This window comes from Phoenix dactylifera, chromosome 4, assembly GCF_009389715.1.
Source record: "Phoenix dactylifera cultivar Barhee BC4 chromosome 4, palm_55x_up_171113_PBpolish2nd_filt_p, whole genome shotgun sequence".
NCBI classification, from domain to species: domain Eukaryota; kingdom Viridiplantae; phylum Streptophyta; class Magnoliopsida; order Arecales; family Arecaceae; genus Phoenix; species Phoenix dactylifera.
The window spans coordinates 3,206,816-3,278,045 of NC_052395.1; the positions used below are offsets into that span (position 1 = coordinate 3,206,816).

General features: G+C 41.8%; 4 protein-coding genes across 4 annotated transcripts; 2 read left to right on the forward strand and 2 right to left on the reverse strand.

Moving 5' to 3' along the window:
- The first annotated feature begins 7,145 nt into the window (after nucleotides 1–7,145).
- Nucleotides 7,146–19,911, forward strand: LOC103724076 (probable magnesium transporter NIPA9). Its single transcript, XM_008815231.3, has 9 exons — nucleotides 7,146–7,487; nucleotides 8,468–8,566; nucleotides 13,015–13,144; nucleotides 15,917–16,005; nucleotides 16,801–16,857; nucleotides 17,000–17,058; nucleotides 17,362–17,482; nucleotides 18,666–18,814; nucleotides 19,355–19,911. The coding sequence occupies exons 1-9, from the start codon at nucleotides 7,377–7,379 to the stop codon at nucleotides 19,575–19,577; spliced, it is 1,038 nt and encodes a 345-aa protein (XP_008813453.1). The 5' UTR covers nucleotides 7,146–7,376; the 3' UTR covers nucleotides 19,578–19,911.
- A 3,321-nt stretch (nucleotides 19,912–23,232) lies between these two features.
- Nucleotides 23,233–34,389, forward strand: LOC103724077 (casein kinase 1-like protein 2). The gene is made up of 14 exons (XM_008815232.4): nucleotides 23,233–23,814; nucleotides 23,913–23,953; nucleotides 24,868–24,937; nucleotides 25,041–25,189; nucleotides 25,680–25,775; nucleotides 25,869–25,939; nucleotides 29,632–29,693; nucleotides 29,868–29,931; nucleotides 30,021–30,105; nucleotides 30,187–30,313; nucleotides 30,450–30,532; nucleotides 30,634–30,694; nucleotides 30,903–31,057; nucleotides 33,503–34,389. Exons 1-14 carry the CDS (start codon nucleotides 23,739–23,741, stop codon nucleotides 33,794–33,796), a joined length of 1,434 nt encoding a protein of 477 aa, XP_008813454.2. The 5' UTR covers nucleotides 23,233–23,738; the 3' UTR covers nucleotides 33,797–34,389.
- Nucleotides 34,390–56,441: 22,052 nt separating this feature from the next.
- On the reverse strand, nucleotides 56,442–57,578 carry LOC120110357. The gene has a single exon (XM_039125174.1). The coding sequence runs from the start codon at nucleotides 57,287–57,289 to the stop codon at nucleotides 56,627–56,629; it is 663 nt and encodes a 220-aa protein (XP_038981102.1). The 5' UTR covers nucleotides 57,290–57,578; the 3' UTR covers nucleotides 56,442–56,626.
- Nucleotides 57,579–61,772: 4,194 nt separating this feature from the next.
- LOC103696154 (cytokinin riboside 5'-monophosphate phosphoribohydrolase LOG8) lies at nucleotides 61,773–65,182 on the reverse strand. The gene is made up of 7 exons (XM_008777692.4): nucleotides 64,124–65,182; nucleotides 63,743–63,840; nucleotides 63,561–63,591; nucleotides 62,597–62,696; nucleotides 62,433–62,503; nucleotides 62,210–62,353; nucleotides 61,773–62,025 (listed from the first exon to the last, which is right to left on the reverse strand). The coding sequence occupies exons 1-7, from the start codon at nucleotides 64,232–64,234 to the stop codon at nucleotides 61,939–61,941; spliced, it is 642 nt and encodes a 213-aa protein (XP_008775914.1). The 5' UTR covers nucleotides 64,235–65,182; the 3' UTR covers nucleotides 61,773–61,938.
- Nucleotides 65,183–71,230: the final 6,048 nt, after the last annotated feature.

Consider the following 71,230-nt stretch of genomic DNA (forward strand, 5'->3'; position numbering starts at 1 on the left):
ATTGATTTGATCTTGATGAATCTTCCTATTGCCTCACATGCTTGTCCTTGAACCATCTTGGTTAATGAAACTATCTCTTTAATTCAAGTGATATATGCTTGCTTATATTTAGGCAATCTCTTAAGTAAAGTGACTTAACATTCAATTATTGTCATATCTTATGTTGAGTCATTTAGTTAAAAAATATGTTGAATGAATGTTTTGTATCTTGAAGAAACTAATGACTTTCTTTCAAGAAAGAAAAGGATTTTGTTAATAATGCAGGATCCTTGAGCAAGAAAATGAGAGATTTCAACTTGAAGGACACCTCCACGTAAGATACAATAAACATTCACGTGCAAACAAAAGAGAGGACCTTCTTCAACCAAAAATTCACACATAAGAAACCTAGTAGGTATTTGACTTGAAGAATGCAAAATGAATTGGTAATTTTAGATAGCTCTCTCATAAATTAGCTGAGCAAAGTCAATAACTTAAATCTTATTGTGGCATGATTAAAATCTTTAATTATTAATTTCTTGATATCATTGACTTATGCTTTTAGAAATTGTTTCATGGTTTGCCCAAACTAAAATATATCTTTGCCTATGTCAAAACAATGAAATACATAAGTTAATGCTTAAAATTTTGATTTAAAATAACTTGTGAGAAGCTGTGAATCCTTGAACATAACGAAAATATTGTTTGCATGATATACATCTATATGATACATAAGATTATTTCTTTATTCTGCTCTTTCATGTAAATTACTTGAGAATAACAAAAAGAGAGAGAGATAAAGAAAAGATAATGAACATTATTCAAGAAAAGTAAAATCTAAGTAAAGGCAAATACATCAATCTTAAGGAAAAGCAAAACAAGCATAATATATTCGGCACATTTGTGAGACTTGTGTGAGCATTCTTTTGGAAGGGATAAAATCTATAATCAATTACACTTAAACAGAGGGAATTTGAAGTGAACATTTTAACCTTTCTATATTACTCATCATAGAGATGATGCCAACGGAGAGGCTAGTGGTAGTACCCGGCACTATTTGATCCAACTATTCGATGTAGGGTATATTAGGGACGGCACAAGAGGAAGGCTAGTGGTAGTACCTTGTGCCCCTTCCAACTCCACTGGATAGGGAACAAATAGAGTATAGAGCATAAGAAAGTAAAAACGAAAAATAAAATCAAAATGTTCGTTAATTGGTTAAGGAAAGAAATTCAAAAAAATGAGGAAATGAATGATAAAGTAAATGAAAGTATATAAGAAGAATCAAGTCAAGTTTTAATCACTTGAAAACACACCTTAATGATGAAATCAGTGCAAGACTATATTTAAATAGGGGGAGTTTATTTGAAAAGAATTGATTTTGATCCTTGACATGCTTGTTCTTAATATTTTAATGCATGACTTAACACATAATATATTTTGCATGTGGCATGATGTTTTGAATTATGGATTCTCAATATTTTGTAATGCTCCATGCTTGGATAATTTGATTGAATATTTAAAATACTATATAAATTTTTTTTTGGTATTATTGAAAAGAAATTTCAGATTTGTCGTTCACAATCATCTTTGAAATATGAAAGTTGAATAAATTTGTAAAAAGAAGAAGAGAAGGATATTTCTATTTAAGCAAAATGAATTGATTTTGTTTTATCTTTCAACTTGCCTAACTTTGGTACATAATGTTCTAATTCGTACCAAAAATACAAAGATTCTGAATATGCTCTAATATGTTTGAAATATGTGTTTTCAATCGTAATGATTTAAGATGAGCTACAATGTGGAAGATACATATCTCAAATTATAACTTTGAAAGCCTCCTTGAACATCTTTATGAAGTTCAGAATCCGATTTTGTATAAAAGTTTCAACTTAATTTAAAAATACTTATATCATTACATCTTTGTAACCTTAGTTATATGCTTCAATGATCGCATCATTCAGGAGAATAACTCAATATGATTTCTAAATAAAAATTTTAACTTAAGAAAAACAGAATTAATTTTGATGTCTTGGTTGATTGCTCCGATACGCATCTGAAACATATCATTTCTTATCTTTAAAGTGAATGCTCCTAAAGCTACAAACATTTTAACTCACTCAAATGACTCTTAAAAAAAAGAAAATGTAATTGCTTTTGAAAGAAATTGAGCTTCAAATGAATTATTTTTTGATTAATATTTCAGTACATTTTTTCAAAGATTAAGAGGAAGCATAACTTGTTCTTGAAAGATGAAAAAGAATGATTGCTATAAATTTTGAAAAACTCTAGATCACTTTACATTCTTGATATCATAGAATTTCAGTTTTATTCACGCTTATCATTAATATCTGAAATTCAACAAAAAGAAAAGAATGATTAAAGAAGAATGCATCTTTTGAGGGGGAGCTTTAGACATATCAATCTCTCTAGATTTTGCATCTTGTTCAAAAGTCACCATCATATGATGCATACCTTGAATATTTTATGAATTAATTTTGATGAACCTCCTTGTGTTGCCATTACTTGTCTTAATTATATATAGCCTATACTTTGAGTTTAATTCTACAGAGCGTTTATTATTTCAAATGAATATGATTTGATACTTGCAAATATGCTCTCAATAGGTTAAGTTGAAAATATGCTGAAATTTGTAGAAAATATATTTTCAAGATTAACAACTTGAATGTTTTATTGAAAATTATCTTCAAATTCTAAACTCTTAAATGGAATGATCAATTAAGAAGGAGAAAGAAAATTTCAGAGGGAGAGATCATATGGACCTTAATTACATAAATCCATAACTAAAGACGAGAGAAAGAATACTAAATGAGAAGTGATCCTAATACTCTCCAATATGTATTATAAATATCTGAAATTTAAATCTGAAAATCTCTGTTATACACCTTGAGGCTTGCTATTTGGTTAATATATCTTATGCATCAATCATGAAGCAAATTGCAATTCAAACATGATGTTATATTTTTCGAGTATATAAGTTTTGATATTATTCTAAAAAATTGATTAGATTGCTCTCATGTTGCTATATATTTAATATACTGGGCAAAAAAAAAGGGGGTTAGATTTTCATTCGTGCCTTCTTTGAATATCAGTCTTGATACTCTTGAATTAACTTGAAAAAGGTTCCATTTATACTTGATTTGAAAACTATCTTTGGAATCACATTCGATGTGCTCTCATTATAATTTACTCTGAAATCATCTTAATTGGCTCTGATCTATGCTCATTAATCTTATTCTGACATTATTGTCTTGAGTTATATGATTCATATTCGTGCAATAATTCGACATGCATTGACTGAAAATCAGAGTACAATAAGGAAAAGGAATATTTGAGTATCATTTACTGCTTTGTGCTTAATGTTTCATTATCTTGCAACTTTTTTGATGTTGTCAAGAAGGGGGAGAAATATCTGAGTATATGCTCATAATGTTTTATGTGTTGATTATGCTAAATTGATTAAATCTAAAACATTATCATAAAGTATATTTTAAATATGCAACTTAGCTATGCATTAGTTCTAGAACACAATCTATTTTATATTGCATATACTCCAAATTTTGTCATTATAAAAAAGGGGGAGATTGCTGACCCAAAGATTGATTTTGATGATCACAAAACCTTGAAGTATAATTACTAATATTTGTATTGCAAGAAGAAAGATATTTATTTTGCAAGAAACATAACAAATTGGAAGAATAGAAGAAGGCCTCAAAAGGTCTCAAAAAGTTGAAAGAAAGTTATACTTCATTGGCCCAAGTTTCAAGTTCAAAGGATTCAAGTTGGAGGAGCAAATTCAAAGAAAGATTCAAAAGAATAGTCCTCGAGTCGACTCCTAGAAGTTCAGAGTCGACTTCTGGAAGTTCAGAGTCGACTCTGGCACTCTGGAATTTCAAGGAACAGTGCTCGAGTCGACTCCGACTGAGAACAAACAAAAAGACAGAGAGTTGATTTTCAGCGCTACAGTGCTCGAGTCGACTCCTACTTCAGTGCTACAGTGCTCGAGTCGACTCCCAGCTACAGTGCCGGCAGACTCCTATTCACGAGTCGACTCCTGCTTCAGCCGAGTCGACTCGAGCACGCTGGAAGGCATAATGGCTAGTTTTTTCTCAACTCCAACGGCTCTATTTTTGTCTCTAACAGCTAGATCTTTGTTTCCACGCCATCCAAAGCTATAAAATCAAGGGTAGAGCTAGGGGAGAAGTTAAGAAAGTGGGAGAAAACACATAGGGAAGAGATTTCAAGAGAAACGTCCCAAAAGCACAAAAGGGTCATTCAAAGCAAAAGAGAGAAAAGAAGAGCATCCGAGTGATCCCAAAGCTTCATCTCTAACTGTGTGCTGCCTCAGTGATCCTCTACCTCGTGCGAAATCAGAAGAGGGTCAAGTAAAGAGGAAGCCGAGTTCCCTCATCTACAAAACTTGTTTGAGGGCTTCTCTTTACTCTATTTGTTTACATTGTTATATCTGCTTGTTTAAGAAGCTTTGATTTGTTTTAAACTCTTGTTCTAATATCTAGTAACTTGATTCAATCAAGGGGTTAAGATTTGTTGGTGAGCCAAAGGGAAAACCAACGGTGTAAGGTTGTGGTTGGTGAACCGGAGAAAACCAACTGGGTTGGATTGTGAGCCCATGAAAACAATCGGATTGGTTCTAGTCGGTGAGCCTATGAAAACCGACCGAGTTTGTTGTGATCTCGTGAAAATAATAAGTTAGGTTGTGAGCTTGTAAAACAACCGGCTGTAATCTGAGGGATTATAGTGAAATTTCCAAGAGGTCTTGGGGAGTGGATGTAGGTGCTGGGGTGCACTGAACCACTATACATCTTTGTGTTTGTGATGCTTTATCTCTTGTGTTTCATGTCTTACATTCGTACTTGATTGTGTAATATCTCTAGCTTTGTTTCCTATTGATTTATAAGTGATTGTTTAGAACTTGCTTAGCTTTCACTCCATTCTTACCATTCACATAGATTAAAATTGATCATACAATTATAAGTTAATTTTAGATCAATTGCACCCTAAAGCCATAGTACAATTGCTCTAGCTTAATTTTCCACTGCTTTACTTGTAATTGCCTAGAGCTTAAGTAAGTAGTATCTTATCATCCCGCTGCATTATTCAAAGTAAAAATTAGAGAACATAATTTTTAGAAAACCCAATTCACCCTCCCTCTTGGGTTGTCATCTTGGGTAACAAATGCCCACGCGGTTCGAGATTCAGCCGCGTTCGCGTTTGAATTTCGTGAAACACCCATTGGGGTGTTCGCAAAACGCCCGTTGGGGTGTTTGCAAAATCACCGCGAACGCATCCACGGAAGGCGCCGATGCGTTCGCAAAAAGACCAAAATATCCTTACTCAAATATTCCTATAAATACCTCCAATTTCATCCTATTCTAGACACGAAAAATTAGAGAAAAATATCAAAAAATTTTGGAGAAAAGTTCTTCCTCTTAGCCACTTTGATTTTTATTTTTGCAATTCTATTTAGTTTATTTTATTTTTTTATTTCGTTCTTCGCTGGATTTGTAAGTTCGATCGGGTTCGACTTGGCTTCTTCTAAGACGTACCGAAGAAGAAGTTTAGGATCGTCGTATCTCTAAGGAGGATTGCTGGGGACCCGTACGTGGGGTAAACACTTTTTTGGGATAGCATCTACGCGCTTCGACCTGCCTTCAATCATGCTATTTCCTCTTACTTTTGTTTTAAATTTAATATTAATGGATTTGTAGGATTTGCAATTTTATGATTTGAATTTATTAAATGAATAGATTTTTTTTTGATAGAATAGATTTCTTTTGTGATAAAATAGATTTATTTTGATACCGAATAATATATATATATATTATTTCTTTTAAGAATTTTTATTAATTACAATTATTAGATTTATTTGCTTAGTTAGGTGATATAGCTAACAAGTACTTTGATACCTTATTAGTGAGAATTATACATTGGTATTTAGATATCATGTTAGTGGAGGTTATGCATTAATTCTTTGATACCCTACCATTAGGAGTTATGTAGTGGCACTTTGATTATTATTGAGCTTATTTTTTAGTCTAGACACAAGATATAAGTATGATCATAATCATGGCTAAGGAGATGAATTTGGTGTTTTGAAAAAAAAATGGATTTATAAACATAATTGAATTTTGAGAGATTGGATATTTTTTTGCTTTGACAGGTATATCATACAATATGTGCACGAATACATCCTATAAAGTCAGAAAATAAAAAATCGCGGAGTGCCTGTGGCAACTCTCCCTCCCCGGCCTATAAGTTGCTCCCAGCATAACTGGCCACATACGCGGCCACCCAATTCACATCCTCCGTTGACCTCTCTAAAGACATGTTTGGCCTGGAAGGCCCACCATTACTCACCATCATCCAGATGTTTCGAAATAAAGGGTGGTCCAAGCCAACACCTCTCACACCCTCTTGGATCTAACTGATCACCGTGGTTAAGTTACCATTCAGAATGACTGAGCTGGCCTGTAGCACTCGCCGCGCATGTCGAAGACCCGCCCATGCTTTATGATATCACGATGATATGCTTTGCATATTTATGGAAAGAGTTTTTTATAAATGTGCGGCGATTAAAATGACCCTGGCTGGTGATTTCAAATTAGAGTCGAACAATCTAATAGCCCATATATCATATAATTTTCTAAAATAAATAAACATCAATATAAATATAATATTTACCAAATATAGCATGTCCAATTTGTAGTATTTCTATATAGGTAGTATCATCAAACCATGCTTCCTAGCAGCATGTAACCCGTGCCTATCTCATCTCCTTTTCAACAACTCCAAGAACTTTTTATTTTTTATTTTTTAATTTTAGCAACCATTAGTCATAGTTTAGCTAAAGCCACACCTACTGAAAGGTCTAATAATGCACACTGCACAGCGAAGAATTGCAGGTATTAATATGTAAATATAAAAAATTAAATGAATTAATATAAAAGATATAAACAATTATAGGGACTATATCACAGAAAATCGTTGGTCATGCGTTGGGTGCTATCGGATCGGGTGGGGTTCGTATTGGCTCTAACCCGGATCGGATCTGACCCATCGGGAGATTCGGGTTGCGTTAAATAGAGGCGGTCCCTTTTTTGGGTACTTCGGCGTGCGTTGTACAAAGGCGTGACAAAGTGGATCGGACCCGATCGATATCTCAGTGCCGTCTTTTCTCCCGTCGCCTCAAAAGCTCGGAGGAGGGAGAAAAGAAGAAACCACCTGTCGAGCTCCGCTGCCGTTCGATCGATCCCGCACCCAAGAACCAGGGAAGAAGGGAGGAAGGGATCCAGGATCCCTCGATCGATCTCCCGCAAGAACCTGGGAGGGAGAGATAGGCAAGAAATCGGAGAACGATGTGGGAATCGATTATGCTGACGCTGATTGCGACGGCGGGGAACAACATTGGAAAGGTTCTCCAGAAGAAGGGCACCGTCATCCTCCCTCCCCTCTCCTTCAAGCTCAAGGTCGAAAGGGTTCCTTCTTTTTTTTTTAAAATTTTTTTTTTGTTTGCTTGATTTCTTCACCCGGCATTTCGTTTCTTGATTCGATGATATATCGATTAGCCTGAATTTTAATGTGATTTTTTTGGTTTTAAACGGTATTTTTTTTTTAATTTGGTTATAGCAATGGAGCGATCTTTTCTTTTCTTGTTCCGGCATCTTCTTGAAATTTTGAGAGCTTTAGAGTTTGTGTTGTTTGAGAAAACACTCTGGAATTGAGAGATGTGATTCGTCATTTCTCCTTTATAATTTGTGATTCTCGATGAGTTTTGGCTTCTTTTTAAATCGAGGAATGCAGTTGGTTGGTGATACTTATATTGATACGTTGAGGTGTCCTTGTTAGTTGCCAAAGTTGTGATTTTTAGAAGGTTTATTTGCTTTATGTCCTTGTCTTTGGTATGATTCGAGAGATTGGTGCAATCATTTCCTACCATGCGTTGGTTCGACACATTATTTACAAAGTACGTTCAAATTTGAAGCCCTGGAAGCACTGAGAAATGATGGACAGAGTTTCAGGCCACCAGAAGCTTTTAGATGATAAATACAATCACCTATCACCTTATTCGGTCATTTCCGTTAGCCATGGGTTGGTTCATTCCACCTGATGGTTTCCTTTGCAACTTTTGGAACAAAATGCTATAAATAGCAACCTGAGCTTTTCCGGAATGCTGCTAAATAATAATGCTGCATTGTCCTGGGGATTAATTAGACATAATTTTGATGCTTCTATATGATCATGTTCTCTTACATACCTTAGTACATTATTCACATTAGTTTATCGCAACCCATGCAACAAAATTTGTTTTCAACAGATTAATGCCCAGTTTTTTTTGTAATAAATAACATAGAATATAAAATTAACTAATGTATGTAAAGCAATCAAGATATTTATTCTGTATGGCTACTCAAACTGATAAACTGAGCTGATTGTGCTTATTTTGTAGGTGATCAGAGCTTATGCTTTCAACAAACAATGGCTTATAGGCTTTGTCATGGATATATTTGGTGCACTATTGATGTTAAGGGCATTGTCTCAAGCTCCGGTGAGTCAGTCGATATCTATATTCTGAACTTTAGTAAGCAAATTTAATAACTAACTATTGCTCTTGAATTGCTATTTTTATATCTCCTGGATAGCATCCTGGATTGCTCATTAGTTTTCCCTGATTTGCTTCCTTCTTGTGCAACATAACGTACATGAAAACAGATGGAGAAGCACACACAAAGTTGACCTCGAGGCATTACTCTGTTAAACAAATTGCATAAGATAAGAGGGGAAAAATGACCAATTCATTTTGAAGATAAAATTGTACATGACAGGATTTAAGTAAATAGTAAGGCCACAGTAGTATAGAACTTAAACAACTAAAGATGCTCAACAAGCATCTCCAAAACCAAAAAGTAACTTCCCTACATAAATATTGCTGAATATTCATTTGGTGAATCCTATAGTTTTTGAGGGGATGCCTTTCTTTGTCACTATACAATGAATCAGTTGGTTTGAGAAAAAGCAAATTGGAAATAGCTATTTTTATTCCTTTATTATTTTATCATGGCTTCAAAACATATACAGGCTTTTAAGAGAACAAAATACAACACAGTGAGAATCTCTGGTCAAGACCATGGGACAGCTTATATGCAATGGTGGAAACAAAGTATCCAAGATAGATGAGATGAAACGTAGAACCACAAGACAGGGCACATAATGGGGATATCAGAGCCGTCCGTTTAGATGATCCTGAGCCCCCGGATTGAGTCAGACCTAAATTGATTCCATTTGAGCCTAAGTCACTTTTATTTTATTGCACTATTTGCTTTTGTCTTAGTCAAGTCAATTGAGCCAGTTGTTCTGTTATTAATCAAATTAAGTCAAGTAATTAGATCGAGTGTTTGGATCGATTTTGGTATGTAATCAACCAGTTGACTTAGTCAATTGATTGAGGATCCAAGTTTGGCATGTCGTCAATTGATTGACCTGATGTAATGCCTATATAAAGGCCATCCCTCTCATGTATGAGGCAATTGAATGATTGAATAAAAAAATCCTAGCCTTCTTTCTGCTGCTTCTTCTTCTTCCTCCTCTTCTCTTCTTCCTGCATCTCTATAACCTCTTCTTCCTCCTCCCCTTCTTTCTCTTCTTTCTCTCTTCTTCTTGCAGTGGTCCGCCATCATCTTGGTATCAGAGCAGGCCGGCTTTGCCTCTGCTGCCAGAGCCACGATCCAATTCTCTCTCTCTCTCTTTTCCTGCAATGTGAAGCCTCCCCTCTCACCTCGTTCCTCCCTCTTTTCCTCAATTTTCACCAAAGAAAAGGGTTTCTCCCTTTCAATTCTCACCAGATGCAAAAAAGGGGAAAACCCCTTTTTCGTCGGGCTCGTCCCACCGGCCGCCAAGCCCACGGCCACCACTTCCACCCTTCGTCACCGGCAGCACCGCACACCACCTTCAGCCTGTAGAGAAGTGGGTCACCTTTCCCCTCCCTCAAAACCCTAGAACCAGGAGGCCCGGGTCTTCTCACGACTGCCCGTGCCACCCCCACCCAAAGAGGACCCCGCCGGCCATTGTGATTGGTGACTCGCCACTGGAAGTCGCCGCCCTCTGCCATAGCCTTTGGAGCCTCGCCTACGGCGGCCGCTGCAAGGGTTGAAGCACCCTCCCGAACCGTCGGGAGATTAAAATCGCTTAACGGGTAAGTTTCAAACCCGTTAGCCCGAGCCCTCAGCCCGGATCCGTTCAAAAAAAAAATAAAAATTAAAAAAATAAAAATCCACACGTGACCTCATGTGTTAAAAAAAAAATCACATGACCGCACATGACTAAAAAAAAAGGTACCTTCATCTTCCTCCGCTTGCCTGTAGAGCCCCGCCCCGCCTCTCACTGCGCCGTCACCGAAGGCGAGCGTCGTCTCCTCCGAAGAGCCACTGACTGCGCCGTCGTGCCGCCACCGAAGCCGAGCGATGTCTCCTCCGAAGGGCCACCGCTTGCGTCGCCGTGCTGCCATCGAAGACGAGCGTCGCCTCCTCTTTCAAGCCGCCGTATCTCGGCGCCGCTCCATCGCATCTCGCCGCCGCTTCCCCTTTCTCTCACGAACCCATAAGGGTTCGACTTCCATACGCCGCCCCACCACCCTCAATCGGCCGCTCCCACGGCCACAAGCGCCGACGCCCCTGGTGTCTTCTTCGGCTGCATCTCACCAGAGAGACACGACCTCACCCCTCCTCTTTCCCTTCGACTTCCTCTTTCTCTCTTTTCCCATTCCTAGGCTAAATGACCTTTTAGATTCTAGATCTGGTGCCACAATCTTTTCTAAGATTGATTTGAAGAGTTGGTACCACCAGATTCGGATTCGTCCCGAATGCCCATGGCAAGATGTCAGTATGGATTTTGTGTTAGAGCTTCCACGTACTTCTACCAAGCACGATTTCATTTTTGTGGTTGTGAACCGATTTTCAAAGATGGCTCATTTTCTTTCCTGTTCTAAGACTTCTGATGCTTCTAGAATTTTCAAACTTTATTTCAATGAAGTCGTTAGACCCCCTGACCCTTCAAAATCTATTATGCTTGATAGGGATTTTCATTCATGAACTACTTTAGAAAAAAATCCTATGGTATATGATAGGCACCAAACTGAAATTTTCTTCTGCCTATTATCCTCAAACCGACAGCCAAACTGAAGTTGTCAACCGTAGCCTTAGAAACATATTAAAATGTCTAGTAGGTGAACATGCTAGGATATGGAATTTAGTATTACCGACCATTGAGTTTGCATATAATAGTTCGGTCAATAAGTTCATAGGCATGAGTCCATTCGATGTGGTGCATGGTTGCAAACCTAGGCAGCCCATAGACCTGATCTCCATATCTCATCAGTATAGAGTGTCTGAGTCTGCACAGTTATTCGCATTGCACCCATATTCATTGCATCAAGAAATTAGCAAATGCATTCACTTTAATAACTTAAAATATAATTTTCTTTGCTGATTTACACAAATGTTATAAATAGCTAAGTGAAAGAGGTTACGAATTAGGCTTGAACGACTTTTTTTGGAAACGTTCAAGAAATTGCAAGCTCGTAGAGCAACTCTTCTCAAAATCTCAAAAGGTGCTGAGTTGGAATCCCATTCTAAGGATTCTTGTGGTTCCGGAGAATCCAGCTACAGGAGAACCAGGAACGGAGAGCTCTCCCCCTTTTTTCCCTCTTGACCGAATCTGTAACCTGCATTAGCAGATTCGTTTTCAGTGGTTTTCCTGATCAAATTAGAGGTTACCAAGGAACCGTTTAACGTCTTATAGAAAATCAGTTCTAATGTTTATGTTGTAGATCTTCCTGAAGACTCTGGGATTAGTGCGATATTTAATATTGAAGATTTAGTTCCATACAAAAAGACAACATTCATGCCTTCTAACCCTTTTGTCGATATATCTGCCTTTGTTGATCACCCTGACCCATTACCTGCTGTTGAGCCGCTACCTCCAAAATTTCATGCACGCAGAGAACAAATAGAACATATATTAGATGAGCAGGTTATGTTGATCAGAAAAGGCGGTTACCAACGTTACTTTTTTTGGGGAAAAAGGCCGACCAAAGTCTGACGTGACGTGGACCTCCAGAGCCGAGCTGCAGCGCCTTGACCCTGATCTCCTAGAGCAGTACGACAGCCGGCTAGACCTGTACTCGACGGAGTCGAGTTTTTTCTACCTGGGAGGAGTTAATGGGCACATTAGAGCCGTTCGTTTAGATGATCCTAAGCCTCCGGATTGAGTCAGATCCAGATTTGGTCCATTTGAGTCCGAGTCACTTTTATTTTATTGCATTATTTGCATTGTTTTAGTCAAGTCAATTGGGCTAGTTGTTTTGTTATTAATCAAGTCAATTGAGTCAAGTAATTAGATCGAGTGTTTGGATCGATTTTGGTATGTAATCAATCGGTTGACTTAGTCAATTGATTGAGGATCCAACTTTGGTATGTCGTCAATTGATTGAGCTGATGTAAGGCCTATATAAAGGCCATCCCTCTCATGTATGAGGCAATTGAATGATTGAATAAAAAAATGCTAGCCTCTTTTCTGCTGCTTCTTCTTCTTCCTCCTCCTCTTCTCTTCTTCCTGCGTCTTTATAACCTCTTGTTCCTGCGTCTCTATAACCTCTTCTTCCTCCTCTTTTCCTTCTTCCTCCTCTTTCTCTCTTCTCCCTGCAGTGGTCCGCCATCAGCATAGACTTGGAGTAAAAAGAATGAATCATAAAGATATACATTAGCTACTTGGCGATAAAATTTGTAATCTTGAACAAGTCACAGCTAAAGTAACCTATAAAGTGGATTTATATTGATGTTTTATTTGCCAGTGATTTAACAATCCAACAAAATGCACACATAATGTTATTTCATGTTAAGGTTGATATTTGCTGAAAAATCACTCTGAGAAATGAAGTGCAATATATGTATTTGCTCTTAAATGTGTTTTATTAATTAAATTAGTGATATATGTTTTCAGGTTTCTGTTATACAACCTGTTTCTGGTTGTGGACTTGCTATACTTTCTGTCTTCTCTCATTTTTATCTCAAAGAGGTGATGAATGCTCTTGATTGGCTGGGCATTGCCTTGGCTGGTGTTGGCACAATAGGTAATGTAAGTTAGAGTAATTCTCCTGTTAATTGCCTACTCTTTTAGCTGTTTGGAGTAATTATTGCTAACATGTCAGATCTCAATAAGGTGAGTATTTTCTCTATGGATTTGAGTAATGGTTGGAATGAGGCCATTGTGTCATCAGGCTTGTCATGTATTATCAGATGTATAAATTTACCCTGTAAGATTCCACCCTAAAGGTTCAATGGACAAATCTTGTGCATATCTCTTGGTTCTGGAATTTGTTTTGCAACTTCATCCTGACAATGAAATAATCTGCAAGTACATACACGCTAAATCTGTGTTTGTTTCTACAAAGATTCATTAGACTACCTTTATTTGGCTTTAATTAAAGATGTTTTATGCTTGAATGAGAGTAGTTCAATGTGAAAGAAGAGGGTAAGAAAGAAAGCAGTGCTGCATTGTATTTGTGCAGATAAAATGTGGCTGTGGTGCTTTTGTCCACTAGGTTTGGTCGTTGATGAGGTGCCGTGGGCACTAGGAGACATCATGATGATTGAGAAATAGGCATTTTCAAGTTTCTGATTCATAACTTGACAATGCTACCTGGAGCATGATATGTGTCAATGGAAACAATAACAAGGCTGTCTAGCTTTAAAAGGGCTGTGTTATGGAGTGAAAGATTGAGTGAACTTTGAATTATGACCTTGGTGAAGCATATCGGGTGCAGATGAGGTTAGAAACATAGTGCTGAGATAGGTTAACAAAGTTGACTGGAAACAAAATAGGATAACTGCTGATCCTAACTAGAAAGATGATGCCAATGATTACTAGGCAAATTGGTGGGAAGACATTTCACTCCTAGAGGCCATGTAGGACAAGAATGGTGACTGAGTTCCATATAAAGAATACTGTCATATTGAAGCGGATTATGTGGAGGCTAGACATTGTATACACAGGCATTGCAAGCAAAGTAGTTTGTCTTAAATATATAAGATTTTGATGGAAATCTGTGTAGAAAAGGTACCAGGAAAGAGGCAGGCTTAGTGAGGTCAACAAGTATGAGGGCTAAAATAAATTCAAATGTAGTTTACAAAATGGGATTAGCAAATACAATAATAGTGGGACAATGGGGACGAGTCTGACAAAATATGGTTGATCAAATTTTACTACTTGGTTCAAGTGTTGTGGTATTCTATAAAAACATATGCGATTACTCACAAGTGGCAAGGTTGCGAAACTTGAAAGATGTTGGCATATGTGTATGCACACTCGTGCTTGCATGTACATATCATTGTTTGTCACTGTGTTAAGGGCTAAGTAGGTTAGTATAATTCTAGAAAATAAAGTTAAGCTTGTCAGCTATTCTTCCCCCCCCCCCCCCCCCCCCCCCCCTCCTCTTCTCTTCTTCTCTCCTCCTCCTCCTCCTCCAAATCTCTATTTCCTCTTACTATTAATTGTTGATAATTTTTGTAATTTTTTGAAAAAAATTCCCTTCAGGCAGTCTTTTATCTTAGATTTAGTGGATTCATTTCTATCCTATCCATCATTTCCCTGGTGCTATCAGCATCACAAACTCTAGCATTACTTCCAGCTATATTGAAAAATGGTCATATGCGCCCTATATGGCTTTCTGGTCTAGGTTGTCAGAAGTGGTACCTTCTGATGTTCTGCGCTTTCCAGCCATATTCTATTTCAGTTAAGTGTTGAACCTTCTGATGTCAAATAAATTACGTATTATTTTGCTCGTCTATAAAGTCAGTCTGTTGGAAATTGAAATGTCTGTAGTTATAAAATTGCTGCATTAAGCAGCTCTTGTTTGCTCCAAGTTTCTGCCAATTTGTGACCCAATACTCTGATGGCTAATCCACAATGATCGCTAATAGGTTTTCTTATACCAAACTGAAAGAATTTGATTGAAGGATAAATGAGGTGGACTAGGCTGTGGTCCACCGGATTTGAAGTCAGATCTGGGCAGGTGAAACTGGAAGGCAGATTTTTTAAAACAATGATTCGAGCTATTGAATGTGATCTACTATCTCTAAACTTTCTACAAACCAAAGATCGTATAATTTGGAGATCAAATGGTTAGAAGGAACTGTTTAAATAACACGAAATAATGCCTATTGTGACCACCTGATCCATAGGCCAGGGGTCTCGAAGTTATATGATCTTTGGTCAGTAAGCAGTTTAGAGATAATGGATCAAATTCAATGGCTCGGATCATCATTGTTGGACCCCTTGTCTTACAATTTCACTTGACTGCAACTTGAGATCCAGTCAACTAGAGCCTAGTTCACTTCAAAAAAAAGATATTATTACATCTGTGCTCTTTTCTTCAACCTGATATTACCAAAACCACTTAGAAATGCCAGTTTACTTCATTTTTTTCCTTTTTAGTAACTCATGAAGCTCATTTTTCTACAATTCAGGCTTTCCTACATTAGAAGCTGTAAAATGTCTGAATTTTATTGTATGATCTTTCAACTTTGAGCATAATATCGATCTTCAATTACATATTTTGGTAATTCTTTAACTAGCGAGCATGATTTCATGGTTGTGTCGCAGAGTGTCTGGCATGGCTGAAGGATCTTCAAGTAGACCACCAAAATTCCACTTGTGTACTTGTCAAGACAAAATATATTTAGGCTTACAGTAAATAACTTTGAGAACTGAATCATTTTCTGCCTGTTATGGAAATTACAATCCTTACTTGATATTCATGACATTTATGATTGTAGTCTAATGTTGCACAGTGTATAGTCCTATATATCAGAAATAATTTTTGTCGTTCTGTTCTTATTTGCAGGGGTTGGCATTGGAGGGGAGGAGCAGAATGTTTCTGCGGTCTCCCTTTTCCGTTTACCTTGGCTGGTTTTCTCAGTTGCCATCTTGTTTGTAGGTATCATGCTCTGTGCACCAATCTATATCTCTAGACCATTATCATCACCATTGCTACCACCACCATCACAATCTTCTTCTTTTTCATGTGTAAAAGGAAACTTTGGCATCTTAGTCCTTTGCTACATACTTCTTATTACCGACATCTAAGTTCTCTTTGAACAGTAATGTGAAATCTGTGTATGCAGAACCTTTGATTTTTCATATAATGTATTGAGTACCAGAACCTTGATTTGATATGGAGATTAATCATTCAAGTAGAGGTTAATGATTAGCATATCGATTTTGATGAGTTGTATAGAATTTTTATATGCTACAGAATGGCACTCTTTCCCTCATATAAAGAAGATACCTGATGGAATAGCCTGGTTTCCAGAATTTTTTTTCTTAGAAAAATATCATTTTAACCCTATATCATGCTCCTTTTGAATATTTGTGCTTTTTAAAGTTTATTTTGAGCACCATAGCTTAACAATAAAATGAAAATGGGAATTTTCTAATTTTAGGCTTCAACTTGTACCATATGAACTTTGAATGAATTTACTAATCCATAAGGTAATACTATGAATAGATTAAGAAAGAATAGGAAAGGGTCTTTTATTCTCTGCAATTGCCCTCTGCTTTATGGGTTTGAGCTGCTCTTCAGTTTGCCCAATGATCCTACAGTAGATGCTCTAGAAAGGGTTGAATAGATTGAAAAAAAGAATCGACACATACACTCACATGGTTATGGATCCATAAAATTTCCTTCTAATTGGACTAAGACATCTAATTCCATGCCTGGAGATTCAGATAATCTTGAATGCGTGGCTTCACATCTACAATAGTCAACGGCGGGGGCAGGAGCTTGTAAGTGTTCATACCCTTGTACTAGATAAACTGTATTATGTGCTTTTTAATCTTCTTCTATATATCTTATTTCCATCAGATTTCATATTTTTAACCATATGTTGCTTGCACAATGTTTGATATTTCTGCACATCCAATGCAGATGGAATCTGAAGTTGTGGAGGAGATTATATTTGGCTTGGAATCAGGCATTCTATTTGGGTGCTGTTTCATTGTCCCTCTATGCTTTTCTTCTTTTACAATTAGTGCATATGTGAAATTATTTCTTTCCATTTTGATTTGTGGGCCATTATTTTCCATCCGGAATTACCTGTCGTCAGAATTAACCTGCACCTCACATCTAGCCAATCTAAATGATCTATATTTTTAAAATGTCAATTATTTAAATGTGGAAAAGACATTACGTCATTGCAGTTTTATGCTGGCAGAATTCTATCCCATTGCTGTAGCTTGGTATGTTCTTAAGGAGATGTTAGTTGCTAATGCTGCAACATATAATTACAGGATGGCATCTGTAATATCAAAAATGGGATTTTTGTTCTCAGAGCAGGGCTTCTCTAAGGTTGTGGTTCCTGTATGCATTTCAATCAGTATATGCTGTAGTGCCACTGGATTTGTTTATCAGGTATTTTCAATATTTATCTTTTTCTCTTTTGTATGGAATTCTTGTATGCGGTGCACATGTTGAAGGCCATTTGAAGCCTATACTTTTTGCTGGAACAATTAACTTCATACAGAGATTCCATTGGAAGATGTGCACTTGGCACTGATGAACATTAAATACTAGTTCAAGAGTTTAAAAAACATGAATCTAATAATTGCAGAGACTGAAGGGCCTCATTCAATACCGGATGCGCAAGCAAGTAATAACAGATTTGTAAGATAGTTTTATGCTGATAACTTTCATAGCTGGATGCTGTTGCAAATTTCTGGGAATAAACAATGATTCTCAATCTCCAATTCATAACCTGATCCGTAAAGCTGACCTGACAAAGATGCGATGAAGCTTGTTAGTTAAGAAGATGGAATTACCATTTGATTATATATTCTGTACTATTGTTCCAAAACATCAACTTTTAGAAATTTCCTAATTTTTTCTTCCTCATTTTTTTTGATCATGTACCATTATTTGATTAGTTAAGTTCAAAACTGACAACATGATTTGTAGCCCTTTTTTTATGTGATGGGAGGGAGACCACCGGTATTATTATAATAACCTGTGCTTGGCTTCTTGAGGATGCACCACTCAAGATTCTAACCCACAACCTTCAGTTTGAAACAGAGGGTATGACCACTGAGGTGACCATCAGTTCATAAGTAGTCACTATTGCCTGTTGGAGCTGGCAGCACTTTTCATCAAGCTGGCTATAACTAGCGGGTGGGATCAGTACAATTTTCAAATGGGGAATGATAATACTGCCCTCTTAGAAAATTGGTGTCCTCTCAGTTTAGTCTCTCTATTTTCACCCATGCTTGTACAGGTTACGTGTCTATCTAGAGCTAGAATTTAGCAGTCAGAATGTTGTTGTTGCATATAAATAAATATCTTATTAAGCTCAACACATAAATGGATATGCATTGTGACCTGGAGGTCATGGGTTCGGGACACAAAAACAGCCTCTCCGCAAGCAAAGTTAAGGTTGTGTACATCCGACCCTCCCAGATGCTGCAATGATGGGAGCCTCGTGCAGAGAGCTGCCCTTTTTTTTATTAAGCTCAATACAAATATTTGCTTTTCTTTTTTTATTTTTATTTTTTTAATGGGTTTGCTTAGTTGCGATCTTACCTTGGCTGAGTTCTTTGAACAGACCCGAGGCCTAAAGCATGGGAGGGCTATTGTGGTATCTACATGTGCAGCTGTGGCATCTATTTTGACTGGCGTGCTAGCTGGTATGCTTGCCCTGGGTGAAGATATGCCTTCAGCACCTCTTGCTCGTCTCTCTCTCTTGCTTGGATGGTATTCCACAACTTGGCTCGCTTAATTTCACATTAATAGCTTTAAGATCAATTCGCTTTCTTTTTTTTTTATATGTATTTTAAGCATCTAATGCATTATTTCCTTCAATGATTGAAATGACCGATGTTGTTGGCAACGTAATATTATCAGATAAGGATATTCGATACCAGAAACTTTTAGTCTTGCTATCAATTATATACTGTGCTGGCATGGATATTAGTTATGCATCAGGACTGCCATTGTTCACTCCTATTATGTACAGAAGCTGAACTATATCAATCTTGAGTGTGCATAGTATATACATTATAACCCGATTCAATGAGCTGCTTATGCATGCAGGGCAATGGTTTTGAATTACGAAGATGATACAACTATATAGAACTCCTTCTTGATTCAATGTGCTCATAAACTTGTTCATTTTGCATTTATAAATTTTCAGATAATAAACAGATTTTGTCCATTGCTGGAAGCTATGCAACTTCTCTACATTTTATTCTAGTATATGTTGGGTTGAAACAAAACATCTTATGCTATTTGCAGGTCGTTTATCACTGCTGGGGTAATTCTTCTTGTATGCTCAACTCGACTGATGGGACTGCTACCTAGGCCTATTCGACACGTTTTGAAAAGTAACCTTGAGAGGCATCACAATCTTAGGCGGTCTGGCTCATTCCGGGTTAAAGATACAAGCCCACCAAGTGCAGTTATCCATGCATCAACATTGCATCATCTGATAACATCCCCGGCAAAAGAAAAGGCCTAGAGAAGTTATGAGAAGCCAGACTTACCTTTTGATGTCTTCGGCATATCATCTCAGAGTCTCATTGGTTTTCAACACCTGTAAACATCTTGTTAACTTGTCAGCATTCATGATTAAAGATGTAAAATCAACTGGGTTTTTTCTTGATCAGGCTCCCTGTTCCATTCATGATTGTTTTTGTAGCCTCCACCTCATTTGAGTTTGTCTTGGGGCTCAGCCTGTTGGCTGCTAAAGCAATGCACCTCCATACATCTGTAATTATGGTATCTGAGATCCTTTTTTTTCTTCTTCTTTTGATTTTTTTTTAAAAAAAACAGTATGAGTTTTCTTAGTTCCACCTCCTTGTTCTTGAGAATTGGAGCATTGGGTGTCTCGTGATTAACAAGCTGTGGGACTCTGATGGTCCTTTGATAAGATCCAAATCAATCAATATCTTGAGCTTCAAGTGAATTCCACTTGTTGATGGAAGCAGTTAAATTAAGCGACAATTTGCAAACTAGAGAGGTTCATGGAATTCCCATACCTTTTTTTATACCCACGTTCTTTGTTCCCTAAATTTTCCCGAGTTCAGCCGGTTCATGATACGTTTACATATAACATTTGCGAAAATTTCATCCCTTGAATTAGCAAGATATGGTTTCAGAGATGAATACCATATTTCCTCTCTACTGTTATTGATTCCATGTTGATTTCTTTTTATCTGTGCGCATGATTTCATACAAAATAGTATATACTGTCATTCGTTTTTTTTTTTTTTTGGTACTTGGATGGAGAGAGGCTAACCAGTTGAGGATTCTATGTGTTTCAGTGGACTCAGGCATTTCTATGATGCAACAGATCGAGCAGCCTCAGTCTTCAGTGGCAGCATATTGCTGCTACGCTGGATGAGGCATCATCATCTGCATCAATACCACATCCGATGCATGACACGTAGCCTTTTCTCGATCCTAAGTCATCGATGCTTCATCATACAGAATCAGAAAACAATGGTGCCATCTTGCTTGAGCTTCAATGACAAAATTACTAGTATTTTAATAATAACAACTGGTTACGATTCTAGAACCAGGAAGCTTACGAGCTTTGTCCTCTGTTGGGTGGAGCTGCTTTCCAGTTTCCACCTGCTACGGTGGTAGATGAAAGATTTAGATAAGGAGCATGGAATTTCTTTGGTCACCATTGACTGGGTCTTTCTGAGCCAGCGGTGCAACTTCCATGGATTTCTTAATTTCTCCTGGCCAACAGCCAAGCAAGGGGGGCCTACACAATTGGCTCTCACACGTTATAGCAGTTCAATAATTAATTGCAAGGAGATATTGATGCTATAAGATAACAGCTATAATAATAATAATAATAAACCTGTATAAGCTATTTACAGAAGCATTGTCCAAGACAACTGTGGCTCCGCTGCGTGATTCAACAGCTATCCAAAAGTCCGTTGGAATATTTTGACGGCAGTCAACTTTGCCGGAAATTTCAAACCTGCAGCCCTTAATGGAAAATTCCTAACATTCTGACCGGGCCAGGTTGAATGGAGTCAAGTTGGACAAGATTAACTTATCATCATGCATGATTTGCGGCAACCGGGAAGCAAAGGATGTTTTGATTGTTTGGGAGGAATTCATTTGTAAAGCAGCTCTGTTCTTGGAGAGGGCTCGAGAACTTATGCAAAAAAGGATGAACCAGATGAAAAATTATCCTGTTGCAAGTAAATAAAGTGGTGACATTGCCAAATTCAATGGAAATTTTGATAAGACTCTTAAGACTCATGTAAGAATTTATGATGTCCAGCATGTGCATTCATGAATTGTATTACAAATGAGATTTTCATGCGGTGAGCTTCGGAATCAGTGTCATTAGTTTGTTTTTTCACTCTTTCCAAACGTGATACATGTTTCATAAAGTGTGATGGAATTACATAATTGGATATATGATGCAACGTTCTAATAGACTTTGTGTCCATCATTTTTTTTTTCGTGTGTGGACATCAGAGGAGGCATTGGCTGGAATTAAAGCCCATTGAAGGCAACGCCATGAGCAGAAGAGAATCACGCCTATCTATAGTATAGTCTCCCTCGAGAGCATAAAACATGAGAAGCCCTAAAAACCCATGTAGATGCCTTCACTATAGAAGATCTTTTAACAGAGGATTGCACTTTAACCTAACCTGTGTGATCCTGCGTCATTTATCTATGAAATAATAGTAAGAGAGTTACCTTCTAATCTTCTCTAAACTTTAGGATTGCGAAACTAATGCTCTTCCACACAGCCGCCAAGTCAGAACAAAAAAAGGTACTGAACAGGGGAGGGGAGGAGATGCTCATTTCATTCGGTATAGAGAATGAGTCTCAAAAAAGTCTCATTTCTAGCTGTCTAAAGCAACCAAGCAATGCAAGCCACATAAAAATATGCTGAAATCCTTCGCCTACTACAAGAAAAATAGGAACAAGTGCTTGATTATGAGAAATTTTTTTTTGATACATCATTCACGAAAATTTTGTTACCAAAAAAATTCCACCTTTAGTTCCATTTCCATGGCCAACCAATCAATTACCGTAAAACTAGCAAGTTAAAAACAAATATTATACTCCATCGCGGTCAAAACTCTATCTAGGGAGAGTTGGGTCAAAATTCTATCTGGGCGGTGGGTACAATCTATAAGAAATGGATGATTCGAACATGCGAACGGCTGGAAAGTGGAGGTCGCAAAACACGACTTCCGCGGATCCTCTTTTGACGCGTTTCCACGTTTGAAGCGTGCCCCAGTCATGGAAGCTTTTTTTTTTTTTTTTTAAAACTAAATTGTTATCTTTAGAGACAGCACCTCATTAACTTACTTCCGCGTCATTGCTTTAATCGTCAAACCTTTAAATATAAGTATTAAAGAAGCAAAGAGGATCAAACATTAGAAAAATTCAAACATAAAAATTACTAACATTAGAAAAAAACCTTGTCTCACTATCAATAGTAATTAAGCAAAGAGAATAACTTCTCGAGTTCTCCTGTTTTAGCATGTTAATGTATACATAAATATTTTTTTATGCATGGCAAGAAAAAAAAAAATCTTGTTAACATATGCAGAAAATGTAACAATAAATTTATACCTTAAAGTTAATTTTTGAAATCGAGAGAAAAAATTAACGAGCACACACAAAAATATGCTCAAATCCTCCACCAACTAAAAGAAAAATTGGAGCAAGCACCTGATTACGAAAAAAATCTTTTCTACCAAGGAGATTCCATTATTGTTCCATTTCCATGGAGAACCAACCAATTCTTCGTCAAATATTATACTCCATCAGGGTCAAAATTCTATCTTGGGAGAGTAATAAGGCATTTTGATAATGAGAAACAAAGGGGTAGATCAACAACTGATTAACATGACACCTAATCCCTTACCCAGACGGACAAGGGCAATTCGGGAAGACCAAAGGCTCCCCGAATGCGTACTTTTTTTTGTTTGGCAGGGGCAATTCGGGAACCCTAAATCTGCAGTTCTGAACTCAACAGTGGTCCAATTTGTTTAAACTTTAACCTAAACGGACAGGGGCAATTCGGGAAGTACAAAGAAAGAGTGTGTACGTACGCGGCCGGGTGAAATAAGCTTAATAAACTTCGCCGGCTACGGCGTCGTTCCCTCCTCCATTACAAAGAAAGAGGCTCCTACGTCACGGCCCAACCTAATTTAGAGAGAGAAAAGAAAACCAACAGCAAGGATTAGAGAGAGAGAGAGAGAGAAGCCCTATATTGTCCGCTATCGTGGTTTCGATTGGATTGAAGCGTGCGTGGGGACGGCATCCATGACCCCTTTCCTCTTCCCCTCCCCCCTCTTCTCCTCCTCTTCCCCTCTGTCTCTGATTCCAATTTGTTAGATAGAAACCCTAGAGATCGATTCTCGTCTGGGAAATCCTAGGTTCCGATCTCCTTTGCTGTATATATTTCGTCTCTGTTTTTTGGACCGATCGATTGGGTGATGCGAGTCGGTCTGTTTTCTTGCTGTCTTGCGTGAATCTGTGAGGATTCGAGAGATCGGAGGGGGTTTATCTATTTTTTGCGGTCGCTGGTGTTTTTTTTTCCTTCGGGATTTCTTGTTCGTTGTAAAAAAATCTGATTTTTAGGGTTAGGGTTTGAAATCGGGGTGTGGGTTTCTTGAATCTGGCCGCGGCAATGGAGCCCCGTGTCGGGAACAAGTTTCGGCTCGGTCGCAAGATCGGGAGCGGGTCTTTTGGAGAGATCTATTTAGGTATGTGATTGGTTTTAATTTGGATTTTTTGTCTCTTTGGGGATTTGAGATTTGGCACCTTTTCGGAATTTTTTGGTTATTTTTGTCCGTATTTGCAGGTACTAATACTCAAACGAACGAAGAGGTTGGCATTAAACTCGTGAGTATTACCCCTTGACAGACTTTGGATTTTGGATTTGGTTTTTTTACTATTATTTGAGTTGTAAATTAGTTGGTCGATAAATTCAGTGTCTGGAAAAGAAAATTGTCAGAGTCGATGAAATTATTGGCCTGTTGCTTTAATTACCTTCTGTCCGCCTTCTGCATGTCTCTTTTTTTTTGTTTTTAAATTTTTAAATTTTCCTCCTCCTGATGATCATTCTTTAGTTGGACCTGTGCAGCATATCTTCTTGGTTTTATTTGAATTTAAAGGGCTTCTCTCACAAGTTGTGCTGGGGATAAGATGGTGTACCAAGATTTATCTTTTTGTTAATTTTCATCGGAAGAAGTGCGAAGAAATACATAAGGAACCTCTGCCATAATTAGAACCTTCACTATCAAACCATGCCTCAACTTTGGGGTTGGCTTTGTGAATCTTCATATGCCAATAATTTTTGTAAGGAACCATTCAAGTGGAAAATATCTGTAAGTTGAAATTGGTTTTGTGATTTTCCGCAGTAAGTAGGCAGTGGGCCCCAAATTCTGGATGGCGTTTTTCAAATTTTTGTTTCTGTGGCTGTTCACTTTCCCCCCTTCCTCTCCTCTTATCAGTTTGTTTAATATGATGTAGTAGTGCACTTCGACTGTGGAAAAGTGAGAACAAAGATCTTTATTTTCAGTTTACTCTTTACTTTTTAGTCATTCCCTTTTTTAAAAGATAGTGCTCACTTGTTTTTTAATCAAATATACCCCTTAAAGATTTGTCATCATCTTTCTTTAAGGGAGTTATGGGGTCTTTTGGGGGTCTGGAAGGGAATATATGTTTTTCTTGTTCATTTTAGTTCTTCAAATCTTGTCCTTGTTGTTAGCCTCTATTTGGGTTAAAATTCCCATACACGATCTCTTTTTTATCAGGAAAATGTCAAGACAAAGCATCCCCAGTTGTTATATGAATCAAAACTATACAGAATTCTACAAGGAGGAAGTAAGGAGGAATTTCATTTCCTTTCTGTTGCAATTCATATAAAAAAGTTTTTTTTTTAAACTTACCATGCTTAGTTGTATTTCCTCATGTTTGATTTTGGCAGCTGGGATTCCGAATGTGAGATGGTTTGGTGTTGAAGGTGATTATAATGTCCTTGTGATGGATCTACTTGGACCAAGCCTTGAAGACCTTTTTAACTTCTGTAGCAGAAAGCTGTCTCTGAAGACTGTTCTTATGCTTGCGGATCAGATGGTATAGCATTACGTACAATGTGCTTATAGGATCATAACTGTCAAATCTTGTCGAAACATTTTTATCTTGTACTATGCTTCATAGTTCCTCTACTGCACCAGCGATCATACTACGAGCTACTTCAGCTATTTCTGCTCGCTTTTCAAAATCCTCACAACTCCAAGTTGTTTTAGCTGTTTGCTTTTTCTCTCCCTGTTCGTCTTAAGAAATTTGATTACTCTTTTGTTGGGCTTCCTCATATCTCAGGGGGCATGGTCACACCATATTTGCTGCCTCTCCCCTATCTTGTTGTCAGTAGCTTGAGCTCTTTGCTTCCTCTAGTGTAATCATTCCTTATTTCATCCTTGTTTCACAATGCATTCACCTTAGCTACTTTCCTTTGCCATTCTCTTCTTGCGTAATTACACTAGAAACCATTATGAAATAAACTTGTGGCAAATTGTTTCATTTTTTTGTTTGTTTCTGACATATATATTTTATCCTTCTTCAGATCAACCGAGTGGAGTTTGTTCACTCCAAGTCCTTTCTGCATCGAGACATCAAACCAGATAATTTTCTTATGGGCCTAGGGCGACGGGCTAATCAGGTGCTCCATGAAGTTTTATCCTTGTTCATTATAGTCCTTTTCATGATAACAAATTGTAATCTGTTTATCTTGCTGCTGTTGTACATTTTGTAGGTGTATGTCATTGATTTTGGACTTGCCAAGAAATATAGAGATACTACGACTCACCAACACATTCCATATAGGTAAGATGCTGGATTGTTTAAAATCCATGAAAATGTTATATTTGAAATTGCTGTATTGCAAGTCTGAAAGTGAATGGCTTTCCATTGTGCTTGACAATGCTTGAATGCGAAGAACCTCCTACTATAGTCTGTCTCAAAAATTTAACATTGGGTATGCACACAAGTTTTGAATATTTTAAAAAGCCACTCCACTTCATCTAGCATCTCTCATGAAACCTGAAAGAGGTTTAATTCTCTTAAATCAAGTCTTGAGCCTAGGTGAGTCTTAAGTATATATTTCTGAAACTTTTGATCTTTTTATTTTCTTTGTTCTTTATTACAGCTTATTTCCCATTTTAAAATACAGTCTGCTGTAGAGCAATTTGATGTTGTAGTTCGCTATTGTCATAGTCTTGGTGTAACAAAGTTTTATTTAGTTAATGCTGAAAGTGGATAGTATTAAAATTCTTGTTGCTTGCTTGAAAGAAAAAAGGCATTGGACATGAAGCCTTCTAAAGTTTTATAAAGTAGAATCATAAGATTTTTGGCCATTAATAATTTTCCTGGATTTGATCAACAGCCATAGTATAACATCAAATGTTAAATTTCTAGAAATACAATAAGATTGTTGCTTTGGCTTGAGGAAAGGTTTGTTTCTAAAAGGATACAAGTGGAATATACTGTAATACTTACCCTTATTTTTTTTCCTTTTGGCCTCAAATTGTATTCTTATGAAAATATATAGGGCATAGCTTTAATCATGGTCAAGTCTTGATAGGATTACATGGCTTTTTCTTGCCCTTTTGGACCCGTTTGGCTTGCAGGAAGAATTTTTCGTCACAGGAATTTTTTTTCTGAGAATATGATGCCTGAAAAAAATAGTCTTGATATGTTTGGTTAATCAAGGAAAAGTGGCACATTTCATAGTGGCTTATGTTTGGTTGAGCATCTACTTTTCTGAAAAATTTGTATCAAATACCTATTATACTCTTAATAAAGGGAAAGACCGTACCTATAGATTTTGATGGCTTAAGGGTACTTTTGGAGAAAAAAGATCCCAACTTTCAACCGGTGAGAAAGTAGCTTTTCTATATCCTCCATGGGTTTTTCATTCCCATGAAATATGAAAATCTTTTTTTGATGGAAATGCTACTTTTACATCTCTCTTTTTTGAAAACTCCAACCAAACAAGCGACACTTTTTTGTTTTTCCGTTGACCACACTTTTCCTCCTCCCACGAACCAAACGAGTCATTAAGGAATGGTGATTTTTGGTTATGGCTTATATAATAATTGCAAGTGAATTGCAGTAAAATAAGTCATATCAATGATAAATGTTTCCTGAAGACGGCTTAATTTTTTGAAGCATCATTGTTGATTGTCTCATAGCTAGTTGTTCTTGCCTAAATTGTCTTTCGTGACTAAGAAGCTAATGATTGAAGGACATGTTTTTCTTCTTGTTGATGTTCTTTTGTCTTTAGGTAGTGAAGCTCAATTGGCATGTTCTCATGAAATTTTTAGTCGCATGATAGGGTTGCGACAAGATTATTTCTTCCATGAAGAACTTAGTTTTGATTGTCTACACATTTAAAGAGTGTAGTATGACAAAAAAGAAACATGCTAAACCATCATTTTTTTTTGCCTTTTATGACCTATTCTTTATCTGTTGTTGTATAATAGTGTTACATGCTCCAGGAATATAATTTGGCTGTTAAAATAGATTACTGCCAATAATTCAAGTTGAAGTTTTTGTCCCCATTCCACTTGCCTCGGTAAGGGAGGGTTGTGGAATGTCCAAGAAAATCATCATGATTGATCAAGTTTTAATGTTGTTTTTAATGTTGCATTATCTGGTTGTTGAGTATCTTAGTATCACTTATTATCTGATACCTGCTGCAGGCACTTAAATTGTAGGATTCTTTGGTTAGGCCTGCATGTGAGGTGGTTATCGAATCTAACTTTGGTTTGTTTTTTTATAGTAGGCTTGGCATTGTAGGATTCCTTGCTTTCATCCTACTTGTCATATGACACATCGAGAGGGTGAGCTTATGTAATGGTGAGGTTTCTCCATTGTAAATTGGAGGTTATGGGTTTGAAACACAAAAATATTTTTCTTTGCACATGGGGGTAAGGCTACATACATCGGGCCCTCGCCAGACCCCACAATGGCAGGATCTTGTGCGCTGGGCTTCTTTTCTTTCCTATCATGCGACACATCTGATTGATTTATTAAAAAATTATTGCAATTCTTGTTCTTGTTCTGCTTCTTTATGGAGGCTTATGGTGGGGGAAGTCTAAATTAAATCCTTTTGGAGTCATCTAGTGGCTGTTCACTTTAATTTTGGTTTGCATCTAATTCAGCTGTTGATATGCCAAGGCATAACCTTATTATTTGTGTGAATGCTGAGCATGCCAAGCCAAGAGCAGTTCAAATGTTTGCATAAACTTACTATGTGATGACACTTTATTTCTGCTTATTTGGTGATTGGAGCCGTAACATTTAGGTTATATAGGATGTCTGAAATTCTCTAATTCTACTTATTTAAGGAGCAATTGCAACCATGGTCCACCAAATCAGTACCGGAATCCGTACCGGTCGGTGTCCGGTATGGTTCGGTACCGGTTCGGTGTCGAACCAAATCTGCAGGGTGTGCTGGTCTGTGCCGGTGCCGAACCGAGCTGGCAGGGCGTGCCGGTTCACAGATCGGCACATCCTATTTTTTGTTGCAGGTCTCAAACAATTTAATTGGTAATCACTCTTTTCAAACTTTTTCTATGAATTTAAGTCTAATTTGATGATGTTTTGATATTTTCTTGATTGTTTTTTTGATGTTTCTATTATCTCGATTTAACCTAGATGATGCATCTTATTGCTTTAAATAATGCAAATCATAAAATGAACAACATAAAAATATTTTCAATTCAAGTAGTGATGTGAAAAATATAAAATAATACAATCAGTTATATACGTTTAAAGTACAACATGCATGCCGATATTTATAATCGGGTCGAGTGGCGATGACTCTCGTAGATATCCAGATCATAAGCATAGTCATAGTGCTACTTGACTTGTTGCGAACCGACCGGTTTGCACCGAGTCGGTATCGAACTGGTCGGAATCGACCAGTTCCGACATGTTCCGGCCGGTCTCATGGCGGTTCCGGCCCATACGGACCATTTCCTAGTAGCAAAGCGATCCGATTTACAACCGGGTCGGTTCGGTACCGGTGGAACCGTACGATTTAGCCCGGTTTGGCAGACCTTGCTTGCAACCCTTTGTGCCCCATCCCACTAATTCATTGTTGGAACCTTAGTGCCTTATGTCACTCATTCACAGCAAAGGTGGCTTTCCTCAATAATGCCTTATATATGATACTTTTATCATTAAGATTTTCTTTTAATAGTTTGGGATCTTTATGACATACATTCACTAGTTACATTCTACAAATAGTTTTTCTTGCCATCATAAAGAAGCGTTGCTATTCTCATTACAGTTACACTAATTACCGTTTAAGTTATTCCCCTTTCACAATATTGTTCGAAGCTTGATGGTGTATATTCAGCTTGTAAATCTCATACTTGTAAATCTCATCAGTGGTTTTCATATCTATCAGTATAATCTTTGAATTTGATTGCACACCTTTAGTTGCTGGAAGATTGTTGTTGCCACATTGTTTGCATTCTCATGTTTATATTTATGTATGTATATTGCAGAGAGAACAAAAACTTGACTGGGACAGCAAGATACGCAAGTGTAAACACTCATCTTGGCATAGGTATGTACCTGTATATCTGTAAATGCATATTTGTGATTAACATTTGCTAATGTTGAAATTTTAATGTCTGATCTGATGTTTGTCTATTGCTGTTTGTGCTTCATTTTCTCTATATTTTGCTGCATTCATTAAATGCCATGTTTTGGATCTGACTAGTGTTTTTTGGTTTCTAAGAACAAAGCAGGAGGGATGATCTCGAATCTCTTGGATATGTTCTCATGTACTTCTTAAGAGGAAGGTGTGGTTTTCTTGTTTGGACCTTTTCTTTATTTGTTTCTGTTTTCCACTTTGCCATATCTAATAAGAAGTCTTCTCCTCTGTTTTCAGTCTTCCATGGCAGGGTTTGAAAGCAGGAACCAAGAAACAGAAGTATGAGAAGATCAGTGAAAGAAAAGTTGCCACATCAATTGAGGCAAGTTTTTTGTTGGTATTATGAACTGCGGCTTATAACATTTTTTTCTCTTTTAATGCGTAACACTTATATAATGTTCAGGCTCTGTGTCGGGGATATCCTTCAGAATTTGCATCGTACTTCCATTATTGCCGCTCGCTACGTTTTGAAGATAAGCCAGATTATGCATATCTCAAGAGATTATTTCGGGACCTTTTTATCCGTGAGGGTGGGCATTTCACATTATTATTCGCAGAAAGAATGGAAGATTTGTTTATTGACTGGATTATTTATTTCTAAAGTGGAAAACTGTGAATATTGCTTCATATAAGGCTAACATTGTTTTTGTGTTTGTTCTTCTTCAGGATTTCAGTTTGATTATGTGTTTGACTGGACCATTCTGAAATATCAGCAGTCACAGATTTCCAGTGCTCCTCCACGTGCTCCTGTTAGTCCAATGCAGAATATGCTGTTTTTGATCCCCTCCCTGTCTCTCAGTACTCAAACAATGGCTAAATCTTTTTTTTTTATTGTTTGTTCTCATTTTAGGGTCTTGGTGCTGGACCTAGCTCTGGCTTGGCCCCTGCAGTTGCTAATGATAGGCAGTCAGGTAGCCTTTGTTGTCATCTATCATATTTTCAACCTGCAAATAAATCTGCATATTTGCTACATGGTCTTATGCTGATGTATTGCATACCTAAGATTCTTACTAGCGTTGACTTTTCAATTACTAGATTAGAAGTTCTTGAGTCCTTATGTATGATATATCTGCATGTTGTTTACCTATTGTGAGTTTTCTGCTCAAAATTTTGTTCTAGGTGGTGAGGAAGGAAGAACAAGTGGTTGGTCGGCAATGGATCCTTCTCGTCGACGTGTTTCAGCTCCAGCTCCAGCTCCAGCTGCAAATGTGGGCAGCTTATCAAAGCAGAAAACCCCAATGAGAAAAGATCCAACTGCTACTAAAGATGTGATGGTGAGATCTTCCTATTCCACCTTGTTATCCTGTATGTGCTGTTATTCATTTATCCATATTTGAGATCAGTGAATCATATTTTACAGAGGCTTTCTTAGTTATTATATGCTTTTCGGAGGTTTATCTTGCTAACATGTTTAAAAGATGATCGATGCATCATGCATGAAGCCTTTAGATCAAGGTTTGAGATATCGCATATAAGTTCTAATTCTGAAAATATGGTGGTATAGCTTAGAACATGTGCAAACAATGGAACAGACTGATGTATTGGGTCATTCAACGTAGAGTCCTCTTTCAAATATAATCTTCTTGTATTCCGACATTTTAATCTTCTATAATCAGGAGTCATCTTTGACATCGAAAGCAGATTGTCACAATCTTATTCAGTTCCCTGGTTTACATTACTAGTGCTGAGACATCCATTGGAATTTGGCCCGTATAATATTGTGATGATGGTAATACAAAAAGCCTCCACAATTTTTTCCCTCAGATATGGTTACTAGGATTTCTAGATCCACAGGTCGAATCAAAGTTCTCCTTTATGTTTCGTAACACATTGGAAATTGGAGATTGCACTAGGGATTAGGTTCACAAATATTGCATCGAGAGTGGTAGATGGTGATGGAAATGACTTCATAGTCATGTTATCTGATTTAAATGTTTCCATATGCATGGTTTTATTCGAGTATAAGATGAAGCATTATAAGTGGCTACCGTAGGGTAATTGTTTATGCACAGTCTCACCGACAAAATCTTGCCTCCTGTGGCCTGCTTTACTCTTAAAATTCCACCTTTACCAGCTTGTCCAAACAAACTTCAACGTTGTCTTTTACTGTTCTGTTTGAGATTCTTCACGTTCTGCTCTTAATGATCTATATGTTTATGTGGGTTCCACATATCTAGTTATAGGGTAGATAAATTTATAATCAAGGTTCGCTATCTTAGTATTGGACCCCATGCTGGTATCATCTTATTACAATGTCGGTACACGATATGGTACGAGATGGCGAGGCATATCGAGTATCGTTATGGTAGGAAATTGCATACCGATTCGTTACCGGTATGGTATGCCCGGTACAACATTGTTCCTAATTTTTCATATCTATCCATTTTTGAGCATTAATACCAAGAAGAAAGCACGACTGTAAGAAGGTTCTCTCTCTAGATGATCAAAGAAACACTTTATTTTTGGAGGACAGAGATTTATTGTCCTTGATTTTGAGCTTGAGTTTTTCTGCTACATGTGATGGTTATCCTAGATACTAGATTTAATATTTATCTAGTATTAGGGGAGGGATACCTCATTTGGTACATGAGTTGTCGTAATAGTTGACTCACATAGTACATATTTGCTTATGATGATGCTGTGTTTCCTTCCTGCTTGCTCTTTTTTTCCCTGCTCATCCCTTTATCCTAACAGCTTTGGTTTGTAAAAGCTTATTATCATGCTGAAACAAAAATAGTTTGAATTAATATCCAAGGCCCCCTTTGGTAATGGGAGAGAGGGTGGGAGAAAGGGTTTATTGTTCTCTATCGATAAAGCCAAACAGAACAAAATTGTGTGGTGGAACAGCTGATGGCCAAGAATTTGGTCAAAACCAGGGATAATCAGGGATCGGTGATTCTCTTGGTCTCCAGAATTTTACTATCCCCAAGTTTTATCCCCATTTGATTAGTGAAAATACCAAAAGAATTCCTTCATTAGCAAAAAAGTAAGCAAAAGAAAAAAGCATATTTGTCTTTTAACCCAAATAATAACCAACAGAAGTGATGATTAAACGGGGATAAAAGCACTTGTAAAATGCAAATTTTGCATTATCCTTTCTTACCTCATTTTATTCCGGAACTGTGTACCTACTGAGGATAAAAAAAGTTATTCCCAAATTGCTTATCCTGTTTCCAGACTGGGCCAAAATTGGATGCCCAGCCTTGCAGTATAAGGCAGATTCTGAACCAATATATCAAGCCTACAATTATAATAAATTACCTGCTGTACGAATGCAAATAAAAATTTTTGGCATGTGACTTGTAATCTGCGAGCTGTGAAGTTACAGGGATTTTTAGCAACTATATCTGTTAGGGTATCAACAATAGGAGGGAGGTCTATTAGAATGTTTTATTGCGAGAGGGAGTTCATGCACCAAATATTTGCTAAAGACTTGAGCTTGTAGATTTTCATCTGCTTTCGATACATTAACTTCGGAAATTCTGAATACAGTGATTAAGCGGTGCGCATAGCTTCAAATGTCGCTCTGAAGAATTAAAAAATCCTGTTTCTGAGCTTATGTTACCCTTTTTCCCAACCTTTTAACCATTGATGGATCAGCTGCATCAGGCTGGGATATATTTGTCGCAAATCATGTGATTTCGTAGTACATGTTGCTTTGCTAGATATATTTAGTGTTTGCCATGTAATTCCTGACCGTGGATGCATATACAATATAGTTATCCAGTTCAACTTTTTTGGGGCGGTCAAGCGGATCTTCAAGGCGTGCTGCTGTTTCTAGCAGCCGAGATGTTGCTGCTAGTGAATTTGACCCATCTCGGACTCGTACCACCGAGGCAAGCGCTGGGACATTCCTCAAACTTTCTGGTGCTCAGAGAAGTCCCCCAGTTAGCTCTGCAGAGCATAAGCGAACTTCGTCCGGGAGGCATCCATCTAACATCAAGAACTATGAGTCCACCCTCGAAGGCATTGAGTGCCTTAATTTCGACAGCGATGAGAGGGTTCAGTATTAGTGTTGCTAGTCAGCTGCTGCAACTTATGCTTTGGTCATCTGTATAAAAATATGATAAACTGGAGAACAATATGTGCTCGGCCATGTTTCCCATTAAGAGTCTACGTGGGAAGCTGTTGTGAGTTGGGTCGGAGGTGGCTGCTGATTTGAGAAGGGGGTCCCAAAGACGGTGCAAAATAAGAAAGGCAGGTCTAAAGGGGTTACGGCACCTAACCATGCCGCTGCCAATGGTAAGGCTGCTTGTACGCGTTCTGAGGCATTGCTACGGCTTCCTCCTGATGCCATTCGTGTTATTTGATCATATTGCTTGGATCCCCCCCCCCCCTCCCACCGCCCACCCACCCGGAATCCACATTTGTCTGTGGTGTTAATCATTTAATGATACTTGTTTGCATACAAAAACCACTTAAATTTTTTGTATTTAATTAACAATATTAGGACTCTAGGTGTGTTGAACAAATTACCTGTGCCTCTTTCTGCTCGAGGATGTATTATCTGCATGCTCGGAGCTCCTTGTATTTGTTTGCAGTACTTTGATTCTCGTGCTATGATTCCGTCCACAAATTGAACAAGGATTTCTGTTCTTATTGAGCCTCGATGTGATTCAGTTACTGATTGCAGAATTGTGTTTTTCTGGACTCTCTCTGCTGCGGCATTGAGAAATTCTTTCGTTCCGTTAATTTTTACAATGTTTTAGGGCGTGCCACGGGCTTTAGATTTTCTGCTATGATCAGAAAGGTTGAAATCTGGACGGTGCATTGCATCTAGAAAGCGTGTGTTCGAGCCCAGCTTGTGACAATCACAAAGGCGCACGATTGGGGTATCTTTATAGCCTTTGGTACAACAATCAGGTCAAGCAAAGTGCTCCAACCAGGGGGGTGCTGCGCGCATATAACTTCTTAATAAAAAAGAAAAAATAGGTAGTTTTCAATCTCTTCACGTTGTGAAACTGGTATTCTTAATTGCTTAATCTCAAGCTATTTAGATACTGGTCAAAAATCTTAGAGATTCACTTAGATTTTTTTTCTGCCCAGTCATAGTACCTATCCTGATCAGCCTCTCAACTGGAGAGGAATCGAAAGAAAGGATTATAGCGATGATTTCAATTAATGAAGTTTATTTTTGTCTAAAAACGCTGATGTTCTGGGCAAGTACAGAGTTTTCCTGTGCGGTGCTTAGCGTAGGGCTGGGGCTTATTAAGGTTCTCACGGAGTTTTCTGGTTTTGTAAGGGTTATGAAACCTTGGGAATTTTAGTCCATACTGCGGCGGTGCAGTATCTTATGTACTCATTTGCTCGAGGTGCTGGCACCCGCTGTGGCACTTAGCAGGCCTAAAGCCTGAGTGATGAGTCGTGTTTTTTTTTTTTGTGGTACATCAGCTGCTTATACTGGTCTTGCATGAGCATAGCCAGCTACATCATTAGAAAGAAGACTACACAAATTAATAGAAATAGAGGATTGCTGGTCAGAAAAAATCTCCAAAATAATAAGCAACAAATGAGGTGACACAATCAGCAGTTTGGTTCGCCTCTTAAAGAGTATGTCCGACCTAGTCAGTATGGCACTCTCGTGGCATCCGTCACGTGTCACGTAAAAGCGGGTGCTTTGCTTCCTCCCGCCTCTCCTCTCGCAAGCGCTCAATCAACGAGATTAAGTCTCCCTCCAGAATGATACAACCAGTTTTCAGTACATGTCTCGCATATGAGAGCCTCTTCCATGTTGTCCTGAGTTCCGTCCCAAATGTTGAAGCCTTGAAGGAACGACATCCCCCTGCAGCAATCAGTCTGGAGCAGTGGTCTCTGATCACAAATGCCACTCCAGCGCTATCGCCACCGGCGGGCAGGCTTTTATCGAAATTCACCTTAAGGTCAGAGGGTAGAGGCTCATAAGAAACAAGAGTAAACCTAGGTGCTGTGGCAGCAAAGAGGGGTCCCAGATATCCCTAGCCATCGCAGATGAATCAGACCCAACAGTCTCATTGATCTCCACTACCTGATGAAGAGTCCGTTCTACAACAGACCTTACGGGTGCCCTTCTGTCCTCAAAGATTTTGATATTTCTGTCCAGCCAAATATGATAAACCAAGTAAACGGTAGCAATATTCTACCCTACAGTGCTCAGAGATCGTATGATAAATCTTACCTGCCGTAGAAAGTCCTCCAGCACGACACTGGACCTCAGAAGGAAAAACGATATCCTCCTCCAAACTTGAGCTGCCCAATGAAATAAAGTTTTGATCGGGACCCACGAACACTCACTGCCAACGCGCCATTCTTGTCTCTGGTACTGACCTTCGTACTAATCAGAGTTTGCTGTTTCAGATTTGCTCCGCCTATGCGGAGAGGAACCAAGTCACTGGTTTGTGTGATATGCAGCTGATGGATCATGTTTATGAACACGAACGATGTATTTACGTGACACTTTTATTACCCAGAGGGATTTTTTATTAGACTGCTAGGTGAAAATGGACATCAGAGCTCCAACTGAACCCAAATTTTATATTATAGTCCTTTATGGCTTTTCCCGAGCAATATCTCGGATTTGGATTTGAACCTCAGATTTCCTCCAAGGAGGAGCCATTGGAGGAGAGATATCAACAAATTAAGCTAATAGTTGTTTGGCGGTGTAAATGAGAATGTTCAATCCCTTCAATTTGGAAATTGTTGGGGGGAAAAACGAGTCGTCCCGAAATACATGGGCGCATGACCATCACGTGCCTGAAGGCGCCCGATCTGGAGGTGCTCGACTTTAAGATGTGCAGCCGGGCCCGATGTCCAACCAGGCGCTCGACTCCGAGACGCCCCATCCAAGCACTCAACCTCGGCCCGATCTCCCTCGGAAGCCTGACTTCGGAAGCCCGACCTTACCATCCACCTGCTGCGGTCACATCCTTCTGCAGCTCGACCAGGGGCCATGCCCTGCTACCACCGTCAACAATTAATGCACATGGCCTCTGCTAATCTCCGGTTCACTCAACAATTAATGCGCATGGCCTCTGCTGATCTCCGGCTCACTCCACAATTAATACCATCTACGGACCTCAGGCTCTCTACGGCAGATAGTTGAGCTACTTTGCCACGTCTGATCAGCCACGATGACTCACTGACTCCGGCTTGATTTTCCATGGCAATGCATTAATTCACACGATCGTGCTCAATCATGACGGTAACCCGTTCACCTCGTCGCATCACAGGTACACCTGTACCCCTCTATAAAAGAAAAAAAACCCCTCAACCTTAGAAGGGGTTGGACTCTGAAACTCTGGAGACATATTTTCTCCCCCCTCATACATTTGCCCCCTCTGACTTAGGCATTGGAGGGCCGGCGCTAGAAACCCCGGCCACCGATTTTTTGCAGGTCCTCCGGAGGACGCCGCCCGCCGACGGACCGCCACCCACCATCTCACGCCGGAGCTCTTCCTTCTCAGCCGACGGCCGCCTCCGGATCCAATTTCCAGCAACAGTTGGCGCTAGAGGAAGGGCCCGAGTTGTGGCCATGAAGTTGAGAAGCAAAGGAGCCTCCAATGCCTCCCGGCGTCTCCCACCAAGTTCTGGACACTCTGTCCAGAACTCGCCACCTCCGGCTGACCCAGTTCCCCAAGTCCAACCGAAACAGTTCAATATCCTGGTGCAGTAGGTCCAGGCCTTGGCCGCAGCCGTCCAAGGCTTGCAACGTGAGGAAGCCCCACCTATGCCGCCTTCGCAGGCCAGGTCTAGCCAGTGCTTCCTCCAAATGGACCAGTGCCCCAGGGCCAAAACCTCTACGGCTCCTCGAGGGCCAACAATGAAGAACGATGCTGTCGCCAAGGCTCAATTCGGGCGTCTCCCCGGAGAGAATTGCCAAAAAGGAGTATAGACAGAAGGCCGCAGCTTTCGGAAGCTGAGTCAGTTTCGGACCGTCACGAACCGGAGCAGACTACTGTGGCAATCCCCCAGGCTGGGGAGCTCGACAAGAAGGTCGAGAACCTTGAGCGCCAGATTGAAGCGCTTCACAGCAGGAAGGCAAGGCGCGAGGGTGACTTTGAGTTTACCACCAAGTTCTCCTTCTCCTGCCAGATCGAGGATGAGCCGGTCCCACCGAGGTTCAAAATGCCCCAAGTGGAGCCCTACAACGGAACTATCGACCCCCTCGATCATTTGGAAAGTTACCGAGCCCTCATGACATTGCAAGGGTCCTCGGAGGCTGTGCTCTGCAAGGCCTTCCCAGCGACTCTTCGGGGAACAGCTCGACTTTGGTTCTCTGGACTGAAGCCGAGCACGGTATACTCTTTTGAGCAGCTCGGCAGGCAGTTCGCCACCAACTTTGCTGCCAGCCGGCGCCAGCGGCGAACGTTGGATTCCCTCCTGGACATCAAGCAAAAGAAGGGAGAATCCTTCAGAGAATACCTCGACCGCTTTACCGCTGCAACCTAGGAGGTCCGCGAGCTCGACCAGTCGATAGCCATGTCAGCACTAAAGACTGGGGCTCGCTCCTACAGGTTCCTCTTCTCCATTGAGAAGAGCTTCCCCGCCGAGATAAGAACCTGCCTCGGCTGAGGAGCCCACCTCGACAGTGGGGACAGCTTCGACCAAGGTCCCCGCCTCGACCGAGATCTCCGCCGCGGCCACGAATGCCCTCGGGGAGGTACGAGAATTATACTCCCCTGAATGTTCCCCGGGTAGAGGTCCTAATGGAGATAGAAGGTCGAGACTATTCCCGACCTCCACCCCCGATGCGGGATACAGGAGCTTGGCGCAATCCTAGGAAGTATTGTCGTTTCCACCGGGACCTCGGCCACGACACGGAGGATTGCTTCCAGCTCCGGAATGAGATCGAGGCGCTTATCCGCCGTGGGGTACTCAACCGGTTTGCGCGAAACCAGCATGAGGAAAGGAGGTCAGTGGAAAATGCCGCACTGTCCGAAAATCCAAATGCCATCAACACCATTGGAGGAGGAAGCTCGGCTGAAGAACCAATCGAGGGAAGGACCCCTCCGAAGCGCCCGCGCACCTCCGAAACCATCTCATTCTCAGAAGAGGACTTGGAAGGAGTTGAGACTCCTCATGATGACGCTGTGGTCATCTCCATGATTGTAAACAAATTTGATGTAAAGCTCGGCAAATTTTTTGTACTACGATGCCTATCAAAAAATGGGGATGACGGAAAGCCAGCTTCGGAGAATGAGCGCTCCACTAGTCGGATTTACTGGAAATTCGGTTCCGGTCGAGGGCGAGGTCGGCCTTCTTGTCACGGTCTGGTTCGCTCCTCGAGAAAGTACTGTAAGAACGGATTTTCTTGTGGTCCGCCTATCTTCGGCCTACAATGCCATTCTTGGACGACCAGGGCTAAATGCCCTCCGAGCTGTGGTCTCGACATATCACTTGCTTATGCAGTTCCGCACCGACTTAGGAGTAGGCGAAGTTTGTGGGGACCAGGCAATAGCTAAGCGGTGCTACATGGCAACTCACCAAGCAAAGCAACCAGTTAAGGCACCAAGTCTGGAGGAGCTACCGGCCAAGGCGCCAACTCAAACGTCGGATCAGATGCTGCCCATCGAAATCTTGGAAGTGCAGGACGACCCCCAAAAAGGACGGGTAGAACATGGTGAGCTTCTTACCCAAATCCCTTTACAAGAAAATTGCCCAGAGCTAACCGTGCAGGTCGGCTCCGGCCTGAGCTTTCTTAAAAAAAACCGCCTGATCGAGTTCCTTCGGTCCAATATGGACGTCTTCGCCTGGTCACCCGCTGACATGCCGGGAATTGATCCTGAGGTCATGATTCACCGACGTCAGGTGAAGCCGACCTACAGACCTATGCGGCAGAAGAAACGGAGCTCCGCCCCGGAACGATAACAAGCAGCGGCCGAAGAAGTGGACAAACTTCTCGAGGCCGGCTTCATCCGGAAGGTCACCTATCCAGATTGGCTCGCAAACATGGTCCTCGTGAAGAAAGCTAACGGAAAGTGGTGCATGTGCGTGGACTATACCGACTTGAACAGAGCCTGCCCAAAGGACAGCTTTCCACTCCCCAGCATTGACCAGTTTGTGGATTACACCTCAGGACCCCAGTTGCTGACATTTATGGACGCCTTCTCGGGATACAATCAAATCCGAAATGGCGCCAGAAGACAAGGAGAAGACGGCTTTCATCACCGACAGGGGCACTTACTGCTACAAAGTGATGCCTTTCGGGTTGAAAAATGTTGGAGCTACATATCAAAGGCTGGTCAGCTAAATCTTTAAAAACCAAATAGGCCGAAACATAGAGGTCTATGTGGACGACATGCTGGTAAAGAGCTGAACAGCGGGGGACCATGTGGCTGACCTCAATGAGACATTCTCCACACTTAGAAAATATCGGATGAAGCTCAACCCTGCTAAGTGCGCTTTCGGAGTCACCTCGGGCAAGTTCCTTGGGTTCGTGGTAACCCAACAGGAAATCGAAGCAAACCCTGAGAAGATCCGAGCGCTGCAGGAGATGGTATCGTCAAAGACGGTCAAGGAGGTACAGCGGCTCACAGGGTGGGTCACGGCTCTGGAAAGATTTGTTTCCAGGTCGACCGAGCGGTGCCTCCCATTCTTCACAATCCTCAAGCGATCGAAGAACTTCTTGTAGTCGGAAAAATGTCAGCAAGCTTTTGAAGAGATTAGGCACCTCCTTGCTTCCCCTCCATTACTCACAAAATCCCAGCAGGGTGAGCTCCTCTATTTGTACCTGGCCGTCTTTCCGGTTGCGGTAAGCTCGGTCCTAGTCCGAGAAGAGAACAAGCTTCAAAGACCAGTGTATTATACCAGCCGGATCTTGAGGGATGCTGAGACCCGATATTCCAAACTGGAGAAAACAATCTTCGCCCTGGTCATCTCGGCTCGGAGGCTCCGACCCTACTTCCAGGCCCATACTGTGGCCATACTGACCGACCAGCCTATGAAGCAGATTCTGCAACACTCGGATCGCGCCGGGAGAATTGCCAAGTGGGCAGTCGAGCTCGGGGAGTTCGACCTCGAATACCGTCCAAAGCCGGCGATCAAAGCCCAAGCGCTCGCCGATTTCATCGTAGAGTGTACTCTGCCGGACGATCCCGAGCTCTCGCTCATGCCAATGGAGGAGACCCCGAGGCAGCCATGGGTCCTCTATGTGGATGGCTCCTCGACCTCGGTGGGTAGCGAAGCAGGTCTTATCCTTACAAGCCCAGATGGGGTAGTTGTGGAGCAGGCCCTACGCCTCAAATTTCTAGCCTTGAACAATGAGGCGGAGTACGAGGCGCTCATCGCTAGGCTCAAATTGGCAAAGGAGCTGAAAGCAGAGGACTGAAGGTCTTCAGTGACTCCCAACTGGTCGTAAGCAAGATTCTGGAAGACTTTGAAGCGAGAGAACTGTCGATGCAGAGATATCTCCAAAAGGTGCGAGACCTCACGTCCACCTTAGGCTCCTTCAATATCCAGCACATTCTCAGAATGGAGAACCTAAGGGCGGACCAACTGTCGAAGCTGGCGACTTCCTGCATGAGCAAGCTTCCTAAGGCAACAATGCTCGAATATCTCCAAACGCTCAGCACAGAGGAGCCTGAGCCAACCCTCTGCGTCGACATCGAGCCAAGCTGGATGGACGAGATCGTCAACTATCTACAAAATGATGCCCTCCCCAACGATGAGCTTGAGGCTCGCCGAATTAGGCGTCTAGCCTTCCGATACATATTATATGAAGGCAAGCTTTATCGAAAATCTTTCACCTCTTCCCTCCTCAGATGCCTCTGCCCGTCAGAGGCAGACTATGCTATGCGAGAGGTTCATGAAGAGGTATGCGGAAACCATCTGGAAGGCCGAGCACTGGCCCACAAAATCTTGCGCCAAGGATACTATTGGCCCACACTTCAAAAGGACGCAACGGACTTCGTCCGAAGGTGCGATCGATGCCAACGGGATGCCAACATCCAGCGCCGACCTTCGGCCCCGCTGACCTCGATCGACGTCCCCTGGCCATTCGCCCAATGGAGAATTGACATTCTGGGGCCATTCCCCTTGGCTATCAGGCAGAGAAAATTTCTGGTCGTCTCCATCGACTACTTCACCAAATGGATCGAAGCCGAACCAGTGGCTCGGATCTCCGAACAGAAGATGCAGGACTTTATTTGGAAGTCAATAATCTGCAGATTTGGACTCCTCCGCATCCTTATATCTGATAACAGCCGTCAGTTCGACAACACCTGTTTTAGAGAATTCTGCTCTAAGCTCGGCATCGATCACCGCTTCACCTCGGTAGCCCATCCGTAGATGAATGGAGAAACCGAGGCAACGAATTGCACCATCCTTCAGGGGCTCAAGGCTAGGCTCAACCGATCCAAGGGGCAATAGGTCGAGGACCTCTACAATGTCCTCTAGGTCTACAGAACCATATTCCGACTTCCTACCGGTGAGACCCCCTTCAACCTGGCATACGGAACGGAAGCTATCATCCCTCTGGAAGTTGGATTCCCCTCACCAAGAGTGGAACATTACGACGCAACCTCCAACTCCTCCCAACTCAGGGGCAACCTGGACCTCATTGAGGAGACAAGGGAGGCAGCCCGAGTTCGTATGATAAGATATCAACGAAAGACGGCGCAGTACTACAACTTGAGAGTGAAGGCCAAGCTTTTCAAGGCAGGAGATCTTATCCTCAGGAGAGCAGAGGTTTCTCACCCGCCGAGCAGGGGAAGCTTGCCCCGAACTAGGAAGGACCCTACCGGATCGCGTGAGTCCAGCGGCCCGGAGCATACAAGTTGGAATTTCTTGAGGAGACCCTCATTCCACGAAGCTGGAATTCCGAAAATCTTCGGATGTACTACCAGTAAACCCTTCAGGGTTCCTCGACGATTGGGAATACGATTCTCATCCCCTTCTCATGTTAATTTATTTACAGTTCTCCTTTAATTATTCCGTGCTCCTTCTGATATTGGGACACTTGTGATCTTCAGAAAATCCGACCAAGCTTGGATGCTCGACCAAGCTCGGATGCCCGACCAAGCTCGGATGCCCGACCAAGCTCGGATGCCCGACCAGGTTCGGATGCTCCAGCCAAGTCTGGAACAACTCGCCACGTCGACGTCAAGCTCGGTCTCGATCTCCCTCAAAGACCCCGACCAAGATCGGGATGCCCCATTGTTCGACAGTGAGCCTGTAATAACCCCAAAATATTTTTTTTATATAAAAAGGGATAGAATAGTCCTTTTCAATTAATATAAGGGGTAAAATAGGAAAGAATGAAAAGATAATGACATAGTTGTAGATGCGTTGAAGTGGTAAGGGTAAAATTGGAAAGGAATCAAAAGTTAATGGCATAACCGTAGATATGTTGAAGTGTTAGGGGCAAAATGGGAATTTAATAATATTAAAAAAAGGATGAATAGTATCTTGATGTGATTTAATTGGAGGGTTTGAGCTGGCTTTTGGAATGAAACCGAGAGAAAGAGGGAGGGGGTTCTCAGGCGTGAAACAGAGAGGAAAGAAAGAAAGAAAAAGAGAAGAAGAAGAAGAAGAAAGAAGAAGAGGAAGGGAATTCGAGAGGGAAAGGGATCCCGGTTGCACTTCCAGCTGAAGGGAAAAGTGTAGATCTCCTTCTCCTCTACGCAAGGACCTCGATTTCCAAAAAGAAAAAAAGTAAATATCCATTCCTATCTAGTCTTTTGATGACATTAGGCTATACAAAGGGTGGATATAGTCTAGAGAGGTCGGATAAGGGTTGTAGAGGCGGTTAAAAGAAGAAGAATCGGATTTTGACAAATTTTTCCGGCACTACGGAAAAACTGTGTCGAAGTCCCAACTTCGGCGAATTATTTAGGAGGTCAAACGGCCTCCGATGATGATGCATGTTATCTCTTTGGAATCCTCTATGAGTGTAGAATGTTAGGTAAAAATTTCATCAAATTTGGAGTCCTGAAAGTGGATCAAAACCGGGATGAAGTAACCCACTGTCAGTTCGGATTACTGTTCATCCGGGTGGAAAATAGGGGATTTCATGCTATAATAGAGTATTAAGCCTAGATCAAGCTAAAAGGGACCTTGTACTCATGCAAAAGAGTCCCTAATACACATAAATGGTGAGTTAATTAATTAAAAAGGAAAAGAAGAAAGAAAAGAAAAGATTTAGGGAACAGGGGAGTTGAATCAATTAAAGTTCCCTATGTTATAATTGGCACGTAGATTATAGCCCTTGATACAAGACTAAATGTATTGTAAATGCATGTCACAGTTGGGCAAGAAGCTAGGGAACAAGAGGAAGAAGTTCCCCACTGCCTGCTGTAGATTTTTGGAGGCGTATCAGGGCTGTGCCAGATTGACAGGTGAGTGGGAGTCATGTACTTTGCACCATGAGCTTCCTTAATTCATTTTCATGAATGTCGCTAAGTGTGAATTGATTCCACTTGAGCATATTGATTGATATCGTAGTAGATTCCTCTATAACTTGATTCTCCATGCTTGATTATTTTGTACATGCATTTGAGGAAACATTGAGAGGAATTACGAGGGGTTGATGAGTAATCAAATTGGATCTGAATTGTGAAATGATTTCTTTTGTAAATTGATTTCATTTCCTCTATTTCAAAGATTTGTAGAGCCCATTTCAGTGGTATATTGTGTTGCATTGCACACCCTTGACCCCTCACCCCCAACCCTGATGTTAGTTATAATTGGGTCGTGGCCGAGTGAGTGGTAGTCTTGACTATGCTCCTTTTTAGTAGAGTATTGGGAGGGTGCATTATGGCATTTATGCATGGCTTGGCAGTATCTGCAGGACACCTATAGTCGATGGGGTTGAACATCGGCCTTTGTGCACATAGTAGCCTTCTGGGTGGGCGGAGCCCAGTCCCTTCCTAGGGGGGACACGGCCCTAGGCGTAGGATCCGGTCCTACGACTTATATTCTGCTTGCCGCCGGGCATAGTAAGACCCCGCGAGGTGCAGTATGGCTTTCCGCGGATGTAGAATTCCCGCGAGGTGCCGTTTAGTATGTAGATGTGAGATGGATTTCTGTTCTGGATACTGGCCAGCATTTATATTATCGGTATGGTGTCTTATCCTGCATATGCATGTGACAGTAGGGAGTTATTGCTGGTTCGCCTGGGGCGTAAAACCCACCTCCCAACAGCTGTCTAGTGATGATTTACATATTGGTGTGGTGTCATATTCGATGTATTTATATGGCAGTAGAGAGTTGTTGCTGGTTCGCCTGGGGCGTAAAACCCACCTCCCGATAGCTGTCTTGTTGATGATTCAGCCTATTGACACCTGATTTATATGATTCAGTACTATGACCTATTGAGCATATTCATGGGTAGCATATATGATTACTTGATTATTCCATATGTGCTCCAGATGTGTTGATTGGGATTGTGATGATTCACTCCATATTCTCTATATTGAGTTCATGTTCATCTTGTTATTGATCTTGAGATTTCATCTCGAGCCATGATTATATTCTGTCTCATATGCATAGTACTCTCTACTCCACTCACTGAGTATTTATATACTCACTCCCCAGTTTGGTGTTTTTGATTGCAGGGCAGGTATTGTATAGAGAGGAGCAGGATTAGTGGTTGCCTGCTAGCTGTGCCGCTCCATAGTATAGTATAATGTAGATAGAGGTTTATACCTTTTGGTGTATTATAAACCTTCTATTGTATATAGTGCATAGTTACAGTCATAGATCCTGTTGTGGATATGGGTTTGACCATGGATGGATTAGGAAGCAGGTATATATATATGTGTGCAGATGAGTTATATGCCTGAGATGATGTATTGCTATATATTGTCCAGGTTTATTATGTGACAGATTATGTGATTGCTGCTCTGACAGGTAGTGTGTTGTATGTATTGAGATAATCCTGACAGGTCACTATAGGAAAAGTGATCATTTTGTGCATGTATCATGCCAATTTTTTTCAAGATCTATTGATGATTTATAGGTAGTAGGGTTCTACGCGGTGGCTGGTGGCCTTATGCCTACCCACACCCTAGGACCGTCGCGGCGGCCCGCCGGGAACGGGGCGGGTGTCGTGACAAAGCTTGGTATCAGAGCAAAGGTTAAGAAGAGTCCTGTCAGAGCAATAGAGTGAGTCAGGATTAAGTAAAGGATTATACTATGGAGCATAGGATTTTTCTGTATGTTAATTTATGAGTCATTTACAATTCAGTAAAATATATTATGACTCAGTGTGTAACGACTGCCCTCTCTTTTTAACTCTTTTAGAGACATATAAAGAATACCTCCAAAGAGAGGACCTGCTCGTCCTAGAAAGAGGATGGAGCCAGATATAGCATTGGATGCGGGTTCTGCACATGTCGAGCCCCAAAGAGAAAAACCTCCTCCTGCTGATAGACGGAGGGTTGATGATCAAGGAGAGGTAGGAAGTAGAGATGCATTGATGGAACAGTTACTGGTGGAGAATCAAGCTCTGAGGGAGCAGATTGCTCGGGGGAAATCTCCTGCCCCGTCAGTAGTATCCATCCCACCTCCTGTACCTGTGCCAAGAAGTTTGGCCAGGCGAGCTCTAGATGATGAGGGGATTACTGTACAGAAATTTCTGAGGCTCAGAACCCCGGAGTTTAAGGGGGAAGAAGGTGAAGATCCTCAGAGATTTCTGGAGGAGACTGAAAAGATGATACGGGGACTGCCCTGTTCTGATGCAAGAGCTATAGAACTTGTAGGGCTTACAATGAAGGAAGATGCCTGGGACTGGTACCAGAGGCATATGGAGGACAGATTGTACAGTAGGAATCCTCCAACCTGGGAAGAGTTCAGGCAAGCAGTGATGGATGAGTTCTTGTCTCCGGCTGAGAGGCAGAATCGGGCTCTTCAGTTTGAGAGGCTGAAGCAGATGCCCGGAATGAGCGTATCTGAGTACGCTCGTGAGTTCACTAGATTGGGGAAGTATGCTCCTTACATCATCCCCACTGAAGCTGCCAGGATAGAAAGATTCAGGCGGGGTCTGATTTCCCCGCTTTATAATGCAGTACTGGCAGTAGAGGTCCCCACCTTGTCTAGGCTGATAGATAAAGCAAAACAGTGGGAGACCAGAAACAAAGAGGAAAGAGCTGAAAGAGAACAGAGAAAAATGAGTGTGGGGAAGGAGCAAAGCAGTAGAGATAAATCTGAGGGAGTAGATCTCTCGGAGGGCCCGACGGAGCAGTCTGTACGCTCAGCTCCACCTGCCCCACGTAAGAGGAAATGGAGGGAAAGAGGTCAATCACAAGATACTTTTCTACCATCAGTACCTCGTCCTCCAGTCACTATGGCCAGAACTGAATCTAGGTTCCAATCATGGCCAGTATGTAGCATATGTGGGAAGCAGCACCCTGGCAGATGCAGAATGGGTCAGGGAGTGTGCTACAGATGTGGACAGCCGGGTCATTTTGTCAGAGAATGCCCGCAGGGTGCCACCCAGCAGTTTGTGCCTTTAACATCCTACCCTTCTGTGCAGATGGACAGGCCTAGTAGTAGGGGGCCTGTAGGCAGAGGCAGAGGTCAGACACCAGCGTCACAGCAGAGTGTTGGACCATCTCAACTGTCAGCTCCAGTAGGCAGAGGGCAAGGAAGGGTGTTCACGGTAAATCCACAGGAGGCATAGGCATCGAATGCAACTATGACAGGTAATTTACTCTTTTAAATTCGAGGACGAATTTTATATAAGGGGGGAGGATGTAATAACCCCAAAATATTTTTTTTATATAAAAAGGGATAGAATAGTCCTTTTCAATTAATATAAGGGGTAAAATAGGAAAGAATGAAAAGATAATGACATAGTTGTAGATGCGTTGAAGTGGTAAGGGTAAAATTAGAAAGGAATCAAAAGTTAATGGCATAACCGTAGATATGTTGAAGTGTTAGGGGCAAAATGGGAATTTAATAATATTAAAAAAAGGATGAATAGTATCTTGATGTGATTTAATTGGAGGGTTTGAGCTGGCTTTTGGAATGAAACCGAGAGAAAGAGGGAGGGGGTTCTCAGGCGTGAAACAGAGAGGAAAGAAAGAAAGAAAAAGAGAAGAAGAAGAAGAAGAAAGAAGAAGAGGAAGGGAATTCGAGAGGGAAAGGGATCCCGGTTGCACTTCCAGCTGAAGGGAAAAGTGTAGATCTCCTTCTCCTCTACGCAAGGACCTCGATTTCCAAAAAGAAAAAAAGTAAATATCCATTCCTATCTAGTCTTTTGATGATATTAGGCTATACAAAGGGTGGATATAGTCTAGAGAGGTCGGATAAGGGTTGTAGAGGCGGTTAAAAGAAGAAGAATCGGATTTTGACAAATTTTTCCGGCACTACGGAAAAACTGTGTCGAAGTCCCAACTTCGGTGAATTATTTAGGGGGTCAAACGGCCTCCGATGATGATGCATGTTATCTCTTTGGAATCCTCTATGAGTGTAGAATGTTAGGTAAAAATTTCATCAAATTTGGAGTCCTGAAAGTGGATCAAAACCGGGATGTAGTAACCCACTGTCAGTTCGGGTTACTGTTTATCCGGGTGGAAAATAGGGGATTTCATGCTATAATAGAGTATTAAGCCTAGATCAAGCTAAAAGGGACCTTGTACTCATGCAAAGGAGTCCCTAATACACATAAATGGTGAGTTAATTAATTAAAAAGGAAAAGAAGAAAGAAAAGAAAAGATTTAGGGAACAGGGGAGTTGAATCAACTAAAGTTCCCTATGTTATAATTGGCACGTAGATTATAGCCCTTGATACAAGACTAAATGTATTGTAAATGCATGTCACAGTTGGGCAAGAAGCTAGGGAACAAGAGGAAGAAGTTCTCCACTGCCTGCTGTAGATTTTTGGAGGCGTATCAGGGCTGTGCCAGATTGACAGGTGAGTGGGAGTCATGTACTTTGCACCATGAGCTTCCTTAATTCATTTTCATGAATGTCGCTAAGTGTGAATTGATTCCACTTGAGCATATTGATTGATATCGTAGTAGATTCCTCTATAACTTGATTCTCCATGCTTGATTATTTTGTACATGCATTTGAGGAAACATTGAGAGGAATTACGAGGGGTTGATGAGTAATCAAATTGGATCTGAATTGTGAAATGATTTCTTTTGTAAATTGATTTCATTTCCTCTATTTCAAAGATTTGTAGAGCCCATTTCAGTGGTATATTTTGTTGCATTGCACACCCTTGACCCCTCACTCCCAACCCTGATGTTAGTTATAATTGGGTCGTGGCCGAGTGAGTGGTAGTCTTGACTATGCTCCTTTTTAGTAGAGTATTGGGAGGGTGCATTATGGCATTTATGCATGGCTTGGCAGTATCTGCAGGACACCTATAGTCGATGGGGTTGAACATCGGCCTTTGTGCACATAGTAGCCTTCTGGGTGGGCGGAGCCCAGTCCCTTCCTAGGGGGGACACGGCCCTAGGCGTAGGATCGGCCGGTCCTACGACTTATATTCTGCTTGCCGCCGGGCATAGTAAGACCCCGCGAGGTGCAGTATGGCTTTCCGCGGATGTAGAATTCCCGCGAGGTGCCGTTTAGTATGTAGATGTGAGATGGATTTCTGTTCTGGATACTGGCCAGCATTTATATTATCGGTATGGTGTCTTATCCTGCATATGTATGTGACAGTAGGGAGTTATTGCTGGTTCGCCTGGGGCGTAAAACCCACCTCCCAACAGCTGTCTAGTGATGATTTACATATTGGTGTGGTGTCATATTCGATGTATTTATATGGCAGTAGAGAGTTGTTGCTGGTTCGCCTGGGGCGTAAAACCCACCTCCCGATAGCTGTCTTGTTGATGATTCAGCCTATTGACACCTGATTTATATGATTCAGTACTATGACCTATTGAGCATATTCATGGGTAGCATATATGATTACTTGATTATTCCATATGTGCTCCAGATGTGTTGATTGGGATTGTGATGATTCACTCCATATTCTCTATATTGAGTTCATGTTCATCTTGTTATTGATCTTGAGATTTCATCTCGAGCCATGATTATATTCTGTCTCATATGTATAGTACTCTCTACTCCACTCACTGAGTATTTATATACTCACTCCCCAGTTTGGTATTTTTGATTGCAGGGCAGGTATTGTATAGAGAGGAGCAGGATTAGTGGTTGCCTGCTAGCTGTGCCGCTCCATAGTATAGTATAATATAGATAGAGATTTATACCTTTTGGTGTATTATAAACCTTCTATTGTATATAGTGCATAGTTACAGTCATAGATCCTGTTGTGGATATGGGTTTGACCATGGATGGATTAGGAAGCAGGTATATATATATGTGTGCAGATGAGTTATATGCCTGAGATGATGTATTGCTATATATTGTCCAGGTTTATTATGTGACAGATTATGTGATTGCTGCTCTGACAGGTAGTGTGTTGTATGTATTGAGATAATCCTGACAGGTCACTATAGGAAAAGTGATCATTTTGTGCATGTATCATGCCAATTTTTTTCAAGATCTATTGATGATTTATAGGTAGTAGGGTTCTACGCGGTGGCTGGTGGCCTTATGCCTACCCGCACCCTAGGACCGTCGCGGCGGCCCGCCGGAAACGGGGCGGGGGTCGTGACAGAGGCCCAAGCTCCCTCGACCTCGGAAAGCGTCACCAGGTCGACAGCGAGCCCAAGCTCCCTCGATCTCGTGCTCGATTTCTCGACTAAGGTTGGGATGCCCCGTTGTTCGATAGTGAGCCCAAGCTCCCTCGACTTCGGAAAGCGTCACCAGGTCGACAGCGAGCCGAAGCTCCCTCGGCCTCGTGCTCGATTCCTCGACTAAGGTCGGGATGCCCCGTTGTTCGACAGTGAGCCCAAGCTCCCTCGACCTCGGAAAGCATCACCAGGTCGACAGCGAGCTCAATCTCCCTCGGCCTCGTGCTCGATTTTCCGACTAAAGTCGGGATGCCCCGCTGAGTCGACAGAGAGCCCAAGCTCCCTCGACCTCGGGAAGACATTCAACACCTACCTTCCCTAGCGTGTAGGCGTGCCCGAAGCAGATAATACTTCGTAGGGGATGCGGCACCCTCCCCTGCTCGGCCAGTGCGGGCTATGCTGTTGTGCGAGGCCTCGACCAAAGCGCCATCCCTACAAATGACACCACCTGCGGAAGCGGACTACATGCCAAAGATTGCCCCTAAAAGCCGACCACAGGGCGGAGTCGCTTACCTTAACCTGAGATGCCCGGCTCCGATGGTGCAAGAGGTATAACCCTACCCAGTACCTATATCATTACATCTACTTGTTTATATTACAAGACGATCGACAAAACCCCGACCAAGCTCAGGATCCCCCCCGACCAAGGTCGGGATGCTCACCTGAAGCAACCATAAGCCGGGGTTCCCGAGGCCCCGCGCGTACTTTCCTCACCACTAATCTTCGGGACAATCTTCACTTGCTCCGGACCCTTCCAAACGAGGGCTTGGCCGAGTCCAAACGTTGATTTAAGCCGATGACGGCCTGTAGCGACGACCCCGAGCTCCGTCCGATGATACTCTGACCGAGCTCGGAAGTGCCAAGTCACTCACCGTAAGTTCCGATTCTACTTGTTGATACTTCGACCAAGTTCGAGAGCAGAAGGTACAAAAGCCCCAACGGTAGCTCGACCTCGGTCTACGATCTCTTCGGGGCCCGACTCTAAATCTTTGGCAAGCTTGTTCTGGAAGCCGAGCCTAAGGACTTGGCCAAATTTTCCAGAAGGTAAATCTAAAGGCTTAGCGGGATCTCTTCGGAGCTAGACTTGGGCACTGGGCCGGGCCGCCCACGGCCCGGCACGAAGCGGACCGTGCCTGGTACGGCCTCTACGCGCCGCTCCCCTCCGTCCCCCACCGCTCCCACCTCGTCTCGGCCTTCCAGGTCTTCAACGGCATCAGCCCCTTCGTCAAGTTCTCCCACTTCACCGCCAACCAAGCCATCAGGAGGCCTCTTTCTAGGTATGGCAGAGACGAAGGGGCATCAGCCTCGTGTGGACCCGTTGCAGGCCGTGCCTGGCACGGCCCGTTTGCGCCCGAGACGGGCCGTGCCGGGCACGGGCCCGTCTCGTGCCGTGCCGGGCCCGGCCCGTCTCGTGCCGTGCCGGGCCCGGCCCGCCAATAGACGGGCTTGGGGCCGGGCCGGGCTTCGGTTCTCTGCTGAGCGGGCCGTGCCCGGCACGGCCCGCTAACGAAGCGGGTCGGGCCAGGCACGGCCCGTTTAGACCTCTGGCCCGGGCCGGCCCGGCACGGCCCGATGCCCAAGTCTATTCGGAGCCTGACCCTAAAGCTTTGGCAAGCTTATTCTAGAAGCTGAGCCCAAGGACTTGGCCAAATATCCGAAAGCTAAACCTAAAGGCTTAGCGGGACTTCTTCGGATCCCGAGCTTAAGGACTTAGTCCTAAAGTCTAAACCCAGAGCCTTAACGCAATCCCTATCAGAGCTAAGCCTAACAACTTAGCGAATGCTACCGGAATCTAAGTTTGCAGATCTAGCCGAGCTTGAAGACTCAACTTAAGCAACTAAAGTAAAAGTTTACCTACTATGCAAAAAAAAAAAAAAGTGAGACAAACATAGATTCAGAAAAGAAAGTTCTTCATTAACAAAAGCCCAAAGTCTAAGTACAAAATCAAGGTTCGGCCGTACAATAATTTCGGAGGCCGACCTCATTTACAAAAAAGAAGAACCAAAAGAAGAAAAAAAGACTAAGTCCTAAGGAGTAGCCGCAGCTTTGACGCCGGCCTCGAGGTCGTCCACAACGACCACCTCGGAATTTTCAGCTGGAGCCTCCCCGGTTTCTTCCACTGGCCCGGCCGCAATCATAGAGGTCTCGGTCATAACGCCGCCAGTGGCTTCAGGGGCGGCATCAGGCACCCCTTCAGGAGCTCCCTCGGCGGAAGCCTCCCGAGCGGCCTCCTCGGCTGCTTCGACCTCAGCTCCAGCCGGGCCTTCGGGCCCGCCCTCGTCCTTGTCAATCGCCCCTCCGGGCTGGAGCATACTGAGATCGAACTCAGGGCAGAGCCGCTTCAGTTGCCTTCGGAAGTCTTCAAAGCCGCGGATAAGTCTATCTACGACCTCTTCCTCCAGCAACTCGCGGAACTCTTTCGACTCCCGGAAGAGTTGCACCGCATGTTGAGCTTGCTCCAAGGCCCTCTTCTCCCGAGCCTCGAGCTGCTCAACCTTTAGCTGGGCGTCCCTTGCCTCCTGTTGGTGGACAGCGATCACGGAGCGAACCTTGGCCAGACGAGCCTCGGCGGCGCGTACCTCTGACCTGGCCAGAGCATGTGCGGCCCTCTCCTCCTCAAGCTCCGCAGTCAATGCCCGGAGCTCGTCTTCGGCGGCCTCCACCCTCGCAAGAAGCTCCCTCCGCGAGACCTCGACCTCGCCAAGTCTCCTCTCGGCCTCGTCCTGCCCCCGCAGACATCTTCGGGCCTTGTCCCGGTAGTTTGCGGCCACAGAGATCAGCATATCGACCTCGTGAAGATGCTGCAAATAGAATAAATGAAAGAGTAAGCCAAGGCCAAAAATCGAATACAGGAGTTAAGGCCGAAAACAAACTTACCCGAATGGCGGAGCAATGGATCCCGTCCACAAGATTGTTGAAGTCCGCGGACTGGAACTCGGCCCGATCGGCCGGAAGCAGAGCGACCCGGAAGACTTGACGCACTATTTGGGCATCATGGAGGGCCGAGTCACCCTCGAAGACCGCCCACTCAGGGTAGTGGGGCCTCCTCTCTTGTCGGGTCTCACCCCCCGAAGGACCCGAAAGACTGGGCCTCGCTGGGCTCGGCGAAGACGAGCTCGGGACCCCTAGGCTGCTCCCCGACTCGGGGACCGAGCGCCGCAACCGGACGAGCTACCGATTGGGACGCTGAGAGACGGGAGCTGGACAAGCGAGGGCCGCAGAAGTCCCCGTAGAGCTCGAGCCCCCGCGACTGGTGCTCGGAACCTCCTTCCGAGCAGGTCTGGAGGCCCCGGCCTCGGGGGCACTTGCTTCGGCAGCCGCGCTCGCCGAAGATTTGGTTTTTTTTCTGGGCTCGAGTAGGGCCCCACCTGCCTCGGCCTTGGCTGCCCTCTTCCTGAATCAGGCATAGAGAGCCGCGCTGCTGGTCACCATCTTTGGAACGGCTGAAAAGACAAAAAAGAAAAACCCAGATGTCAAGGAAGAGGAGACGAGAGAAGAAGGGAAAGAGTAAAACGAACAAGACAAAAAACGACAACCACCCTTACCTTGGGGGCATGCCGAGCTCAAGCCGACATTGACCAAAGCGACCTCGCTCATGAGGTCATTCAGAAGAATATCTTTTCCGAGACCGTAAAGAGCGTCGAGGATCCTCTGCTCGCTCTCGGAAAGTCTGGGGAGCTTGTTGGCAGTCTTGAGCCGGGCCTGCCCCCACCTGGGGTCAAACCCCCACGCACGCTCAGAGGATAAAAAGAAAAATTTCTCCTTCCACCTATGAATGGATGTAGGAGCACCCCGAAAAAGCGACCGACCGCCCCGAAGGGCAATGTAAAGCCACTCTCCGTCTTCCGGATTGGACTTCAGCAAGAAGCACCGCCGGAAGACATTGACCGAAGCCGGTATCCCGTGCGCAAGGCAGAGGGACAAAAAACGACAATGGTCCTCCACGCGTTCGGAGCAAGCTGCGCTGGGACAAGTTGATAGGTTGCCAGGAGCTCATTCACGAACCCGTGTAAGGAAAACCGTAGGCCGGCCCAGAGTGTTTCTATATACACTCCGATCCGACCTGGGGAAGGCCTCATTATCCGATCCTTCGATCCTGCGGGTTCAAGGCGAAACCCGCACTGAGGGGAAAACCACTTAGCGGCCATTTCCAACTCCTCACTACTCAAAGTGGATCCGACTTCGTCCGGACCATGACCCATCCCAAAAAGAAAATGAAAGAAGAAGGAAGAAGAAGAAAAGAAAAAAAAGAGAGAGCAAAAACCCTCCGAGCGCACGAGGGGAGGGGAGGCACCTACTGAAATTTCCACCGAAAATGTCGACGATTCGAAGGAGAGAAACCGAGACGATCGCCTGGAAACACCTCGAAATGCTATCGGAAGGAACTGGAGAACAGGAGAACCAGGAGAGAAGGAGAAACTATAGCAACGGCCAAATAAGAGCCCTTAGGGCCAGGATGAGGGTTTATATAGACCTCTCCAACGGTCTGGATCGGCGAGACAGGATCCCGCCTCCCATCCAGATCGTGCCACATGTCGGCCCCGAAGACCGAAGCGGCATATTCAATTTAGATCAGCGTATGAATGCAGAGTCAGGGCGGCGTCCCATTGGATCGCGGAGCCCCATCATAAGTTCACGACGCGAGGCCCCTTCGAAAGGCGAAAAGGTGTCGTCCCGTCCTCTCTCATTAAGAATGCCTCAAGGCATACGAAGCGCCGGAATAATTCAAAACTTCCTGGTCCACACCGATACGGTAAAGACAACTACCCGCGTCCAAGCTCGCAAACGGCTCGAACTCTGAAGTTGGGGGGTAGTGTTGGGAGAAAAACGAGTCGTCCCGAAATACATGGGCGCATGACGATCACGTGCCTGAAGGCGCCCAACCTGAAGACGCCCGACCTGAAGGCGGCCGACCTGGAGGCGTCCGACTTTAAGACGTGCAGCCGGGCCCGACGTCCGACCAGGCGCTCGACTCCGAGACGTCCCATCCAAGCACTCGACCTCGGCCTGATCTCCCTCGGAAGCCCGACTTCGGAAGCCCGACCTTACCATCCACCTGCTGCGGTCACATCCTTCTGCAGCTCGACCAGGGGCCATGCCCTGCTACCGGTTCACTCAACAATTAATGCGCATGGCCTCTGCTGATCTCCGGTTCACTCAACAATTAATGCGTATGGCCTCTGCTTATCTCCGGTTCACTCAACAATTAATGTGCATGGCCTCTGCTGATCTCCGGCTCACTCAACAATTAATACCATCTACGGACCTCAGGCTCTTCACGGTAGATAGTTGAGCTACTCTGCCACGTCTGGTCAGCCACGACGACTCACTGACTCCGGCCTGATCTCCCACGGCAATGCATTAATTCACATGATCGTGCTCAATCATGACGGTAACCCGTTCGCTCCGTCGCATCACAGGTACACCTGTACCCCTCTATAAAAGAAAAATCCCTCACCCTTAGAAGGGGTTGGACTCTGAAACTCTGGAGACATATTTTCTCTCCCCTCATACATTTGCCCCTTTTGACTTAGGCATCGGAGGGCCAGCGCCGGAAATTCCGGCCACCGGCTTTTTGCAGGTCTTCCGGAGAACGCCGCCCGCCGACAGACCACCACCCACCATCTCACGCCGGAGCTCCTCCTTCTCAGCCGACGGTCGCCCCCGGGTTCATTTTGCAGCAATAGAAATTAAACCTATGGACCATGCATTGCCATTCGTTCCTAATCTGTAACTGGATCTTCTTTTATTTTTTTTGTGATAAAAGCTGAAAACTTCGGGCAACCCCTTTGTCAGATACACTTTAAGCAACTCTCTCTCTCTCTCTCTAACAACCCAATTGTGCATATGGAGACTTTACTAGAATGGAGGCAAGGTAGTAACTGTTAAATTAGATAAATAATTAAACCCCGACCTCTCTCTAAAGAAAAAAAAGCTGCGACTGCTTGCCCTTCATGAACAATGAACTCTGAGAAATGCCTCACTAGGATAGCGATTATTATTCGGTATATGTAGTATTTTAAGTGTGAGGAAAAGCGAAAAACATAAAGAAACAGAAGAACATAAGTAGAGCAACATTGGTCCAAGTCGCGCGCTTGTCCTTCATGAACAATGAACTCTTAGAAATGCCTCACCTCAAGAAACTCCTGCAGTCTGAGATGCTGACGAACCAGCGGATCCCAAGACAAGTTTGTGCAACGACACCATGAGTGGACCTCAAGAACAGCCTTGCTCAACTCCCATAAATGAATTGCTCCGAGAGATCGGCAGCGACCTTGGCGTCCTTGGCCGGTAGCTCCTGCGTCTGTTCCCATTGTCATCGAAGACCGCCGCCGCCTCATCATCATCGCTCGGAACCTTGCACTTCTCCCCAAGAATTATAGTTTTCATCCAAATCGAGTCCTCTACCGACTGCTCTCTCCGTTCTTTTCTATTGATCTTGATCTTAGATAACTTATCAGGGAGCTTCATGCTGAGGCTCATCGACAGCTTTCGCCTCGAAGCTGACGGCCGCACGCTTGGGCCGATTGGTCCGTGTATCGCGACGTCGGCGATCACCAAGTCCGTTTTCTCCGCAGGTGTTGATGTTGGTGATGATCGTTCCTGTTCTTCGACATGGATCACTGCCGGTGTCGGCGGCGGCGGCGGCGACCTCTCGATTGTTTCTGTTGCTGGCTTGGTCTTCTCCACCGAGTTATTTGATGCTGCTGAAGGTGATGACTGTGGCTGTGGTTTCGGTCTTGAAGACTTGCGATGATGAGAAATGCAGAGGGTGAAGAAGATGGCGATGGAAGCTGCAGCCCATGCTGCGATGAGGGGGAGAAGAAGTGATGGATGGATGAAGGTGTTGGCTTCAGAAGGAGGTGTCCTTCTTGCCATGGAAGTTCGAGAAAAAGATGGGATGATCAGCTGCTGCTGAGGGTCTCCAGTGGGCCTTTGCTTCTCTCTTCTTCTCCTTTCTTTGCTCGATAAGCATAGACCTTCTTGTCTCCGACTACATAAATAGGCTTGTTGATGTTTGGAGAGATTGAAGGAAGGGAAAGAAAAAGGACTGGTTATTTCTCTTCTTGTTGCCTTGGCTAATCTTCTTCATTGGCTTTCAGCTCCTTGATCCGAAATAAAGGGAGTGAGGAAGGATTGGGCACTCCGAAGATGTTTCTGTTGCTGCTTTGTGGTCATGAGTGACTGGGTTTGTTACAAGTTTGGAAAAAGCACTAAAAATAGGCATAAGTTTTTGGGCTATTCCTATTATCCTAAGTGACTTTGGAATGAAGTTTATCCTGCCATCCAATTTAAGCAAAGAATCTTCGCCATGCACCGTATAAGATCGAACGTGAGCAACAGCTCAAGCTGTATGCTCGGAATTGGTCGCCATCATTTTCTTCACATTGTTTTGACACCAAAAGATACGCCTAGGGAGTCTTCTTCCTTGCGACTTTCTTCAAGAGTCTTTGCTGCTTCTGTGCTGTTAGTGATGATCTCATTAGAACAATAATGTTCCAAAGTTAAGTAACGAAACATAGCCCAAGGCCCTAAATATCCTTCGGCCTGGTTTTCTGTCTGAATAACGCCGTTTAGCAGAAGTTGGTGACATGCTTTATATGTTAAACTATATAATCAGTTTCAGGAATTGCAGAACTATTACTCTTCCACTCAATACTCGTCCATATTTTGGACGATAGCGCTCCCATAGAGGAAAGACAAATTCAAGCATGTTATGTTAAAATGAATTGCCATCGAGGTCTTATTAACGTAGGCAAAGCTAAAGAGACTCGAGGATTTGAGTAGCATCCTTTTGGCTGAGGATTCAGCAACTTTGAGGAAAAAGTAGTGTGAAGAAAGTTCATGCTTTGATATAGGCGGTTGGCCATGTTTATGGTCTTATATTTATAAATAGATTGCTAAGAAGTGCAGATCATAAAAACAACTATGAGAAAAGAAATATTGGTATGAAGCAGAGCAGAGCAAAACTTTACTTCTTTGACTATGAATTTGTAGTTAGTGAATTTCTGAATAGTAAGAATTATGAGTTTGGTATTTATATTTAGATTTAAACGCTTTGAACCAGTATTGGTAATTGCATTTATCGGATAATGAAATTAAATTTCTATTTATTTTACTATATTTGAGATGGATTTGGAAGCTACATGTGATGTTGGCTATGTGTTATCATGGGTTGCACCTTTCTGTAGCACAACCATGTCATGCTCCGAATAGGAAGCGAGATAGTGAGAGAAAGGAAAAGAAATTGAACATATGTTCAAGAGAGAGAGAGAGAGAGAGAGAGAGAATTGCCAATGGCCCCCTCCTGCTGGGAAGAATATCCTCATAAAAATCGATCTTTGATCTTGGGTAAGAATCCCTTGGGCTAGGCCTGTTGTAAGACCTTAAAAGGTTTAACTGGATCTGGCCCAAATGAATCATCAACCCAGCTCATTTTGCATTCAATTAAGTTGGGGCAGATTTGGTTCCAAAATACTGGTCATGCAGGTCTGATGCTCATCAGATCTTTTGATAATATGATACGTAAAGCATCAATTCTTTTTCATCTGCATCAACAACCAGAATGGTCCCAAAAGCATCAAATCCGACCTGCCTCCAATGACCAAGTAAATGGATTCTGCCAAAAACCCTTTATATGATAGTGGCCAATGCATGCAGTAGCCAGGTTATCTTAACCATCCAGTATGAACATTGACCAGACTTATGGGTTGCATGTGGCCAATGTCTGCTCCTAAGGGCTTGACAGGCACAAGTAGGTCCTAGTGAGGAGGCCCTAATTAGTAGAAAAGCACCATGTCTTAGGGTTGCATACCTAGAGTTTTACTAGGGTGATCCGATATTAATTAATAATGACCAACATGGTTAAATATTAGCATATTGTACCTTATAGTTGGGCTATAAGTGCACCTAATCTATACCCTGCAGGGCAGATTCGGAGTGTTCCAAATTAGGCCTGCCTAATCTAACATTGATCGGAAGGATTTTACGACGGAACATGCTCGAAGCTATTATATAACTTGATTTTTTTTATAAGAAAAATTCTCAACATAAAAGTAACATTGCCCCTTTCCTTCCTCTTTGACATGTTATATAAGTTTTTCTCTGAGGAACATCATATAAAAGATCAATTTTTATATATGAAACAACATTTAAAATAGTCATTAAAACCAAAGCAATTTTAGATTTTAGAGGTGTTCTTTCCTCATGCGTGAGAAGTATAATACAAAAAAAAGAGCAGCAGAGAGAAGTATATGATAAAGGGATGAGACCAAAATGTTTTCGGTGGCTTTTGGATCGAACGATGTTATAACAGTAAGCATGGAATGTTAATTATGTAGGCAACTAGGGGTTCGTCAATGTCTTAAGTAGAAAAAGATAATTAATCGACAAGATGGATGAAATTGATAAAACTCGACCTGCTTGACATGTTTAACATATTTATCCAGGTTCACCACTCTACTTATATTATTATAATCATATTTGACATTTTGCTTAAAAAAAAACTGCTTGCCGCCTTTTCTCATGCATCACCTAACATTTAGAAAAATAGAAATGATTTCTGCTTGATTCAGCAACATGGGTAGGTCTGCTTATAACCTTAATCTAATCACTCGGAGCTAGGAAACGTTCTAATTGATTAGTATTCGCCAAATAAAATTCAAAAATTGGGAGATATTGCCGGCATGATTTGCTACGAAGAAAGAGACGTTCATCACAAGATACGAATTTTAATACTTACAAAATCCCATAACGAGTCCGAATCTTGGATTCGTTTGCATCATATGTTCTAACCATACCTAATAATCTTAGACAAACATGTAGCATCAGTTTAAAACCCATACATTGATGCATTCATCACAACATGAGGTAATAGAAAACCAGGTCTGATTAAATTAATGGATTCGAGGACTGTACGTATACATGAAGCCCATAAGCAAGTGTCAGAAACAAAACAAACTCGAGCAAGTTCGATCTGGCATGACCTGTTCTCTTCTAATAAATTATGCAACTGGACTCTTAAAATGTCCAACTCACCACCTGCATGCAGTATAACTGGCAATCGTACGGTGGCACTGGCAATAGCATACAAAGACACTCATACACCAGCAGAAGCTAAAAGATTCATTAGATCTCTGCAGTATACCCGGCCACCACCGGTCTATGGCCCTCTTAACATTACAAGATCATGAAAAAATCACTATTTCATGATAATTTTATTTTCTTTTTCTTCATGGAGGATGGTCTTTCAGGAGGAGGAGGAGGAGGAGGAGAACTGACAGTGCATTCCGAAGTCCTCATGACCTGTTGATGAATGCAAGATGTTGCTGATAAGAAGTTGATGGCATACTAATTATAAGTGCTGATTATGATGATAGCAACTAGAGCAAATGATTACAAGGAACATCGTCGCACGTTACATTATAACTTGTTTTGGCTGAAAGGGGACGTGGTCCCATTAAACAAGACCAAGAACTCCTACTGATTCATATCCCGTGATGGAAGCAGTCATCCCCAGCGTCTTAATGTCTGCAGAGCTCACAGACACACCTCATGGCTGAGGAGATGAAAGCGAACTCACATACAGCAATCCCACATTTTGTTTTCAGAGGTGCAGAACCAGGGGGCATCCCAAGGCCTACCAAACCCCTGATAAGAGTTTAGAGCCAACACCAACTTTAAGCTTTAGATAGGTCCCAAGGCACCTACCAGAAAAAAAGAAGAGAAAAACTTCTGGACCATCCCTTCCACCCAAGGCATCTTAGAAGTCTCAAAATCAGCAATTTTGGACCAGTAAAAAGCACAGTAATGATTTCTTGTTAGGTATGGATAATGCATCAATATTCCAGAGAGCTTCTGAAGGTCAGAGAGGATAAAAAGTAAAAAGAGTATCTACAAGCTCAAGAGAACCAAGGACCAGCTCTAGAGAAAGGTTGTATTTCTAGGGGAAGCATCTCACCATGCGCTTTTTTCCACCAATATTGGAGAATATTACAGAGAAGTCTGTTGAATCTGGAAACCATAGATTTTATGGAACCAATTCCGCTAAACGATGAAGCAATTATATGGTATGCAACTTTGATATTGTTATTAAATTTGTCAAACATGGTTCTAATGCAAAACTAATGCAGAAGGGTTATATGGCCTTCCACACAGAGTCACGAACACATGATTGCATTAAAGGCAAGAATGAAGCACGTCCTTGCATTCTGATACATGACAGCACACGACTGTTAAAAGATGGGATTCCTCTCTAAGGATGCAGATTGGTACGGGTATTACGTCTTACATCAGGTACAACTGTGCTCGGATCTCGACTACAAGATTGCTGGTAAAAGTAGGTAAATATTTATTCTTCATATGAAAAAATAAAGAAGGCAACGATAATTTTATTAGGATATCATTGGATGATATAAGAAACACATCCCATAAACAGTTATGCCCATGCATGAGGCTTCTCAGATACAATTGTTAAAGAAAGAATCACATTAGGTTGGAAAGAAATGATATTGAGAAGGATCAAGATGTCATGGACTTGGTGCCTTTGAGTAACCTAGGTGTCCGATCTCCCAGCTCTTACGAGGAGCAACTTCTTGGTGCAATGGAGTATATTCCTGCAACTCAAATGGAAGAACAAAATAAAAAGAATAAGGCCTGAAACAATTGTTAGGGTGGTAATTGTTGCTCTTTGCTAAAACTATCATAAAAAATGCTGCATAGAATCAAATTAACAAAAAGATGAAGCAGGGGAAACTAATATAAATTCATGCAACGAATTTAAGAATGAGGATAGCTAACCTCCATTTTTGTTAGCAGTTCTTTTGCGGTTGGAGCAGAAACAACTATGTGTCTAGCAGCTGGTTTTATGAAACCTTCCTCCACCCCATTGTCAAATAGTGCAAGCAAGGAATTGTAGTAACCATCAACATTTAACAGCCCAACCTGCACAAATTGGAAATGTATTATCACCTGTAATTCATTAAAAAATTTAAATATGTACATGCAAGCAATTGACGTTCACCGTTTTACTATGGATTCCGAGTTGTGACCATGTTATCATCTCCAGCAATTCTTCCATTGTTCCATATCCACCTTAGGAATTCCAAAGTAAATGCAGTAAATTATTGAGATGAAACTATTGCTTATAATTGCTTTCAAGTTAAACTTGATCTGGTGAGGATTTACCAGGAAGGGCAATGAATGCATCTGCTTTTCGAGCCATTTCTGCCTTACGCTCATGCATGTCAGAAACAGTTTTTACTTCACCGACGGTTTGGCCAGATATCTGCGAAGATAAATTTCCACCATTCGGTGCATTTTTGAAATGAATAACAAGAAAGAGGAGAGGAATGATGGATAAGAAAATTCCCTTTCCCATTCTTTCTTCAGTCCACATCTGATTGTGCTTTCCATACGGCACATATCAACTCAAAAACATGTATCGTCTCAAATCTGGGAAGGGCATAAGGTCATCATCCCTTCCATGTTATATATCTCTCAATAATTCAAAAGCCCTTTTATTAGATTGTTGCTCTCATATAGAAAGCTGAAAATCCAATGAAGGGCTGACAGTTTAATTTCAAGAGGATCCTTATATATTAACAGTCCCTGGCCTTTTTTCTTATTAATAATGAGCAATAGGAGGAGGATACTCTGGAAAACATGTGTAAAAGGAGTATAAAATTCCAAAAAATCATGAAACGAGGAATGACATTGTACATAATTAAAGATTAATACAGTTTTCGGATTGCATCTAATTAGGTCCAAGATACCACCGATATGATATGGACATTGATAATTCAGAAGGTAGATGCAATGTTATTGAATAAGTACCAAAATCAGATGGAATCCACCTATGATTCCCTTACCAGTTACAAATTAACCACTGTGCCGCCTTCATATGCCTCACATGGGCTTAAAAGTCTCTGATCTAAGAGACCAAAGGATAAGATCTAAGGCATAAGATTAAGTTTGCATCGAACAGATCCATTTCGAAGCGCGAGTATGTAAGACCAGGGAAAGATATAACAATTTGCTATGCCTATTCTTTCAAAAACAAGATTTACAACATAGAAAACATGGAAATATAGGACATGGCAGAACGAACAAAAAGGAAAAGAAGAAATGGCTACACAAAACAATTACATACCTCAAGGGGCATGAGAGCCTTAGGAATAACCCTGCATGAATTCATTCGAGTAAATTTAAAACACAAGCAGTTGTCTTTATTTTTTTTAAAAACACTAATAAGTGGTTGCAAGAAAGGAGAAGGCATAAGATAGCAAAATATAGAAGGCAGTCAAAGGGGCAAAGTTTCTGTGTGGTAACTACCCAAGGACATGGCAACCTCCATCATATACTGTCTGAGAGACCAAACCCATCAGTCCCACACTCCCACCACCATAAACCAGATCAATTCTTCTCTTCACCTGCAAACATCCAAGAAATACAACAAAACAAATATAAAGACAAGCAAAATCAAATACCATTAATCCATCATCCAATCTAAACATTACAATCCAGCTTAAAAGAGGAAGAGGAGGAGGAGGAAACCCCATTCACAGCAATAAAAAAAGAAAAAACCAATACTCAAGTCCTCATCTCTGATTTAAGTCACTTCAAGATTAAAACTTTATGGTTTCCCAGCTCCCACAACCCAATCTTTCGATCACCCAGATGGGAAAAAGAAAAAGGAGCAGCAACTAAACATACCAGTTCGTGACCCAAATCAAGAGCTGCATCGCTGAAGATGGTTCGGTTGCCAGAGTTGCTGCCACAGAAGACGCAAATCCTCTTGAACTTGCTCGTAGCCACCTCTTCCATCGTTGTTCTACTCAACCTCTCCCTTATCCTTCTCTCTTCTTCAAAAGATTAAGATAAAGGAAAGGATTTTCCCCTCTGTTCCTCTCTCTTCTCCAAGAGAATATATAAAGGAGAGATTTTTTATCCTGAGTCCCTCTCTCTTCTCCAAAAGATTGAGATAAAGGAGAGATTTTTCTCCTCGTTTCCTTTCTCTTCTCCAAACGAATGAAATGAACTAGGAGATATCTTTCCCTCGGCCTCTCTCTCTCTTCTCCAAAAAGATTGACATAAAGGAGAGATTTTTCCCCCACAGGTCCTCGGTAAAAACTTTCACGTAGAGAAGGGATTAAGACGGGAAAGAGCGAATCCAAATCGATGCGCTCGCCTTCTTTGAATCCGAGCAGTAGTCTGGAATCCTAACGCCCCCCCTCCCCTTAATCCCCTCGGCGCCTCTCTCTCTTCTCCAACAAGATTGAGATGAAGGAGAGATTTTTCCCCCTCAGGTCCTCGGTAAAAACTTTCACGTAGAGAAGAGATTAAAGATGGAGAAAGAGCGAAACCAAATCGATACGCTCGCCTTCTTTGAATCCGAGCAGTATCTGGAATCCTACCGTCCCCCCCTCCCCTTAATCCCCTCGGCCTCTCTCTCTTCTCCAAAATGATTGAGATAAAGGAGAGATTTTTCCCCCTCAGGTCCTCGGTAAAAACTTTCACGTGGAGAAGGAATTTAAGATGGAGAAAGAGCGAATCCAAATCGATACGACCGCCTTCTTTGAATCTGAGCAGTATCTGGAATCCTGACGTCTCCCCTCCCTGTAATCCAAACAAAAGTAGAAAAGAAGACCAACGTCTCCTTTTTTTCTCTCTATGGCTTTTTTTTATTTATTATTCTCCGTCTTTTCTCCTTCCTTCCCCTGGGGGCTGGGCAAACTTCACGGGAAAAAAAAACCGAAAGTAGGAAAGCTCTCGCGCTGCGTCTCTACTCTCTCTCTCTCTCTCAAAGCCACGACCGCCGCCCGTACTTATTGATCCGGTGTTGGCGTTAATTGATGTTATTTGCCCTGTGGGCCGCAACGGTGTGATGTTATTTACCATTGGATAGTGTCTTTTAGATTGGTGGGCCCTTGGGCTGTGAACTTGCATGTTAGAAAGGACTAGACCACACAATTCTAGCCCACACAATTCTAGTCTAAAACTGTAAGGATACGTACGGATGCATATTTAGTCCCATATTAGCTATACATTGGATGTCCAAAAAAATTAATAATACCTTTCAGCTAGTCTTTTTAAATGAAGACTTTAGTTGTGATAAAAAGTATTAAAGCAGATCCAACTCATAGCTCATGTGAACTAGAGGATATTGCAGCATGAGTCCATTGAGATTGACCACAGACCGATCATAATGCTTATGATTAGATTTAATTGATTTATACCTATAACTTGGCAAGGATGCTAGAGCTTACATAGAAAGAGTATGTGAGGATACATGTAGACATATATTAGTCCTACATAGATTATGCACTGGATACAAGAAACTCAAATAATACCTTTCATCTAGCTTTTTTTGATTGAGGTTGCTTAACTACGAATAGGATCTAGTACATTGTTACATAACATCTTTATAGGAGGCTTATCTTGGAGAGATTTTGTTTGCTCCTCAAAATCGATGACATTTTAAGGTCATTGTTTCCATTGAATTTTTGATAACCAAGGAGCCCACATAAGAGATTTTTGTAAATTCTTCTAAGATAATAGTTTTGCTCAAACTTAAGCCTAAGTTGATCGAGAAACTAGGTTAAGCCCTAAGTGATCCACATTAGGATGATGATGTGGGGGGGGGGGGTGTATAAACTGATAATGGGTGGCCTGAGGGCAAGGGTAGTAATTTCATCCATGGGAAATCATTTGTTGATAGGAGTTTAGGTTAGCTATTATATCTCCCCTAAACATGTGTTTTATCATTTCTTTTACAGTCAAGAGTTACTAATATGTGCTCTACTTTGTAGGTTTTACTCATATGATTAAGACTATAGTTGACTATGGACATCATATTTAATCCTTCGGTGACGTGGTTAACATTTTTTGGGCTACTGATGTGCATCAAGATTTATTTGAATATTAGCTTTTAGACTGCCATATGTCCTTTGAATCATTGCTCAATGGGACTCCACCTTGCATGAACCTAATATACAACATGGCCATAAAGTTGTTGACTCCATTGCCAAAAGATTCAAATGACAGGTTTATAAACTAACTGGAAAAATTATTATGCCGGAACTCCACATCAAAATGAGTAATTACATGCCGCAATGACGGGCATATTCATCAAAACAACAATTATAGGGCTGTACCCTCCCCCCCCCCTCTCTCTCTCTCTCTCTCTCTCTCTCTCTCTCTCGCAATGTTGAGAAGGCAGTAGAAAAGAAAGGAAAACGGCAACATTTGCCCAAGCCTCTGGCTCCCGAAAGGTAGGAGCTTGGGTCATCTCCTGCTTTGAGACATTTAGACGATGACGAGGAATGGGTGGCCTTTCAGGCTAAGCATATATTCAGAGAGATCAACGGAGCCGCGGATTGAGTGGCTACTTACGTGGCCTACCACTTTAGGCACACCCTGTGGGCCGAGGAAGGGGAGTTGCCTAGGGCACTCCGTGACCTGTTATTTTCTGATTTTATTGGGTATATCCATACTCGTAATATATTGAATACCCATTTTAGCAAAAAAAAAAAAAAAAGAAAGAGGCAGGAGCTTAGGGGATGCTAACCTTGTCCAAGTCATGGTCATAATGAGTTTTCTTCCACATAACCATATAAATTTTGAGACATAATAAGCAACCCTTATAACATTTTACATGGAGGCTAACATTAGCCGTATTCATCCCGAGTGAAAGCTGTGGCTCAATAGATTAATTTTTTTTATAGTTTTCTTATTTCTAAATTGATTTTTCTCGTGCCAATTAACTTGATTTTTCTCAGGTATGTACTTCATCTTTCTCTTGATTGCTTTCAAATTATGCAGAATTAGGAAACTTATAGATCATTTATTCCAGATTTTGAGTGTGTTATCTCATAGCTTAAAAATCCATAGCATCAAACTAATGCTCAGTTAGTGTAGAAATATTACAATACAAGCAGCATGCAGGAATTAGCAAATACATATCATGCAATAGTCGAAGATAACTGAAAAGTGTCCAAAAGTGATTCAAATATGAGAAAACTAAATCAGTGGGGCGTAAATGGGCAAGGAGATATGCAGCAAGAAACAGGTTCATAAGGATGCTTATATAATTAATGAGAGTGTTTCAGAAACCAAGTGAAGATTCTCCTCTCAGATAGATAGATAGATAGAGAGAGAGAGAGAGAGAGAGAATCAAAAGGAAAAAAAGGCAAATAATAAAAAAAAACAGCAGCAGCAAACAAATGAAAAGTGTTCGAGTCAGACGAGGGTGCCAAAATTATCCTGGTCTAATGATAATTTGCAGAATATGTTTTACTGCAATCTGGCCAAACTTAAAGCTAAGACAGACTGTTCATTGAGACTGCTCTTTCTTCAAGTAGATAAACTCAAAAGTGCCAACATTAGTATGGGACATAGAAGAGTCACTTACTGTGATACTGGTGTGTAGGTCATTTTGGTGGAATGCAGTAAATATGTAAGAAGAATTCGCAAAGACATGTGATATGTGTTTAGTGAATTCAAATAGTTTGTCACCATCTATAAAAGTTATTTGAGATGTAAAGACTTCTGGAGCACTTCACCAGGATCAGAAGGGATTGGACAAACCGCCATAAAAACCCACTTAATACTCTGTCTAGCCACTGCATTGGTCCTTCCAATTCTTAGAAAGCATAATGGAATCCTTACAGAAGGTAAGGTCGCATGTCCCCTTTGTAAACTTTCAGAGCTTATGTGTTTCATTTGCTGGGTTCTAAATGCTTGCATTCAACAGGCTCTTGCGTGTAAAGTGTATTTATGGAAGCATCTCTTAATAGCTATCTCTTTGTGTTCCATGCATTCATAGGGAAGGCCAACAGTTTATGTCTCTTAGTTTTCTATGTTGCATTTAATATGTCTCTTAGTTTTCTATGTTGTAATCAATGCATGGGTTGGATTGTGTTCCATCCATGGCTATATATATATAGTTGTCATGTAATCCTTAAAAGATAATCAGATAAAATACAAGTTTAGTTATCTTATCTCCACTATATACCTTGGTTGTTCTTCTACTGGTTAGCGTTTTTGGGCTATTGGTGTTTATTCACATGGTATCAGAGCCTCACTAAGGTGGTGACGGTGCTCTTCAAGACGCTCTTGGTGTAGAAGACAATCGGTTCTATTATCTGGCAATGGAGTCCATTGGTCGTGTTGGTGGGCTTGGTGTAGAGCTTCTTACTCATTCTAACTACAAGATTTGAAGGACCTGCATGGAGTCCTATCTTGTTGGAGAAGATCTATGGGAAGTTGTTGATGGCAATCAAGAGGTAGATTTGGAGAATGTCGATGCTCTAAGAACCTGGAAGCAAGCAAATGCGAAGGCTGAGTTTGTGTTAAAGAGATCTATCTCTCATGATCTCTTTGAACATATCATTGGGTGCAAGTCGGCTTCAAAGATCTGGTCCACTCTTGATGCTTTGCTCAATAAGAAGAATATGGCTCGGCTTCAGTTTTTGGAAAATGAGTTGGCTAACTCAATTCAAGGCGATCTCTCCATTTCTCAATATTTCTTGAAAATTAAAAACTTGTGTTCAGATTTTTCTATGCTAGATTCTGATGAGGTGATTTTGGAGACATGTATGAAGCGCTTTATCATCCGTGGTCTTCGAAAGGAGTATATTCTTTTTATCACATCTATTCAAGGGTGGCATACACAACCATCCTTGATTGAGTTTGAAAACCTTCTTGCTTCCCAAGAATCTCTTGCTCGACAAATGGCAGAAACCTCTATTTCAAGAAGTGAAGGAAAGGCTTTTTTCTCTGGCAGCAAGAAGAGCCAGAGTAGGAAGAGCCCAGACAAAAAGGAGGAATCTTTCAATGGTGATGGCAAGAAGAAGATTCAATGCTATAGATGTGGCAAGTTTGGTCACATTAAAAAGAATTGTCGTGTCAAGCTCAAAGGAGGTAATGCTGCCATTAAAGAATGTGACTCTAATAAAGCTGAAGAAGATTGGAGCAAGTGTTTTGTAGCAGATATCTCATCAATAGGAGCTATGGCTTCCATCACGTCCCTAGATGATTGGACTGTCGACTCTGGATGCGGCCACCATCTCACTGGTGATAAATCAAAGTTGACAAATCTCCATCAGTATAAGGGAAATGAGGCTATCATAATGGCGGATAATACAATCCACGAAGTAGAGCAAGAAGGCTCTGTCACTCTTCCATGCAATAGTAGCAGTTCTATTACTCTTCGAAGTGTCTATCATGTGCCTGGGATGAAGAAGAATCTCTTCTCGATGGCTAATGCCGTGGATGCGGGTCACTATGTTCTATTTGGCCCAAAGAATGTCCAGTTTCTCCGCAATATTAAGGAGTTAAAGGTGGAAGTCATCCATACTGGTAAAATGGTAAAAGACTTACATGTTTTATCAGCTTCTAACTCATATGTTGCTAAAATGAATGCAAATGATGGTGCCTCAATTTGGCATGCTAGACTTGGCCATATTGATATGGACAAATTAAAAAATTATGGTAAAAAGAAATCTGGTAAATGGGCTTCCTAATTTTACTACATTTTCTGATGTTGAAGTATGTGAGGGTTGTCAGTATGGCAAGGCACATCGTCGTCCCTTTGATAGATCTCTTTCAAGATGCACGGCTCCTTTGGAGCTTATTCATAGTGATTTGATGGGTCCTACCCAAACTCCTTCTTACTCTGGTTCTCGTTATATATTACTCTTTGTTGATGATTTTACAAGATTCACTTGGGTATATTTTGTCAAGGAGAAGTCGGAAGTATTTTTTAAATTTCAGGAGTTCAAACAGACAGTAGAAGGAGTACTACAAAAGAAGATAAAGAAGCTGCGGACAGACAATGGAGGAGAGTTTACTTCAAATAATTTCTTTTCATTTTGCCGCAAGCATGGCATAAAAAGGGGAGCTCTCTTGTGCGGATACACCACAGCAAAATGGTGTCGCAGAACGGAAGATTCGCCATCTTATGGAAACATGCAAGAGTTGGCTTTATGCAAAAGACTTGCCAAAGGCATTATGGGCAGAAGGAATGGCGTGTGCAGCCTATGTCATTAATCGGATTCCTTTGAGTCCGAATAACATGAAGTCTCCTTATGAACTTTTGTTTGGAGAGAAGCCTACTGTTCAACATCTCAAGGTTTTTGGATGTCCCTGTTATGTTCATGTTTCATCTTCTCAGAGGAGCAAGCTTGATGCTAAGGCCAAGAAATGTATCTTCATTGGCTATGATGAGAGGAAGAAGGGGTGGAAGTGTATGAATCCAGAAAAACAGAGGTATGTGGTTTTTAGAGATGTTGTATTTGATGAAATTTCTTCTTACTTCTCTCCAGAAGATGTTGTCTTCGAAGATGTTGATACTGGATGCACAAAAGCTTCAAATCCTATCACTGAAGTTCCATTATCACCTAGTGCTCCTATGGCTTCTTCCTCTACTGATTCTACATCTTCACAAGTGGTGGAGCAAAGTGACAGGGGGAGCTGTTCTGAGCAATCCAGTGCTGAAGAAGTGCAACAAGTTGATGGTGTACCAACTTTAAGGAGGTCCATAAGAAAAATTGTGAAACCTGCTCGTTATCGAGATGGGGACTTTGTAAATATTACTTCTTGTTTCTTTTCAGAACCTCTTGATGATCATGAGCCTGTTTTGTTTAAAGAAGCTAAAGGTGTCAAAGTATGGGAAGATGCTATGGATGAGGAGATAAAGGCTCTTGTGAAGAATGAGACATGGGATCTTGTACCAAAGCCCAAGGAAGTTGATCCTGTCACTTGCAAGTGGATCTACAAAATCAAGCGCAAAATAGATGGGAGTATAGACCGTTATAAGGT

Excerpts from the sequence above, each read along its gene's own strand:
- LOC103696154 (XM_008777692.4), bottom strand. The coding sequence starts at position 64,234 with ATGGAAGAGGTGGCTACGAGCAAGTTCAAGAGGATTTGCGTCTTCTGT. Across the intron at positions 62,504-62,596 it reads TGCATTCATTGCCCTTCCTG|GTGGATATGGAACAATGGAA; the intron begins GTAAATCCTCAC and ends GGAATTCCTAAG. Across the intron at positions 62,026-62,209 it reads AACTGCTAACAAAAATGGAG|GAATATACTCCATTGCACCA; the intron begins GTTAGCTATCCT and ends TTTGAGTTGCAG.
- LOC120110357 (XM_039125174.1), bottom strand. The coding sequence starts at position 57,289 with ATGGCAAGAAGGACACCTCCTTCTGAAGCCAACACCTTCATCCATCCA.
- LOC103724076 (XM_008815231.3), top strand. The coding sequence starts at position 7,377 with ATGTGGGAATCGATTATGCTGACGCTGATTGCGACGGCGGGGAACAAC. Across the intron at positions 8,567-13,014 it reads GGGCATTGTCTCAAGCTCCG|GTTTCTGTTATACAACCTGT; the intron begins GTGAGTCAGTCG and ends ATATGTTTTCAG. Across the intron at positions 16,006-16,800 it reads TCTCAGTTGCCATCTTGTTT|ATAATCTTGAATGCGTGGCT; the intron begins GTAGGTATCATG and ends CTGGAGATTCAG.
- LOC103724077 (XM_008815232.4), top strand. The coding sequence starts at position 23,739 with ATGGAGCCCCGTGTCGGGAACAAGTTTCGGCTCGGTCGCAAGATCGGG. Across the intron at positions 25,940-29,631 it reads CACCAACACATTCCATATAG|AGAGAACAAAAACTTGACTG; the intron begins GTAAGATGCTGG and ends TGTATATTGCAG. Across the intron at positions 30,314-30,449 it reads GGACCTTTTTATCCGTGAGG|GATTTCAGTTTGATTATGTG; the intron begins GTGGGCATTTCA and ends GTTCTTCTTCAG.